The 51,066-nt window shown below is 34.7% G+C and overlaps 3 protein-coding genes across 3 annotated transcripts; all 3 read left to right on the forward strand.

Moving 5' to 3' along the window:
* The first annotated feature begins 10,321 nt into the window (after positions 1-10,321).
* On the forward strand, positions 10,322-11,684 carry LOC146955637 (uncharacterized). Its single transcript, XM_085712175.1, has one exon. The coding sequence runs from the start codon at positions 10,322-10,324 to the stop codon at positions 11,636-11,638; it is 1,317 nt and encodes a 438-aa protein (XP_085568301.1). The 3' UTR covers positions 11,639-11,684.
* A 6,296-nt stretch (positions 11,685-17,980) lies between these two features.
* On the forward strand, positions 17,981-19,343 carry LOC146955638 (uncharacterized). Its single transcript, XM_085712285.1, has one exon. It carries the CDS (start codon positions 17,981-17,983, stop codon positions 19,295-19,297), a length of 1,317 nt encoding a protein of 438 aa, XP_085568411.1. The 3' UTR covers positions 19,298-19,343.
* Positions 19,344-24,436: 5,093 nt separating this feature from the next.
* Positions 24,437-29,280, forward strand: LOG7 (Putative lysine decarboxylase family protein). The gene is made up of 7 exons (XM_085722325.1): positions 24,437-24,643; positions 25,511-25,608; positions 26,543-26,573; positions 26,699-26,798; positions 27,167-27,237; positions 28,544-28,687; positions 28,888-29,280. The coding sequence occupies exons 1-7, from the start codon at positions 24,536-24,538 to the stop codon at positions 28,975-28,977; spliced, it is 642 nt and encodes a 213-aa protein (XP_085578451.1). The 5' UTR covers positions 24,437-24,535; the 3' UTR covers positions 28,978-29,280.
* The last annotated feature ends 21,786 nt before the right edge of the window (positions 29,281-51,066 follow it).

Genomic DNA, 51,066 nt, shown 5'->3' on the forward strand with positions numbered 1-51,066 from the left:
TCATTAAGCATCCTAGTATGAGGATTGGTAATAAATTCAAAAGTAATTTCTTGATTATCAATTAAAGTAGTAATTCCTCTTTGATCAATATTTTTGATGGGCATAATATTATGCAAAAAGGGGGTTCCTAATATAACTCTATGAGTTAAATTTTTTACCAAAATAAAATTAGTTGGTAAACAAATATTTTGATTGCAAATATAAGTATTAGAAAGTTTATAATTAACTTGAAGTTTATCTCCTCCCGCTTGGGTTAGAGATTGAGTAGTTTTAGAAAAATATTTTGTAGGAATAATTCCTTCCTGAATGCAGTTCAAGTCTGCGCCACTATCAACCAAAGCAATTTCATTTTTTAGAACATACTCTTTGTTAATCACTAAAGTAATTTTTATAAACCACTTTTGTGAAGTAACTCTTTGAAGAGTAGTTAAAAAAGTATTTTCAGATTTTTCTCCGGAAGTAGGAGAATTAGAATTTTCAATTTTGGGAATGTCCTGAATAATCTCCTCAATTTTTAAAGTTTCTAATTTAGAAATTCGCTGAGATAATATATTATTATCTCTTTTTATCTGAGATATTTCTCCCTTTAGAAGATTAATTTCTCTTCTCAAATCATTAGTAGAGATAGGTGTTTCCTTAATATTAGTTTCGCGAAATCTAGATAAGACTTCACTAATATTATAAGGTGCCTCAATAATTTGAGGTCCTCTATCCTTATTAGAACCATCTTTGATAAGAAATTCTAACATTTTTCTCTTTAGATTATTATCTGAAATATTATCAATGGCTTTAAGAGCTTCATCATGTTCTTCAGTTAGAACATTTAAACCATTCATTTCTACTATATTTTTCCAATAGTCTATCTCCTCATTGCAGGGACAGTCTGACTCCGAACTATTATCAGAATCGTCATTAGTGGTGGAATCATTAATTTGATTTATAACTTCATTGTTATCTTCTGATTCATTATCAGAATATTTAAATAGGACTTTCTCTAATTGAGAACGAAGGTTATCATCTTCAATATCATTAAGTTGTTTCTTAGTCCAGCATTGAGTGGCATAATGACCACTTTTGCCACATTTATGGCAAGTAATATTTTTTGAAAACTTACCAGCTTTCCTTTTATTTTTAGTGCTGGGAAAACTTTCCCTAGTTTTTTCTTTAGAGAAATTTTCTCTATGTTTTCTCTTATTAGAAGACTTATGAGATTTCTTTCTCTTAATTTGAGAAGTATCATTAGAAGAACTAATTTTCTTCTTACTCTTTTTATCCCCAGTAGGTTTTCCTAAATCAAAGGCAAATTGTTCACAAAATTCCCCTAATTGGTGTTTTTCGGTCAATTTTTGCTTCTTAAGTTGATTTTTTAACTTTATGTCATTACACAAAGAAAGGCCTTCTTGAATACAAGTATTAGAAATTTGACCATAAGTAAGATTTGGGTAATTTATATTTATCCCATCATTTTTATTTCTTAAAGATTGCCTAACTTTTTCGGCAAAAAGATGAGGTAAACCATCAACAAATTTGGCTTTCCAATGATTACTATTAGGGTCTTCAATCATGAAAACTCTGGATAAAAAGGTATCTTTATACCATCTAAAATGTGTTAAAGAAGGACAACGTAAATTTTGTAAAAGAGTGCAAATACGCTCTCCAACAGGTATTCTGGTACCAACAAAATTGTTTATTATAGAAAGACTTAAAGTATAAACTGCGTCTTCTTCGTTAGTATTAGTCACAGATCCTGTGGCTTCATCTTTAACAATTTTTTTATGAGAAAGAATTTCTTCTCTTTGGGCAGCTGTGAGATACGCATCCCACCATCCTCTAAGTTGACCGACAAAACCCACGGTTATAAAACTAGCAATATTTCTATCGGTATTACCTTGTTGTTTACAAATAGTAGAATACATGAGCATTTTTTGAATGACAGTAACAATTTGTCTATCATTAAGACCGTCAATATTCCATTCATAAATGGATCTACCCGAGTACGAGGTTTGGATAATGTCATCATTTTCTTCAAAAAGTAAATCATGTGGCGAGGGTCTATCGTAATAGATTTTATCAACTCCTCTTTTAGTATAAACCGTATTAATTTCAGTCTTTTCATTAAGACTAGAGTCATTGAACATATTAGCAAGTTCATCAACATCTTTACTCTCAGATTCGCTATTAGAATCTTCATCTTTGGAAATAACATTAAGGTTTAATTTCTTAAGTTTTTCTTGCAGCGTATTCAAAAATTCATTCGAATTATCATCAATTTTGAAATTCTCAATTTTAGTGGGAGGCTGAACAATAGGAGATTCACTAATTTGGTCATAAAAACCTTTTGACTCCGATGTTGATGTTGAAGGAATATCCTTTTTTTTTAAATGATTAATAATAACTTCTTGATTGTGTATATTTTTCTCAACCAAAAATTTTAAAAAAGCGATATCTCTATCTAAAGATAACAGCTGGTCTCCTATTCGAGTAAGATAAGCATTAGAAAAATTTTGAGCTTTGATTATGGAGTTTAACTCATTAAGGCTATTAAGGGTATTCCCTACCTTGGATCCTATGCTAGTGTGCGAATACGCAACAGCTTCAACGTTAGTTCCCAACGTTAAACTTTCTTCCGGAGGAAACGGGGATTGAATGGGATCGTTACGTCCAATAATATTCCAAGATCTGGATTTTAGAGTACAAATTTCTTTTTCAGTTTGACTGAGAAAATATGTTATAAACCATTCAACAAATCTGATGAACTCTTGAGTTATGCCAAGATGTTTATAATAATCATTTTTAATTTTTTCTCTTTCCCAATCTGGGATTTCTCTGAAAAACCATTTACGAAAATCAGAGTATTTTTCCATCATAAATTCATCATTTATGAATTTCCTCCAAAGACTATTAGGCGTAAGGTCCATTAAAAGTCTGATGGGGTTGGGGAAGTTTTACCTTCTTTTTGACTATTATTAGCCTCATAAACTCCAAAAGGAATTTTGTTGTCGCTCATAATTATGTGTTCGACAGTTTCAGACTCATCTTTAGTTTTAGATGTTGAAGCTTCTGAGAAGGATTTCCTAGAAATATTACTGGGAACAGAATAAAAATTGTTGGAAGAATATCTGGAAGATATACTTCTTGGTATTTTGCAAATTCTCTGAGGATTAAAACGAATTTCAACGTCTCCATCAGTAGTTTGAACAATTTGTTCAACATTTCTATTCATGATAGGTTCCGGGTTAACGATACGAGGAAGATTCCAATTATCAGGGAAATCTAATTCGTCCCATCTTATAAGTCGGTTGGTGGCTACCTTAGAGGTCAATAAATTAGTATTAACCAAAGTAGTGGTTCCGGGATGACTTATTTGTCTAGCCTTAGGATTAAGGGTATTTAAAACCTTAAAATATATCCTGTAACAAACAGTCATAATTTGACTTCCAGTTTTAAAATCATAGCCATTAGTATGAATATTCATTTGTAAAGCCTCGAACAAATGTTTATCAGACAAGGATAGACTTAAATTAGGGGCTATATCAAAATAGACTGGTCCATGACATAAACTGGACTCAATAACAGCAGCTAAAGATTCTTTAAAATTATTGCATCTGCCATCTCTAACGTATGCCATTATACTGGTGTTTAAGCCAAGCAGAGTTAAAGGTCTAATAGCAATTTGTATTAACCCAACATGTATATATTTATACTCTTTAAAGGATTCTAAATCCTTTTTACATAACATAAATATATCTTGAGAATCTTTTGAGATTCTAACATTTTGTTCAATGGTCTTAACAGCCATTCTAGACTTAAAGTCAAACATCCCAAAATTATAAATTTCTTTTTTAGGTACCGAGGGTATTACCCATTTGTTTAAGTTTTCCAAATTGTTTGGGAATTCGACCAATTCTTGATTGGTGGTAAGATCATTTTGATCTGGTTCTTCCATGAAGAAAACAAAGGGCGAACAGTGTTATGACGTAGTTAAATAACAAAGTAAAGCAAAGTATCCTAACTTTCTCATGATCATAATACCAGATAGTTTGAACTTAAAAAACTTTTATAAAAGTCTCTAAACCTATCAACCCGTAGGGATAGAAGAGCAAAGCTCTCAACGAGACATCGAACGCAGTAATCTGACAAAAATTCTCATCGAAACAGACATCAAGCATCTCTCACTCCCTCCCGGGAAAAAAAAAACGAGATTTTTGTCTGAAACAAGAATCACCAGATCCGTCCCAAAACTCTTTTATGTTTAAAATAAAAGTTATTATGATCATGACAATGTTTTAATACTTATAAATACTAAGTTAAAAACTAAGTCATAACAACAGTTTAGCCTCTAATTGTCATTCAATTAGAGTTGGGTAGAAGAGGTACCTGGATCCAAAATGGAAAGGCGATGATACCTCTTCTACCCAAGAGTTTTTAACTTAGTTTTTAACTGTTGTCATGATCAAAATTAGAGGCTAAACTGTTGTTATGACTTAGTTTTTAACTTAGTATTTATAAGTATTAAAACATTGTCATGATCATAATAACTTTTATTTTAAACATAAAAGAGTTTTGGGACGGATCTGGTGATTCTTGTTTCAGACAAAAATCTCGTTTTTTTTTCCCGGGAGGGAGTGAGAGATGCTTGATGTCTGTTTCGATGAGAATTTTTGTCAGATTACTGCGTTCGATGTCTCGTTGAGAGCTTTGCTCTTCTATCCCTACGGGTTGATAGGTTTAGAGACTTTTATAAAAGTTTTTTAAGTTCAAACTATCTGGTATTATGATCATGAGAAAGTTAGGATACTTTGCTTTACTTTGTTATTTAACTACGTCATAACACTGTTCGCCCTTTGTTTTCTTCATGGAAGAACCAGATCAAAATGATCTTACCACCAATCAAGAATTGGTCGAATTCCCAAACAATTTGGAAAACTTAAACAAATGGGTAATACCCTCGGTACCTAAAAAAGAAATTTATAATTTTGGGATGTTTGACTTTAAGTCTAGAATGGCTGTTAAGACCATTGAACAAAATGTTAGAATCTCAAAAGATTCTCAAGATATATTTATGTTATGTAAAAAGGATTTAGAATCCTTTAAAGAGTATAAATATATACATGTTGGGTTAATACAAATTGCTATTAGACCTTTAACTCTGCTTGGCTTAAACACCAGTATAATGGCATACGTTAGAGATGGCAGATGCAATAATTTTAAAGAATCTTTAGCTGCTGTTATTGAGTCCAGTTTATGTCATGGACCAGTCTATTTTGATATAGCCCCTAATTTAAGTCTATCCTTGTCTGATAAACATTTGTTCGAGGCTTTACAAATGAATATTCATACTAATGGCTATGATTTTAAAACTGGAAGTCAAATTATGACTGTTTGTTACAGGATATATTTTAAGGTTTTAAATACCCTTAATCCTAAGGCTAGACAAATAAGTCATCCCGGAACCACTACTTTGGTTAATACTAATTTATTGACCTCTAAGGTAGCCACCAACCGACTTATAAGATGGGACGAATTAGATTTCCCTGATAATTGGAATCTTCCTCGTATCGTTAACCCGGAACCTATCATGAATAGAAATGTTGAACAAATTGTTCAAACTACTGATGGAGACGTTGAAATTCGTTTTAATCCTCAGAGAATTTGCAAAATACCAAGAAGTATATCTTCCAGATATTCTTCCAACAATTTTTATTCTGTTCCCAGTAATATTTCTAGGAAATCCTTCTCAGAAGCTTCAACATCTAAAACTAAAGATGAGTCTGAAACTGTCGAACACATAATTATGAGCGACAACAAAATTCCTTTTGGAGTTTATGAGGCTAATAATAGTCAAAAAGAAGGTAAAACTTCCCCAACCCCATCAGACTTTTAATGGACCTTACGCCTAATAGTCTTTGGAGGAAATTCATAAATGATGAATTTATGATGGAAAAATACTCTGATTTTCGTAAATGGTTTTTCAGAGAAATCCCAGATTGGGAAAGAGAAAAAATTAAAAATGATTATTATAAACATCTTGGCATAACTCAAGAGTTCATCAGATTTGTTGAATGGTTTATAACATATTTTCTCAGTCAAACTGAAAAAGAAATTTGTACTCTAAAATCCAGATCTTGGAATATTATTGGACGTAACGATCCCATTCAATCCCCGTTTCCTCCGGAAGAAAGTTTAACGTTGGGAACTAACGTTGAAGCTGTTGCGTATTCGCACACTAGCATAGGATCCAAGGTAGGGAATACCCTTAATAGCCTTAATGAGTTAAACTCCATAATCAAAGCTCAAAATTTTTCTAATGCTTATCTTACTCGAATAGGAGACCAGCTGTTATCTTTAGATAGAGATATCGCTTTTTTAAAATTTTTGGTTGAGAAAAATATACACAATCAAGAAGTTATTATTAATCATTTAAAAAAAAAGGATATTCCTTCAACATCAACATCGGAGTCAAAAGGTTTTTATGACCAAATTAGTGAATCTCCTATTGTTCAGCCTCCCACTAAAATTGAGAATTTCAAAATTGATGATAATTCGAATGAATTTTTGAATACGCTGCAAGAAAAACTTAAGAAATTAAACCTTAATGTTATTTCCAAAGATGAAGATTCTAATAGCGAATCTGAGAGTAAAGATGTTGATGAACTTGCTAATATGTTCAATGACTCTAGTCTTAATGAAAAGACTGAAATTAATACGGTTTATACTAAAAGAGGAGTTGATAAAATCTATTACGATAGACCCTCGCCACATGATTTACTTTTTGAAGAAAATGATGACATTATCCAAACCTCGTACTCGGGTAGATCCATTTATGAATGGAATATTGACGGTCTTAATGATAGACAAATTGTTACTGTCATTCAAAAAATGCTCATGTATTCTACTATTTGTAAACAACAAGGTAATACCGATAGAAATATTGCTAGTTTTATAACCGTGGGTTTTGTCGGTCAACTTAGAGGATGGTGGGATGCGTATCTCACAGCTGCCCAAAGAGAAGAAATTCTTTCTCATAAAAAAATTGTTAAAGATGAAGCCACAGGATCTGTGACTAATACTAACGAAGAAGACGCAGTTTATACTTTAAGTCTTTCTATAATAAACAATTTTGTTGGTACCAGAATACCTGTTGGAGAGCGTATTTGCACTCTTTTACAAAATTTACGTTGTCCTTCTTTAACACATTTTAGATGGTATAAAGATACCTTTTTATCCAGAGTTTTCATGATTGAAGACCCTAATAGTAATCATTGGAAAGCCAAATTTGTTGATGGTTTACCTCATCTTTTTGCCGAAAAAGTTAGGCAATCTTTAAGAAATAAAAATGATGGGATAAATATAAATTACCCAAATCTTACTTATGGTCAAATTTCTAATACTTGTATTCAAGAAGGCCTTTCTTTGTGTAATGACATAAAGTTAAAAAATCAACTTAAGAAGCAAAAATTGACCGAAAAACACCAATTAGGGGAATTTTGTGAACAATTTGCCTTTGATTTAGGAAAACCTACTGGGGATAAAAAGAGTAAGAAGAAAATTAGTTCTTCTAATGATACTTCTCAAATTAAGAGAAAGAAATCTCATAAGTCTTCTAATAAGAGAAAACATAGAGAAAATTTCTCTAAAGAAAAAACTAGGGAAAGTTTTCCCAGCACTAAAAATAAAAGGAAAGCTGGTAAGTTTTCAAAAAATATTACTTGCCATAAATGTGGCAAAAGTGGTCATTATGCCACTCAATGCTGGACTAAGAAACAACTTAATGATATTGAAGATGATAACCTTCGTTCTCAATTAGAGAAAGTCCTATTTAAATATTCTGATAATGAATCAGAAGATAACAATGAAGTTATAAATCAAATTAATGATTCCACCACTAATGACGATTCTGATAATAGTTCGGAGTCAGACTGTCCCTGCAATGAGGAGATAGACTATTGGAAAAATATAGTAGAAATGAATGGTTTAAATGTTCTAACTGAAGAACATGATGAAGCTCTTAAAGCCATTGATAATATTTCAGATAATAATCTAAAGAGAAAAATGTTAGAATTTCTTATCAAAGATGGTTCTAATAAGGATAGAGGACCTCAAATTATTGAGGCACCTTATAATATTAGTGAAGTCTTATCTAGATTTCGCGAAACTAATATTAAGGAAACACCTATCTCTACTAATGATTTGAGAAGAGAAATTAATCTTCTAAAGGGAGAAATATCTCAGATAAAAAGAGATAATAATATATTATCTCAGCGAATTTCTAAATTAGAAACTTTAAAAATTGAGGAGATTATTCAGGACATTCCCAAAATTGAAAATTCTAATTCTCCTACTTCCGGAGAAAAATCTGAAAATACTTTTTTAACTACTCTTCAAAGAGTTACTTCACAAAAGTGGTTTATAAAAATTACTTTAGTGATTAACAAAGAGTATGTTCTAAAAAATGAAATTGCTTTGGTTGATAGTGGCGCAGACTTGAACTGCATTCAGGAAGGAATTATTCCTACAAAATATTTTTCTAAAACTACTCAATCTCTAACCCAAGCGGGAGGAGATAAACTTCAAGTTAATTATAAACTTTCTAATACTTATATTTGCAATCAAAATATTTGTTTACCAACTAATTTTATTTTGGTAAAAAATTTAACTCATAGAGTTATATTAGGAACCCCCTTTTTGCATAATATTATGCCCATCAAAAATATTGATCAAAGAGGAATTACTACTTTAATTGATAATCAAGAAATTACTTTTGAATTTATTACCAATCCTCATACTAGGATGCTTAATGAAGTTAAGGATATACTTAACAAAAAAGAAAAACAAATATGTTTTCTTAAAGAAGAAATTAGTCTTCGCAATATTGATAATCAACTTAAGAAAGTTGAGATACAAAGACAGATTAAGTCTTTAGAGATTCAATTCAATAATGAAGTCTGTAACGATTTTCCTAATGCTTTTTGGAATAGAAAGAAACATATTGTTTCTTTACCCTATATTGATGACTTTAATGAAAGACAAATTCCTACTAAGGCTAGACCGGCTCAAATGAATAATGCCTATCAAGATGTATGTAGAAAAGAGATCCAATCTCTTCTTGACAAAGGATTAATTAGAAAATCTAAATCTCCTTGGAGTTGTACTGCGTTTTATGTTGATAATGCAGCTGAAAAGGAACGTGGTGTTCCTAGGCTTGTTATTAATTATAAACCTCTTAATAAGGTTTTAAAATGGATTAGGTATCCTATTCCTAACAAGAAAGATTTACTTGACAGATTAGCAACTGCTGCTATATTTTCAAAATTTGATATGAAATCTGGTTATTGGCAGATTCAAGTTAAAGAATCTGACAGATATAAAACTGCCTTCACAGTTCCTTTTGGTCAATTTGAATGGTTGGTTATGGCTTTTGGTTTAAAAAACGCGCCATCAGAATTTCAAAAAATTATGAATGATATTTTTGAGTCATACTCAGAATTTATTATTGTTTACATTGATGATGTTTTAGTCTTTTCTAAAACTATAGATCAGCATGTTAAACATTTAAAGATATTTAAAGAAGTGGTCAAAAGAAGTGGGCTTGTTGTCTCTGCGCCCAAGATGAAATTATTCCAGACTAAAATTAGATTTCTGGGTCATACAATTGATAAGGGAACTATTATCCCTATTGATAGAAGTATTGAATTTGCTTCTAAATTTCCAGATATTATTTTGGATAAAACCCAATTACAAAGATTTTTAGGAAGTCTTAATTATGTGTCTGACTACTATGAGTATTTGTCTAAAGATACAGCCATTTTGTACAATAGACTAAAATCCAAACCTAAGCCCTGGACGGACGAACATACTCATGCTGTTCGTAGGATTAAGAGTAAAGTCAAAAATTTGCCTTGCCTTTCTCTAGCCAATCCTAATTATTTCAAAATTGTTGAAACTGATGCTTCCAATTTGGGTTATGGAGGGATCCTTAAACAAGTTAACCCTACTTCCAATAAAGAAGTATTAGTTAGATTTACTTCAGGAAAATGGAATCCTACCCAATCCAAGTATTCCACGGTTAAGAAAGAAATGCTTTCTATCATAAAATGTATCTCTAAATTTCAGAGTGATTTACTTAATCAAAAGTTTTTGCTTAGGATTGATTGTAGTTCGGCAAAACCTATTATTGAAAAAGATGTTAAAAATCTTGTAGCAAAACAAATCTTTGCTAATTGGCAAGCTCAATTATCTGCATTTGAATTTGATATTCAATATATTAAGGGAGAAAATAATTCTCTTGCTGATTTTTTAACCCGTGAATTTTTACAGGGATATGACAACCCCTTATAGGGGAAGAGGAGGCCGTGGCCAATATGGTCGTGGAAACCAAGGGAGCAATAATATGTTGCCCCAAGAACCAATGACTAGCAATGTTCCTATAATTGGGAATTGGTCAGTGGTCCAATATAGAAAAAATTTTTCTAATATGAAAAAAGAGAAAGATGAAGCATCTTCATCCTCTTCTGCTAAAGGTAAGACAATATCTTACAAACAAGCTACTCAAGAAGAGTCGCCTCAAGAGTATTTTGAAAACCCTATTACAGAAACCATTATGTATATTGATGATGAAGATCTTTCACTAAATAATAGTGATGGTTGGTCTATTAAAGACAGATATTTAGACTCTAGATGCTATCCAGGAATGGCTGGAAAATCTAGACCTCACCTTGAAATGCTTCTGATCGGATCAGGATCAGTTACTATCACTCATAATCACCATAACGGTAATACCAAAGACTTTATAAGTTTTTCAAAATGTCACATTAATAAGATTTTACTCCCTAAAGATTGGGGAATCAACCCCAACAATGAAAAGGCTATTATAGATAGTCAAAACAATTCTATCAATTTCAATTATTGGGACTATGTCAATGCTTTCACCCAAATGTTTTATTACCAAAATCCCAAGAACAAACATTCTTGGTTTTTCTCTATTAATCCTGAAGTTGTGGAAAAATCTATTCCAAACTGGTTCTTTTCATGGTGGCAAAAATTTGGCCCATCCTTAGAGATTTTACCTGAAGAAATACAAAATTTGTATACATCCTGGTGCAATACCAGTCCTTTAATTGAAAAGGTTGCATCCAGCAAACTTATTACAGGACAATGTCCTTGTCTTTTTTTCTGTAAATTCCAAATCCCATGGATTTGGAGGTGGAATATCACTATCTCTAAAGACAGGTTCAATGTTCCCATTCTCCAAAGAAATTTCTTTTATAAATTTTGGACTAATATGAGTCCAGACGACCTTAAAAACATAATTGATAAAATTAAGGCTTCTGTTGTATCTGATAAGGCCAAAAGTGTTAAAACCACCAACACTCAAAACTTCTCTATGAATGAAGTAAAGACTTATTTTCAGAGGAAATATCCTCAAGAAACTAATGATCAAATTAAGGTCCGAGTTCTTGATTTCATGAAAGACCAGTTTTTCTGTTCTTTCCCCGAAGACAATATGTCAGTCTCTTCAAAAGGGTCCAAAGACATTGATGAAGATGAAGATGTGTTAGCTGGTGAATCTCAACCAGATCCAACGATGGAAGATATTTGGGACTCAATGATTGAGATCGTTGCAAGCAAAGCCAAATAATTTCCTCCGCAATTATCTCAAGGAATCTTTCAGAAGACAATATGTCTCTTTCAAGCTTTTGCTTTAGTCGTTATCAACTTTAGCTTTAGCTTTTTCTTTTGCTTTTCTTTTGACAATTTTGTTAAAGCTGTTTGTCGTGTTGTTTTTATTGTTTAAGTGACGATGGGGCCCAATGAGCACCCGGCTTTAAGCAATAATTTCGTTTGTCGTTTGTTTTTGGCTACCGAATGTTTAGGTCGCCTTTTACTGGTTCAAATAGTGAACTTCTTTTCCTATATATAGGAAGTTTGTTTTTCTTTGGAGGCACGCTTTGCTTCCGCCTTGTAATCTTTTCTCAGTTTATACATAAAATCTTTTTACTTTGTGTAATATCTTGCACCTTTAATCTATATACCTGAGCATCAAGAGCAACTTTTGGTATCATCGCCTTTCCATTTTGGATCCAGGTACCTCTTCTACCCAACTCTAATTGAATGACAATTAGAGGCTAAACTGTTGTTATGACTTAGTTTTTAACTTAGTATTTATAAGTATTAACACATTGTCATGATCATAATAACTTTTATTTTAAACATAAAAGAGTTTTGGGACGGATCTGGTGATTCTTGTTTCAGACAAAAATCTCGTTTTTTTTTCCCGGGAGGGAGTGAGAGATGCTTGATGTCTGTTTCGATGAGAATTTTTGTCAGATTACTGCGTTCGATGTCTCGTTGAGAGCTTTGCTCTTCTATCCCTGCGGGTTGATAGGTTTAGAGACTTTTATAAAAGTTTTTTAAGTTCAAACTATCTGGTATTATGATCATGAGAAAGTTAGGATACTTTGCTTTACTTTGTTATTTAACTACGTCATAACACTGTTCGCCCTTTGTTTTCTTCATGGAAGAACCAGATCAAAATGATCTTACCACCAATCAAGAATTGGTCGAATTCCCAAACAATTTGGAAAACTTAAACAAATGGGTAATACCCTCGGTACCTAAAAAAGAAATTTATAATTTTGGGATGTTTGACTTTAAGTCTAGAATGGCTGTTAAGACCATTGAACAAAATGTTAGAATCTCAAAAGATTCTCAAGATATATTTATGTTATGTAAAAAGGATTTAGAATCCTTTAAAGAGTATAAATATATACATGTTGGGTTAATACAAATTGCTATTAGACCTTTAACTCTGCTTGGCTTAAACACCAGTATAATGGCATACGTTAGAGATGGCAGATGCAATAATTTTAAAGAATCTTTAGCTGCTGTTATTGAGTCCAGTTTATGTCATGGACCAGTCTATTTTGATATAGCCCCTAATTTAAGTCTATCCTTGTCTGATAAACATTTGTTCGAGGCTTTACAAATGAATATTCATACTAATGGCTATGATTTTAAAACTGGAAGTCAAATTATGACTGTTTGTTACAGGATATATTTTAAGGTTTTAAATACCCTTAATCCTAAGGCTAGACAAATAAGTCATCCCGGAACCACTACTTTGGTTAATACTAATTTATTGACCTCTAAGGTAGCCACCAACCGACTTATAAGATGGGACGAATTAGATTTCCCTGATAATTGGAATCTTCCTCGTATCGTTAACCCGGAACCTATCATGAATAGAAATGTTGAACAAATTGTTCAAACTACTGATGGAGACGTTGAAATTCGTTTTAATCCTCAGAGAATTTGCAAAATACCAAGAAGTATATCTTCCAGATATTCTTCCAACAATTTTTATTCTGTTCCCAGTAATATTTCTAGGAAATCCTTCTCAGAAGCTTCAACATCTAAAACTAAAGATGAGTCTGAAACTGTCGAACACATAATTATGAGCGACAACAAAATTCCTTTTGGAGTTTATGAGGCTAATAATAGTCAAAAAGAAGGTAAAACTTCCCCAACCCCATCAGACTTTTAATGGACCTTACGCCTAATAGTCTTTGGAGGAAATTCATAAATGATGAATTTATGATGGAAAAATACTCTGATTTTCGTAAATGGTTTTTCAGAGAAATCCCAGATTGGGAAAGAGAAAAAATTAAAAATGATTATTATAAACATCTTGGCATAACTCAAGAGTTCATCAGATTTGTTGAATGGTTTATAACATATTTTCTCAGTCAAACTGAAAAAGAAATTTGTACTCTAAAATCCAGATCTTGGAATATTATTGGACGTAACGATCCCATTCAATCCCCGTTTCCTCCGGAAGAAAGTTTAACGTTGGGAACTAACGTTGAAGCTGTTGCGTATTCGCACACTAGCATAGGATCCAAGGTAGGGAATACCCTTAATAGCCTTAATGAGTTAAACTCCATAATCAAAGCTCAAAATTTTTCTAATGCTTATCTTACTCGAATAGGAGACCAGCTGTTATCTTTAGATAGAGATATCGCTTTTTTAAAATTTTTGGTTGAGAAAAATATACACAATCAAGAAGTTATTATTAATCATTTAAAAAAAAAGGATATTCCTTCAACATCAACATCGGAGTCAAAAGGTTTTTATGACCAAATTAGTGAATCTCCTATTGTTCAGCCTCCCACTAAAATTGAGAATTTCAAAATTGATGATAATTCGAATGAATTTTTGAATACGCTGCAAGAAAAACTTAAGAAATTAAACCTTAATGTTATTTCCAAAGATGAAGATTCTAATAGCGAATCTGAGAGTAAAGATGTTGATGAACTTGCTAATATGTTCAATGACTCTAGTCTTAATGAAAAGACTGAAATTAATACGGTTTATACTAAAAGAGGAGTTGATAAAATCTATTACGATAGACCCTCGCCACATGATTTACTTTTTGAAGAAAATGATGACATTATCCAAACCTCGTACTCGGGTAGATCCATTTATGAATGGAATATTGACGGTCTTAATGATAGACAAATTGTTACTGTCATTCAAAAAATGCTCATGTATTCTACTATTTGTAAACAACAAGGTAATACCGATAGAAATATTGCTAGTTTTATAACCGTGGGTTTTGTCGGTCAACTTAGAGGATGGTGGGATGCGTATCTCACAGCTGCCCAAAGAGAAGAAATTCTTTCTCATAAAAAAATTGTTAAAGATGAAGCCACAGGATCTGTGACTAATACTAACGAAGAAGACGCAGTTTATACTTTAAGTCTTTCTATAATAAACAATTTTGTTGGTACCAGAATACCTGTTGGAGAGCGTATTTGCACTCTTTTACAAAATTTACGTTGTCCTTCTTTAACACATTTTAGATGGTATAAAGATACCTTTTTATCCAGAGTTTTCATGATTGAAGACCCTAATAGTAATCATTGGAAAGCCAAATTTGTTGATGGTTTACCTCATCTTTTTGCCGAAAAAGTTAGGCAATCTTTAAGAAATAAAAATGATGGGATAAATATAAATTACCCAAATCTTACTTATGGTCAAATTTCTAATACTTGTATTCAAGAAGGCCTTTCTTTGTGTAATGACATAAAGTTAAAAAATCAACTTAAGAAGCAAAAATTGACCGAAAAACACCAATTAGGGGAATTTTGTGAACAATTTGCCTTTGATTTAGGAAAACCTACTGGGGATAAAAAGAGTAAGAAGAAAATTAGTTCTTCTAATGATACTTCTCAAATTAAGAGAAAGAAATCTCATAAGTCTTCTAATAAGAGAAAACATAGAGAAAATTTCTCTAAAGAAAAAACTAGGGAAAGTTTTCCCAGCACTAAAAATAAAAGGAAAGCTGGTAAGTTTTCAAAAAATATTACTTGCCATAAATGTGGCAAAAGTGGTCATTATGCCACTCAATGCTGGACTAAGAAACAACTTAATGATATTGAAGATGATAACCTTCGTTCTCAATTAGAGAAAGTCCTATTTAAATATTCTGATAATGAATCAGAAGATAACAATGAAGTTATAAATCAAATTAATGATTCCACCACTAATGACGATTCTGATAATAGTTCGGAGTCAGACTGTCCCTGCAATGAGGAGATAGACTATTGGAAAAATATAGTAGAAATGAATGGTTTAAATGTTCTAACTGAAGAACATGATGAAGCTCTTAAAGCCATTGATAATATTTCAGATAATAATCTAAAGAGAAAAATGTTAGAATTTCTTATCAAAGATGGTTCTAATAAGGATAGAGGACCTCAAATTATTGAGGCACCTTATAATATTAGTGAAGTCTTATCTAGATTTCGCGAAACTAATATTAAGGAAACACCTATCTCTACTAATGATTTGAGAAGAGAAATTAATCTTCTAAAGGGAGAAATATCTCAGATAAAAAGAGATAATAATATATTATCTCAGCGAATTTCTAAATTAGAAACTTTAAAAATTGAGGAGATTATTCAGGACATTCCCAAAATTGAAAATTCTAATTCTCCTACTTCCGGAGAAAAATCTGAAAATACTTTTTTAACTACTCTTCAAAGAGTTACTTCACAAAAGTGGTTTATAAAAATTACTTTAGTGATTAACAAAGAGTATGTTCTAAAAAATGAAATTGCTTTGGTTGATAGTGGCGCAGACTTGAACTGCATTCAGGAAGGAATTATTCCTACAAAATATTTTTCTAAAACTACTCAATCTCTAACCCAAGCGGGAGGAGATAAACTTCAAGTTAATTATAAACTTTCTAATACTTATATTTGCAATCAAAATATTTGTTTACCAACTAATTTTATTTTGGTAAAAAATTTAACTCATAGAGTTATATTAGGAACCCCCTTTTTGCATAATATTATGCCCATCAAAAATATTGATCAAAGAGGAATTACTACTTTAATTGATAATCAAGAAATTACTTTTGAATTTATTACCAATCCTCATACTAGGATGCTTAATGAAGTTAAGGATATACTTAACAAAAAAGAAAAACAAATATGTTTTCTTAAAGAAGAAATTAGTCTTCGCAATATTGATAATCAACTTAAGAAAGTTGAGATACAAAGACAGATTAAGTCTTTAGAGATTCAATTCAATAATGAAGTCTGTAACGATTTTCCTAATGCTTTTTGGAATAGAAAGAAACATATTGTTTCTTTACCCTATATTGATGACTTTAATGAAAGACAAATTCCTACTAAGGCTAGACCGGCTCAAATGAATAATGCCTATCAAGATGTATGTAGAAAAGAGATCCAATCTCTTCTTGACAAAGGATTAATTAGAAAATCTAAATCTCCTTGGAGTTGTACTGCGTTTTATGTTGATAATGCAGCTGAAAAGGAACGTGGTGTTCCTAGGCTTGTTATTAATTATAAACCTCTTAATAAGGTTTTAAAATGGATTAGGTATCCTATTCCTAACAAGAAAGATTTACTTGACAGATTAGCAACTGCTGCTATATTTTCAAAATTTGATATGAAATCTGGTTATTGGCAGATTCAAGTTAAAGAATCTGACAGATATAAAACTGCCTTCACAGTTCCTTTTGGTCAATTTGAATGGTTGGTTATGGCTTTTGGTTTAAAAAACGCGCCATCAGAATTTCAAAAAATTATGAATGATATTTTTGAGTCATACTCAGAATTTATTATTGTTTACATTGATGATGTTTTAGTCTTTTCTAAAACTATAGATCAGCATGTTAAACATTTAAAGATATTTAAAGAAGTGGTCAAAAGAAGTGGGCTTGTTGTCTCTGCGCCCAAGATGAAATTATTCCAGACTAAAATTAGATTTCTGGGTCATACAATTGATAAGGGAACTATTATCCCTATTGATAGAAGTATTGAATTTGCTTCTAAATTTCCAGATATTATTTTGGATAAAACCCAATTACAAAGATTTTTAGGAAGTCTTAATTATGTGTCTGACTACTATGAGTATTTGTCTAAAGATACAGCCATTTTGTACAATAGACTAAAATCCAAACCTAAGCCCTGGACGGACGAACATACTCATGCTGTTTGTAGGATTAAGAGTAAAGTCAAAAATTTGCCTTGCCTTTCTCTAGCCAATCCTAATTATTTCAAAATTGTTGAAACTGATGCTTCCAATTTGGGTTATGGAGGGATCCTTAAACAAGTTAACCCTACTTCCAATAAAGAAGTATTAGTTAGATTTACTTCAGGAAAATGGAATCCTACCCAATCCAAGTATTCCACGGTTAAGAAAGAAATGCTTTCTATCATAAAATGTATCTCTAAATTTCAGAGTGATTTACTTAATCAAAAGTTTTTGCTTAGGATTGATTGTAGTTCGGCAAAACCTATTATTGAAAAAGATGTTAAAAATCTTGTAGCAAAACAAATCTTTGCTAATTGGCAAGCTCAATTATCTGCATTTGAATTTGATATTCAATATATTAAGGGAGAAAATAATTCTCTTGCTGATTTTTTAACCCGTGAATTTTTACAGGGATATGACAACCCCTTATAGGGGAAGAGGAGGCCGTGGCCAATATGGTCGTGGAAACCAAGGGAGCAATAATATGTTGCCCCAAGAACCAATGACTAGCAATGTTCCTATAATTGGGAATTGGTCAGTGGTCCAATATAGAAAAAATTTTTCTAATATGAAAAAAGAGAAAGATGAAGCATCTTCATCCTCTTCTGCTAAAGGTAAGACAATATCTTACAAACAAGCTACTCAAGAAGAGTCGCCTCAAGAGTATTTTGAAAACCCTATTACAGAAACCATTATGTATATTGATGATGAAGATCTTTCACTAAATAATAGTGATGGTTGGTCTATTAAAGACAGATATTTAGACTCTAGATGCTATCCAGGAATGGCTGGAAAATCTAGACCTCACCTTGAAATGCTTCTGATCGGATCAGGATCAGTTACTATCACTCATAATCACCATAACGGTAATACCAAAGACTTTATAAGTTTTTCAAAATGTCACATTAATAAGATTTTACTCCCTAAAGATTGGGGAATCAACCCCAACAATGAAAAGGCTATTATAGATAGTCAAAACAATTCTATCAATTTCAATTATTGGGACTATGTCAATGCTTTCACCCAAATGTTTTATTACCAAAATCCCAAGAACAAACATTCTTGGTTTTTCTCTATTAATCCTGAAGTTGTGGAAAAATCTATTCCAAACTGGTTCTTTTCATGGTGGCAAAAATTTGGCCCATCCTTAGAGATTTTACCTGAAGAAATACAAAATTTGTATACATCCTGGTGCAATACCAGTCCTTTAATTAAAAAGGTTGCATCCAGCAAACTTATTACAGGACAATGTCCTTGTCTTTTTTTCTGTAAATTCCAAATCCCATGGATTTGGAGGTGGAATATCACTATCTCTAAAGACAGGTTCAATGTTCCCATTCTCCAAAGAAATTTCTTTTATAAATTTTGGACTAATATGAGTCCAGACGACCTTAAAAACATAATTGATAAAATTAAGGCTTCTGTTGTATCTGATAAGGCCAAAAGTGTTAAAACCACCAACACTCAAAACTTCTCTATGAATGAAGTAAAGACTTATTTTCAGAGGAAATATCCTCAAGAAACTAATGATCAAATTAAGGTCCGAGTTCTTGATTTCATGAAAGACCAGTTTTTCTGTTCTTTCCCCGAAGACAATATGTCAGTCTCTTCAAAAGGGTCCAAAGACATTGATGAAGATGAAGATGTGTTAGCTGGTGAATCTCAACCAGATCCAACGATGGAAGATATTTGGGACTCAATGATTGAGATCGTTGCAAGCAAAGCCAAATAATTTCCTCCGCAATTATCTCAAGGAATCTTTCAGAAGACAATATGTCTCTTTCAAGCTTTTGCTTTAGTCGTTATCAACTTTAGCTTTAGCTTTTTCTTTTGCTTTTCTTTTGACAATTTTGTTAAAGCTGTTTGTCGTGTTGTTTTTATTGTTTAAGTGACGATGGGGCCCAATGAGCACCCGGCTTTAAGCAATAATTTCGTTTGTCGTTTGTTTTTGGCTACCGAATGTTTAGGTCGCCTTTTACTGGTTCAAATAGTGAACTTCTTTTCCTATATATAGGAAGTTTGTTTTTCTTTGGAGGCACGCTTTGCTTCCGCCTTGTAATCTTTTCTCAGTTTATACATAAAATCTTTTTACTTTGTGTAATATCTTGCACCTTTAATCTATATACCTGAGCATCAAGATCAACTTATATATATATATATATATATATATATATATATATATATATATATATAAAGAGTAAACCATCAAATTGGTGCATATCTTTGTACCAAATTCTCAAATTGGTCCCTGACTCTATTAATAACTCAAAATGGTCGTTGTCTTTGTCAAACGCTTCTCAGTTTGGTCAATGACTCTATTAGTTGTTTTGTATTTTGAGTGTTAATTGCTTCATGTCATTTGGATATTATTTAGTGGTTATTGACATAATGCCTTTTAGATCTTATTTGGTACATTAATGATTTAAAATACAAAACAACTAATAGAGTCGAGGACCCATCTGAGAAAAGTTAGACAAAGACAATGACCATTTTGAATTATTGATAGAGTCATGAACCAATTTAAGAATTTTGTATAAAGGCAGAGACCAATTTAATGATTTACTCATGTATAAAACTTATAGAATTCTTTAAAAAAATATAACATATAGTAGAAGAATTCCTTTTACATATAGAAGAATATTGAAAACGAAATCACGTCAGCACAAAAACCAATTGGTGGATTCTCTTTGTTTGAATGACAGTGAGACAGAGAAAAATCTGTTGCATTATTGAGAAATAGCCGTAAAATCAATTTTTAAGTGATGAAAATTGGATAAATATCCTTTTTTTTTTTTTTTAAGTGTAACAATTCTTTTAATGCCATGACATTGAAGCTCTTGGAGGATTAAAGTATGGTGAGTTAACACAAGGAGAGTTAAAACGGGAAGTAAGGAAGAAAAATGTAGACATTTTTTATCGTGAGAAATCAAAGACAAATTTATAATTTTACTAATACTAATTTTTTTTTATAATTGAGTAGTTATAACGATTCTTTAATATATTAAAATTACAAAATAATTATTGATTGTTTACTCTATTAGTCAAAATATATGATATTTAAATGGGAAATTAGTCACTTTAGTCCCTGAATAGGAAATGAGTCGTCACTTTAGTCCCTGAATGCAGATAAATTGCAAATAGTCCCTGAATGTAGACTCTGTTAGTCAATTTAGTCCCTGAATGCAGACTCCGTTAGTCAATTTAGTCCCTGCATGTAGACTCCGTTAGTCACTTTAGTCCCTGAAATTGACCAACAGAGTCTACATTCAGGGACTGTTCTACAATTTCTCTGCATTCAGAGACTAAAGTGACTACCCCTTTCCTATTGAGTGACTAAAGTGACTTGTTGTGAAAGTGACTCAAAATTGGAGTTTGGAGGCCAAAATTGATGTTTGCTGAAAGTACAAATCGGTGGCCGATTTGGAAAATCGGTGGCCGATTTTGGCTGCCTTTTGGGAGGCTTTCTGTTCGGGAAAAATCGGTGGCCGATTTGGAAAATCGGTGGCCGATTTCGCGTGCTGTTATTTTTTCAGAAACGTATTTTTGGGCCAGATTTGTTACAATTTTATGGGAGTTTCTTTTACTATAAATATAGGCCTTGTATCAGACTATTTTGAGAGAGATAGAGGGGGCTGAAACAAGGGTTTAGAAATCAAACTAGGGTTTGTATAGAGTTTGTCTCTTGGCAACAAACTAGGGTTTGAAGGTTGATTCACCTTGGGAAACACTATTAGGATTGAGTCTCTTGGTTACGGGAAGAGGCTGGGATTTGGGTAGAATTAGGCGGGAGACTTATTCTTGTAACCCATTGAAATCTCTTTTGTAACGTTACTCATCATATAGTGGAACGGAGGGCTGCTCTCTCCCCCAGACTAGGTCAATTTGGACCGAACTGGGTAAACAGATTCTTTTGTGTTCTCTCTGCTTTTCTCTCGCTGTTTTTCTACTTTTGCTTGTTTAATTGCAATTCACTTTGATATTGGTTGCTTAATTATCCCCTTGCTCCACACATCAAGTTTGTTATTGGTGTGTTTTCTCATCGAATCCGCAACAATTGGCGCCCACCGTGGGGCAAAGGTCAAAGGATAATCAAGTATCATGGGTTCAAAGTGGGATATTGAGAAGTTTACCGGAGATAACGATTTTGGGTTATGGAAGGTAAAGATGGAAGCGGTGTTGATACAGCAAAAGTGTGAGAAAGCTTTGAAGGGTGAAGGTTCGTTACCGGTCACCATGACACGAGCGGAGAAGACCGAGATGGTGGACAAGGCCAGGAGTGCCATTGTCTTGTGCCTCGGAGATAAAGTTTTGAGAGAAGTAGCAAAGGAACCAACCGCGGCATCGATGTGGGCAAAGATGGAATCTTTGTATATGACAAAGTCTTTGGCTCATCGGCAATTCCTAAAGCAACAACTCTACTCATTCAAGATGGTGGAGTCAAAGGCCATCATGGAGCAACTTACGGAGTTCAACAAAATCCTTGATGACTTGGAGAATATTGAGGTGAATCTTGAGGATGAAGATAAAGCTATACTCTTGTTGTGTGCTCTACCTAGATCTTTTGAATCGTTTAAAGATACCATGCTCTATGGAAAAGAAGGCACTGTTACCTTGGAAGAAGTTCAAGCGGCTTTGAGAACCAAGGAGTTGACTAAGTCGAAGGACTTGAGAGTTGATGAAAACGGGGAAGGCTTAAGTGTTTCAAGAGGGAATGGTGGAGGTAGAGGTAACCGGGGAAAGAGTAGTAACAAGACAAAGTTTAAATGCTTTAAGTGTAACAAGATGGGTCACTTCAAGAAGGATTGTCCGGAGATTGGTAATTCCGTACAAATTGTCTCTGAGGGTTATGAGGATGCAGGTGCTTTGATGGTGTGCTGTTTGGAGGATGAAGGTGATGTTTCTCACCTTGGGGGTGATGCCTGGTAGAGCGGTGATCGTCTGGAGAGACGTTAAACACTCAACATCAGCCTGGAGAGGCGGTGGTAAGAATACTCATGATCTACCGGTTGAGGTGGAGGTTCAAGGAAGACATAGTGGGATGTACTCATTTGCTAGTTGAGAGGTTGGAAGCTCAGCTTTAGGTGGAGTTGAACACACCGGGAGTGGTACGACTATGGAGGACCTTGGGTGATATGCTCTAGTGGTGAGCAATGGTTTTCTTCATGAAGACGGAAGGCATTCCGGAGGTTGAAGAATGTATAGCACGGCTTGTGGAATTACCCTAAAAGTCCAAGGGTGATTGGATGCAAGGTGATCTTCAAGGAAGCGGGAGATGTCTCGTATTGAAGAGGTATGGTGTAGTCTTGTAGAACTACCTGAAATTCCTAGTGTAGTTTGGATACAAGGATCTTCGAGAAGGCGGAAGACATTCCGATGGCTGAAGAGGTTAAGGTGTGTACTTGTGGAACTACCTAAAATTCCTTGAGTAGTTTGGACACAAGGATCTTCAAAGGGGCGGAAGGCATTCCGATGATTGAAGAGATTAAGGTGTAAACTTGTGGAGCTACTCGGCGTAGTGGGAAGCAAGGGAAAGAGCAGCAAGGTGTTGATGTTAAATGGGCATCATCACTAATTTGGAGTCAAGGTGGAGATTGTTGTGAAAGTGACTCAAAATTGGAGTTTGGAGGCCAAAATTGATGTTTGCTGAAAGTACAAATCGGTGGCCGATTTGGAAAATCGGTGGCCGATTTTGGCTGCCTTTTGGGAGGCTTTCTGTTCGGGAAAAATCGGTGGCCGATTTGGAAAATCGGTGGCCGATTTCGCGTGCTGTTATTTTTTCAGAAACGTATTTTTGGGCCAGATTTGTTACAATTTTATGGGAGTTTCTTTTACTATAAATACAGGCCTTGTATCAGACTATTTTGAGAGAGATAGAGGGGGCTGAAACAAGGGTTTAGAAATCAAACTAGGGTTTGTATAGAGTTTGTCTCTTGGCAACAAACTAGGGTTTGAAGGTTGATTCACCTTGGGAAACACTATTAGGATTGAGTCTCTTGGTTACGGGAAGAGGCTGGGATTTGGGTAGAATTAGGCGGGAGACTTATTCTTGTAACCCATTGAAATCTCTTTTGTAACGTTACTCATCATATAGTGGAACGGAGGGCTGCTCTCTCCCCCAGACTAGGTCAATTTGGACCGAACTGGGTAAACAGATTCTTTTGTGTTCTCTCTGCTTTTCTCTCGCTGTTTTTCTACTTTTGCTTGTTTAATTGCAATTCACTTTGATATTGGTTGCTTAATTATCCCCTTGCTCCACACATCAAGTTTGTTATTGGTGTGTTTTCTCATCGAATCCGCAACATGACTAATTCCCCTATTTAAATGGTTCTTTTAACGCCATAACATTGAAGCTTTTGGAAGATTGAAGTATGGTGAGTTAACACACGGAGAGTTAAAACGGGAAGTAAGGAAGAAAGAGGTAAACATTTTTTTATCGTGAGAAATCAGAGACAAATTTTTTTTAACGCCATAACATTGAAGCTTTTGGAGGATTGAAGTATGGTGAGTTACCACACGGAGAGTTAAAACGGGAAGTAAGGAAGAAAGAGGTAGACATTTTTTTATCGTGAGAAATCAGAGACAAATTTATAATTTTACTATACTAAAAAATTATTACGACTATCTTTTTGGCAAAAAAATATTATTATGACAGCTTATCACTCATTTTGAATGAAGATAACTATTTATCCGTTGATCCATCCAACAGAGACTTATTTACGCTCAAAAGTGAAATACACATGTGGATCTCTTTAATTGAGAAAAGACAAAGAATTAAAAAAAAGTATTTTTCTCGTTTAAAAAAAGGTATAATTGGCAAAAGAGGGTTATGTGTCTAAACTTACAAGACACAAAGGTTATAAATAGAGACATAAACACCTTTGCAAATAAAACAAACAGTCTTAAGTATTCTTCTTTCTCTTAGTTCTCTCTCATTTTCAACCACTTTAATCCCTTTTCTTGAGTTAAGATCATGGAAGAAACCAAATCAAAGTTTAAGAGGATTTGTGTCTACTGTGGTAGCAGTTCAGGGAACAAACCTACTTACCAAGAAGCTGCTGTTGAACTAGCAAAAGAAATGGTATATGATTTTCTTCTATTTTTCTTATAATAAAGATTTTTTTTTGTGAGTTATACAACACAAACTCTTTCATCAATCATGTTTTCCTTACAAAAAAAATGTCTTTATTAGATTTTTTTTTTATATTTTATGGTCAGATTCTACATTCTATCTTTCTTTGTTCATGTTCATCTTCTCATTCCTCATGTTCATATTTTTTTTGTGGTCTTTTACATTTTTTTCTTCCCTTGTTACACCTCTTTCTTCTCCTTTGTTTATTTTTATTTTTTCAACTAATAAAATTTTATAAAGTTCCAAATCTAGGTTAAGATTGTTGAGGAATGAGAAGATTGTTTTATTTGCTAGCTGGAATCTCTCTGTCAGTTGATCAGCCTTCTTGCATGATCTTAGTTTTTATTTCTGTATAATCTATCTAAAACATATATTTTTAATCATACAATTTTTTTTTTAAATTTTTCAATATGATGCAAAATAATAAAAATAAATAAATCAAGAAATGCTTTCTGCACTTTTCTAGGAAAATGAACGTGCAAAGCTTTGTATCATTACACTATACGGAGCGTGCTATTAGCCTTTACCATTTCCCACAATCTTTCATGATTTTTATCCTATAGCCAAGGGCTACCTATTTTTTTTTTTTTTTTTTTGTTACATCCCAAAATTTTTTAATTTTATTTTCTTATTGACTACTCCACTAAATCAATCAATCTCTATCAATCAATATTTATATAATCAATAGAATAGTATTTTTTATTTTTATTTTTTTAATCAATTTTATTGTTTCTTTCTTTCTAGCTTGGTTTGGTTTTGTTGTCATGATTACTATAGTTACACGTGTCATTTGAGTTTGTATTTTCAATGTTGAAGGTTGAGAGAAGGATTGATTTGGTTTATGGAGGTGGTAGTGTGGGTCTGATGGGTCTTGTTTCTCAAGCAGTTCATGATGGTGGACGCCATGTTCTTGGGTTAGTTTCTTCTCTCATTTTGTATCAAATTTTGAACACAATATGCTGCACTTTAATGTTTTTATGTTTATCTTTATCTCTTTTAGTTTACAACTTATCTATTTTGAAAATAGAAACGATCATACCAGCATTAATGCACTGGATCCCATCAGAACTCAGAACTCCGTAGTTGAAAATACACAAAATCTACGACACCATTTAACATCAAAATATGATGTCTAAAAATCATTCTCTATTTTTTTTGTTTTATTTTTGTCTATATCTATGTGTTTGTTGGATGAAAGGACAAGTTAATCATTTTATTGATTGCTAAGAAGTGGGTTAAATCTTTCTATATGTTGTCTATTGTCCCATGCCTGCTCCCTAAGAAATTAATGATTTCAATGTAAGACATTATGGGGGATCATAAAATATTGGTAGAGTGTGGGACAATTTTTAATTTAATTAACCCCTCTATAGAAGCTTCTAAATGTAGGAAGGGAGCATATTAGAGTTTAATACAATATAAATTTACTATATACTAATGTGGTTAATTTGGCTTTTTGCTACATTGTTGAGTTTTTATATAAAGGGGGGTGAATTAAAAGTAATTTTGTGTATAACTTTTACTTATGGTTAGAAGCTTTTTGAAGACATTGGTTAAAAGGTGAATGCCTTTTGGCTTATTTTTTACAGAAAGTTCATGCGCGGGAATTGGAGCCAATGTTTTTGCCTTTTCCTTTTCACTTGCATGCACTTTGAAAACATTGACATGTTAATACTTATAACTCTTCTCTTTCATGTATCTTACTTGTCTTGCATTTTTTAAATTAAATTTTGTTTTATAGTCATTCATTAGATTCATTTTGTTAAATCACAATCATTATCCATTAAAATATTTTTGTCTTGTAATGTTTGACTAATGATGTATGTTATATGGACTTTGTTTATGCAGTGTTATCCCTAGGAGTCTCATGCCAAGAGAGGTAAACCATTGAGTTAATGCTGTCCTTTGCTCGTTGCAATAAGATCAATTTTGTAAAGATTTAGTTGTTAAAGTTAAATGTCTCATGTAATTTGTTAATAAAATATATGGTGGTCGAAAATGCAGATAACTGGTGACCCTATTGGGGAAGTGAGAGCTGTATCTGATATGCATCAAAGGAAAGCTGAAATGGCTAGGCAGGCTGATGCATTCATTGCCCTTCCTGGTATGAAATCTTGGCTACACTAGTAAAACATGAAAGGTGCATTTTATATATAGACCGAGCCCACGTGTCGAATTGACCATTTTTAGGAATACTTCATCGGTTTTTGTTTACTGGATTTTACCAGATCCACATGTGGACCATATATGGACCGGTCTGCTACAACAGTTGTTGTAGCAGACCGAAGACTTTCATTGAACCAAGACCATATTAGAGGCTTCATACATTATTAATTTATTAATAAAACATAAGAATGAAAGAAAGAAAGAGCATACTCATGTGAAGTAGGATATTATCATGTGAAGTGGGATTCTTAATTTGGTTAACACATGAAGTTGGTACTAAAATGTCTTGTTATTTTGAAACATTAGGTGGATATGGAACCCTTGAAGAATTGCTGGAAATTATTACTTGGGCTCAACTTGGGATCCACAGCAAACCGGTAAGAACCATACTACTCTTTTTTATTTATTTAAAAACTATTTTCTCCGTCCTAAAATACAAGTAAAATTTAATCTACAAAAATTAATGTATCTGGTTCAAAATTTGTTGTACCAAATATATCAACTTATGTTACTGATTTTGCTAGTATATTACTCTTTTCCAATTTGTTATCATAAGACATATTATATGCCGTTTTACTTCTTTGGTTATAGTTGGGGGAGATAGTAATGACATTAGTTACAAACTAATTAAGTTGACCAAAGTTATAATAGAGACATAACAATATTATAAATAAGTAATAACTAGAGACATGCCTGAAAGGTGGGAATGGAATAAAGTATATCTTACAAGAAATTATATACCTTTTATAATTAAACAAACTAGCTAATTCACTTGCCTCTTGTGAACTCTCTGGAATTTAGCTTTCTCCTAATATCCTACTTTATAAAATATGAATCAGTCAAATTCGATTTAATTAATGTTTGCTTTTTTTTTTCTTTTTAAATTATTCGGACAGCAGTTGCCTTAACCAACTTTGCCTCCTATCTATGATGCATGTCATACGTATTTATTCGTTGTCTCCATGTTTAAAAACCATTGTTTTTACGTATCTTAAGATGACATGTTGCTTACAAATATGTTTTAGTTTTTTTTTTGGGTTAATTAGCTTAATTAGTTAACTACTAGTTGATGTTTTAATTTTAAGCATGATACATAACATTAGGAAGCTTCGTATAAATATAATTGAACCGAAACATGTGGGGTATTGAATTTCAATTCACATGAAAAGATAGTACTTTAGGATTTTGTGTAGTTAATCGTTGTCACGTTACATTATTTGATATTGATATATGACGTTAGATTGATGGTTCTCCATTTGAATGGGAGAAAGATATGTCACTATATAAAACTAGTAATAATTAAATTAAAGTAATTAACTAAAGAACAACAAAAAACCAATAAAGTTGTTGGTCGATGGAATACTACTAGAAATAAAAATATGAATATGTTGTGATTAGAGCAATTCACATTTTTGTCGGTAGTCATCGGTGATCTGATCAAGATCACACAATTTAATTCTAATATGAATATGTTGTGATTAGTAATTCACATTTTCGTCGGTAGTCATCAGTCATCTGATCAAGATCAAACGATTTAATTCTAATACATATTTTGATATTAAAATATGAATCGTCAAATCTCGATTTTACGACTATATATTATATAGTTATTATATAGTGTAAATATATAGCTATTATAATTGTGATATTAATGTTTGATTGTTTAATATTTTTATGGTGCAGGTGGGTCTATTGAATGTGGATGGATTTTACAATTCATTGTTGTGTTTCATTGACAAGGCCGTTGATGAAGGCTTTATTTCCCCAAAGGCACGTCGCATTATCGTGTCAGCATCCACAGCCAAGGAATTGGTTAGGGGATTAGAGGTTCGTGTTCAATTCCATTGCTCAACCATCTTCACTTTATATTCAATAATATATAAAAAATAAACAACTTTCTTTCTTGCTTTAAAAGATAATGATGATGATGAATTTATTTAATTAATACATATTGCTAAAACAAGTGGGTCATAATGATGATTTTTGTAGAGTTAATAATGATGAACATTTAATGTTATGTGAAGCAGGAACATGTACCTGAGCAAGATGAATATGTATCCAAGTTGGTGTGGGAAGAAAGACTAAATTACGTGCCCGAATCAGAAGTTGCCATGTGATGATCTTATATAAGACTAGTGGGCAATTGATGGAAAAATTAGTTTTTCTTTTTTGGGTCCTTGTCTTTGTTTTTTGGGGTCTATTTTGAATGTATTTTGGGTACATAAAATAGTCATATATATGGGCATAGGAATCGTAGAAAAAGTTGATACACTATCTTTTTGTTTTTCCAACTAATGTTGATGATGCCCCTAGTATATACACTAAATTAGGATAGTTTCATTATGAAGAAAAATTCAACTAAATGAAAGTGTTGTTATCATTGCTTTTGCAACTAAATGTGAATCTTTCTCCCATCCTAACTTACTTATTTCTATTTCTATTATTGCTTTTGAAATTTGATGTGAACAATTCCCCCTTTCCTAGCTTAATATTTCTATTATTTTAACAAGTATGAACATGTTTCCTACCTTCAACAAATAATACAATAAATCAATTGATTGACTTTAAAATAAGTTATATTTTAAGATGAATTGTTTCGGTGAATTTGAATTGAAATTGGATGAAACAATTCTTATCTTCGAACAAATCTTATCTCTGAACTCAACCCTTGCCCTTGTGCCGTCGTACCTTCCTCCATATCCAAAACCATTGATCCGATGTAAACTCAATGTGTGGTGGTGCGACGAGGTTCACCCTCTCCACCATTGACGCCTCTTTTGCTGTCTGGTGGTCCTCTGTTTCAGATCAGAAGTCCTCAGATCCAATTCGGGTGATTGCAAGCTCTATGGTTTGAGTGGTTTTTTTCCTCCGTCAAATTGTCGCCCTCTGTCCAACTGTCGGTTGATTGATTTGTTATGGTTTGAGGTTGTTGTGGTGGGTAACGGCGTTGTCGCCTCTAGTTTGGGGGTGGTTTCTAAAATTCTCTGTCAGCGACCTCCACTTATGTTGGATATTTGTATGTTGACTTCACTTTTGCCTAAAACAAATATTCAAGTGTGATGTTGGACACGATGTTCCAACATCCTGGCAAGGTTCAGTGTGACTTGTTCATGTGCCTTGATTTACGCACGCGTTTTATATTTAAGGAATCCACGCATTTATTCTTGTTGGTCAAGCTGCGTGTCTTTAGTACAGAATCAGATCGTTTGTGATTTCCTAAGAATGTGCTATCTACTTTGGAAAGTTTTGGAGGTGATCAGGATGTTCCTATAAATGTGCCTATATATTAGGAGTTTCCTTTTCTGGTTCTATGGATTGTGAAATGGATCACCGTTTGTTCTGAAGTCCAACAAGTTGTTCTGACCCGTATTGCTTCAGTATATATAGAAGACTACAAGACTTAATTGAGCATTGAAGCCATCATTGCAAGATTAGATCATTTAGGGTTTTGAGTCTATTGTTTGTGAGCCTTTCGTGTATCATCTTGATGCATGTTTAGGACTGTGTTTTGAGTTGTATTTTGTTCACTACTCTGAAGCTTTTAAGCAAAGAGTTAGGTAGGTTGTGTACTACACCAAAGCTGTGAAACACGGTTGTAGGTAGCTTGTTAGAAGGTAACTTCACTGTTTGTTTGTTTAGTAAACTGAGAATCATAGGGGTTGTGATTGGGTTGTAGGGAGTGAGATAGGATCTCAGATCTAGGAGTTCCTAGGTTGAAGTCAATACGGGTAGGTCCTAGGTCTTTAGTGGAAACAAGGTGTTTGCTAGAGAATAAGGACTACACTAGTGGATTTCCTTCATGGCTTGGTAGCCCCCAGAGTAGATGACGTTGCACCGAACTGAGTTAACAATCTCTTTGTGCCTTTCACTTGCTTGTCTGTTATTTTGTTTTATTATGTTTGTGTTAGTTAGCTTAATGTTCTAAACATTGTTCACAACATCTGTTTTTCTATGACTGGTGTTGGAACATCTCATAGAACATCTTAAGTCTAACGTGCCAGAATTTCAACTTATCTGATGATGTCGAAGTTCTTTGGTGTGTCGCCATCCTTATTGGGTTCTCGTGGTTTTGGGGTGCTGTTCTTAGTTCTCGATTGTGGGCGGTGGAGTTTTGTGGTGTTTTTCTTCCTTTGTTGTTTGTTTTTTGAGAGCGAACTGCTGTCGGGTTTTCGAGCCACCATGAAGCTCTTGCTTTGCTGCCGTCAGATTGTTCCAATCTACTGATGCTTGTTGTTGTTGTGGTGGAGGCGGTTTGTTTTTGTGCTATAGTGTTTGCTTTCGTATTTTCATGTTTGTTAATGCATTTCTTTTGTTATGTTTGATTAGAGATTGTGGTTGCTTCAGACTTAAGACTCATTTTGCAGTGGTTCTTTTTTCAATATCAAAGGGTCTGATTAAAAAACCTGAAAGGATCTATTCTGTTAACCCATAAGAGTTTGGTTACTGACGTATTGGACTCATCCGTCAATCTGGGTTTTTACGCGTCTGTGGTATTTGGTGGTCTGACTTCTTCGACTCTCAGATGTTCCAGATCTGCCTACAAGTTTCAAGGCATCATGTCTACCTACACTTTGGTACTTCATGTTTGAAAGAACTTTTATTCTTGTTGCTTTGTTCAGTGAGATGTTGGCCCTTGGATTTTGATACCATGTTTCCCTAATTGTTCTTTGCAGATGTTCACTCTTCATATTTTTTGTAACCTGGTTTCGCCCCCGTACGCGGGTTCGCTGGGTTGCCTGTCGTGATTAGTGAATTTCTGTAAGGAAAGATTATAGCTGGTCCACTTGGTCTAGTTTATCATGATGTATTCTCATTTGGGTTGTATCTAGGTAAGGTCTAATGTTCCCTCAATCCTGGGACGGATGCATGTTGGCACATGTGTGGGCTTGTGCCTACACAATTTTTAGAAACACTTTTTTTTAGTAGTATAACGTATCAATAGTTGACATTTTGATCATATGACCCACACTTATTACAAATTATTTCTCTCTTGCCCACACATATCTTCATATATCTCAAATATAAAGAATCAAATGCAAAATTGGGCGAGAGATGACCAGTTAAATGATTGTTTAGTTATTTATATAGAGAAAGATATTTGTATTGATATTGCAAATGAGAAATCATTCAAAATTTACGTAATATAAAAAATCGTATAGGATAATTTTATATATGATGCCCCCACTATTAAAAAATTCTGGATCCGTCACTGTCTCAACCTTTGTTTCTTTTTCATTTACAATTTTCCTTTTACCTTAAAAGAAATGGAGGAAAGAATTTTTTTTGTTAGTATTTTACTTATTTTTCATATTTTACTTATCGTTTGTTTTAAAGAATTTGATGGCGAAATTCAAACATTAAATAATGACAACGGGCAACTAGAAAAAAATTATGAGGGGCTAAATGTACAGAAAAATTACTTTTTTAAAATTGATATATTCATGAAATATAAGAAAAAACTTACAATAATTATAATTATATAAATGTAACTTCAAACATAACTAGAAAATAAAGAATGATAATAACTATTTGAAAAAGTAGAGTTACACTGGATTGTCATATTTTCCCTATGAATCAGGGGGGATATACCAAAAAAATAAAAAGTAGAAATTAATGTCGTTTCAATAAGTCAAATTTATCTATAATTGATTTTGTATTGAACAAATAATTAGTATCTTTGTCGATCCGAACAATTAACTCATTTCCAAAAAATATGCTCTTAACAAAACTTTCTTTGATGCTGAAGAGACCCAAAGTGTCAAAATAAGACGATAAATTAATCAATCATGTAGGTTTTTTTTTTTTTTGAAGAAACCATGTAGGTTTTTTGACTTTCATATTTTACTAATTTTTGACAAATAAATTTATTTTGATTAGCTCAATATTTATCATTAGGGTAGCTAAATATAAAACATACATACTCATTAAAACTAAATAAAATAAAATGGGGTAGCATGTTCCTTAAAAAGGTGGTTTGATAAGACCAATAAACTAGCTTATAACTTATAAACTCACATGATTAAAAACTATTTGTTAACTAATGAGAAAGAAATAACAAAATGTAAAGTGCTAGATGTGATATACTAATAATATGATAGGAAAAAAAAATGAAGCGTTAAATAGATGTGAAACAATTAAGGGTGTACAAATATAAATGTTGTTATATTATAGTCAGGGGCGGATCCAGACTTTAGATACATGTGGAGCTAAACTTTCAAATAAATAATAATACAATTTTTTTTTAATCGACAAATATTATTACCTCATTGTTTAACACTAAAATGATAGCTATAAAATTGCAGTTGCGGTTATATAATGAGTATCTGTATTGAAATAAAATATGTGGTCGCAATTGCTGTCACAATTGCAAGTAGACGGATCATAATTTAGAATAAGTGTCCATAATAATTAACAATAAGTTATAAGTGTTATACAAAGAACTAATAGGGAAAAGACTAATAAATGGCTTTGGAATAAAATCTGAAGTAGCACAGAAGTCATATTATCATGGCTCATGCTCTTTATCAACTAAGTGGGAAAAACATGTGGAACTATAGTCCCACATAGCTCCAATGTAGATCCGCCCCTGATTATAGTACGGTGCTAGACTTTTATGCTAATTTTTTCCTAATACTTCTATTAATCTCTCTCGGGGTTCAAAATTCACACTTATTTGTGAAACACATGAGTTTGAACTTAGATATACCAGGGAAGTTTGAACTTAGATAGATATACCAGGGAAATTTGTGTAGCGCTAGCACATGAGTTAGGGCAGGGAAAAGATTGAACGAATTTGGAAATCTTAAAGGGCAGTTTTATTTGACGGGATACAATAGCCGGTCACGTGCGTTAAAATGCCTGCCGGCATGATTGGCTCCTTCTTGCAATCAAAAAGATATGTCAACTCGAGCCTGCACCATCAAACCCTTATGGGCAGATGTTGGTTTTTAGTGGATTTTACATTCTGGAATGAAAGAACACTCACTCTTAGTTACATGGGATATCCACGTAGATTTGAGTTTTCTTACTTATACAGTGTTTAACCTCAACTTTTTTAAGAAAAATATGAGACTTCTAGCTCACACTTGTTACACAAATATTTACAAATGAATTTACATTATCTCTTTTACTTACTTTAACGAACTTGGGATTATAGAGACCCTCTTCTCTTAGGAACTATTTGATAAATGTGAGTGAGATTTTCTCCTCTTGAGTTATATGATTAAAACTTGTTTATTGAATCTTCTTACCAAGGACTTCCTTACTGTTGTGTTGTGATGTTTCTTCTTGGTTTATCAATCATGTTGATTGTGGCGTCATTTTTCTACCATTTTCAACATGGAACTTGATGGAGTAAAATTGAGAGTTTATTCTCTTTGGAATTTTAGTTGAGAGTTTATTCTCTTTGGAATTTCAGACCTGTATTTCTAATTTGTTGACTTGTTGTGATGCTAATCTTTGACTTATTAATTGGAACCTCTGTAGCCGGTTGTAGCGTTCTCATGAGTTATCTATTGGATATCCATTCCGATTGTGACATCTTTTATCCCTTCCACAATCTCGACTCCTAACTTCCATTTTAACAGCATCATGATCATTTTCACTAATTGTGCTCAAACTTCGACACCTCCAATTTTGAGACCTATCTTTTTATTATTAGATAAAACTTTTGGAGTTTTAGTGAATTTTACTGTATCCATTACTATTAGCATAGTATAACTTGTTTATAAAGAATATATTTTGTAGAATAATTTTATTTATTCACATGATAATTATATTTGTTTTGAGCCACACAATAATCATAATTGTTACTCCCTCCGTCTCTTAATAAGTAAGTCTTTTTTAAAAAAATATTGTCCTAAAATAATTGACCAATCTCACTTTTCAATGCAATATTAATTACATTTTTTCAATTATAACTCCAATTAATACTACTTTCATCACTCTCGGAAAGAGACAACGTTGTGGTTTCATCCATGAATTTTCTAAGGAGCCTAAGGAGCTTATGATAAGCTCCCAGCCGTCGTTTCCCTCCTTCACATATTGTCTTTCTCTCAAATCTTTCCACCGCCTTCACCACATACACAACCACTGCCTTAACTTTAACCAAGCTTTCCACCGTTCTCCATTCTCCTCCCTTTTTTTCAAATAGCTCCGGCGAGATGTAGATTCGGTTGCGGTGGTGCGATGAGTACCTATGTCCTCCGCACCACCTTTTAATCGTCAGATCTGCCGACACCGCTGCTTGTTTTCATCTTTTCCGGCGGTTTGGCATATGGGTTGCTATAACGCATTGGTGTGTGGTTCGACCACCATTCACGTCTGTTCTGATCGACGGACACGCTGTTCGTCTGGCTTGTTTTATGTTGGCGTCGAAAACCCAAACAACGGTAGTTCTCACAACCGTCGGCGCCGCCGTGGTTTTCCCAAAAGTTCTGCTTATGATCATTTTTGAAAGAAAGTTGTTGGTTTCATGGTTGCAATCTTTGAAGGTGTGTAATCGATTCGAGGTGGGTGTTCCAATGTTTTGACTCTCTGATCATTATCCAGATTTGTTGAGATCTGCAGGTGTCAAGGATAAGGTTTGCATCCTCCGAACAGCTACCGCTTTAATATCCGTATCGATTTTATGATTGATCGGACTGTTTTAAAATCCTCGTCATTTTATTTATCCGATGTTGGACTCATGGGCTCGAAAGAGTCGTGTATAGCTTGTTACTGCTTTTGCAGGGAGTTGATGGATCTTGAATTGTTTTTGTGTTGGCAGACGATTCACACTCCAGCTTAAGAACCGCCATTCACTTTGTTTGATTGGACTGTGAGACTCAAAAGGGTCGTTTAGCTTGCTGCCATTGTTGCAGGGAGTTGATGGTACATGAACCGCCTCCGTGTTGAGCGAGGGTTCAATCACCTCATCAAAGACCTTTAATTAGTTTTAGGATTAATTAGAGGTTGATACACTTGTGTGTTGTTTTTATTTCTGTATCACCCGTTTGGGGTTGACTTACACTCTTGTGAGGTTTTACTAGGTTAGGTTTATGTCCCCCCCCTCCCCCCCCCCCCCCAGTTTTTATGTATTTTTTTTCCTTTTTTTAATAAAATTTATGTGCATTTGACTAATTTGAGTAGGGTACCAAGTTAGTTGGGAACCTCTCTATCTCATGTCATTTTGTTATGGCCTTATAAAAAAAAAAACTTTTATCACTCTCAATTTTTTTTTGTGGTGGCCAGGGTTCGAACCCCGGACCTTGTATATTTTATACATTGTCCATACCAACTGAGCTAAGCTCACAAGGACTATCACTCTCAATTTAATATATTCTACTTTGCATTTATGATAATGGTAAATGCACTAATACTTGACAACAGTACTTAAAACCAATTTTCTTTTTCACTAATACATTTTTCTTAATAAGTGTGAAATGAGCAAAAGCCTGGCTTAAATTGGGGCGGAGGGAGTAATAACTAAACAGTTATGACTTGATTCTCTCTCCTAGTTTTAATATTAAATATTGTAATTTAAATGGCTTTGACTCCACTTGACCTCTTCATTCACTATAGGGAATCCAGGCTCGATGATAAGTTGTTTATGGTTCAAGAGAGGTCGTGGGATGCTGACAAGGATAATTATAAAGTAGTTGATGCGATTACAAAAGATTTCAATTGACGTCAGAAGAAGAAATTCCTTAGAAATACCAATCAGTATGTATGGGATGATCCTTAATTTTTTAAAATTTGAGTCGATAACTTGTTGAGAAGGAATGTTAACAAGGAAGAAGCATTATGTATAATGTGGCACTGCCACAATTGACTAGATGGAGGTCTTTACAATGGAGAGAAGACTGCTTAAAAAGTCCTTCCATCTGTATTTTATTAGCCGAAAAATGTTGATAAGATAGAGATGCTACCTTATGGACGACATTACAATGGAGAGATGCTACCTTGTACACATTGTGATAAAGTTAACATCTTATCTTATTCAACACTGTAATAATTGCCAAAGGTAAGTTGCCATCTTTAACATCCATGAAATGCATTTATAGAACATTCTAGAAGTAAAAGTATCTGACATTTGGGGGAACAATTTTGTTGGTCCTGGAGGGATAAAACAAAATAATTTTCTTTTCAATGGATCCTTATGAATGAACGTGATCAGAGATCAAAGTATTACCTCTTGTACTGTAGTTCCTTTGATGTCGAATTCAATGAACGATTACAAGCACTGCTAGATTGGCAGCACCTCTAGTCAGTCCACACTAACAGATTCCTTCAATCATAATGCAAGTTGCTTACGAGTGAAGGCTTAGATAGAGAGGGACAATTTTAAGGTTTAGAAAACTAGGGTTTAAGAATAGTGGAATTCAGTTAAGAATGATGTTGCTTCAGCACAAGGGTTCAATTTATAGAAACACTTGTGTGCTCTGCAAGTCAAGCATCCATTTATCAGCATCTCAAAGCCAATTAACCACTTGTGGGCTTTGCAACTTATGCAGCACCACAAGCTAAATGCACCCACCATATAATAACTCATACTTATAATTTAGTTAACTATCATTTAATTGTTCTTGTGTGTGTGTGTGAACATGTAGGTCCTTGTAACATTGGAAATAACATCAAATCTTATATTTAATATTATAAACAATAAGCGGTATCTAGAAACAAATCATTGTTAGCCAAGTGACAAGAATGTCATGCGATCTGACAAAATCTTTTTGTGATAACGGTCTTGTGTATAGTTGATGCACGACTATTCGCTTTAGGAAAGTGTACCAAATCGTTTACCAAGTAATAAAGTGATAAGTAAAGTATCGTATCCACAAGAATTGTCGTTTCGTCCAAACAATTCGCGTTACTTATTGTGTAAGTTGACGATAAAATAAAAGATAAGGGTTAGAGAGTTTCAATTTTTATCTGTTTGCAACAGAGCAAGTTTACCTGTTTTTGGTTGCAGAAAAGTAAGCAGCGGTTAGGATTCTTCGAATCCCCTCTGTTTATATTGTTGGATATTAAATAACAGTCATGTCACGTTTATTTATCTTAGGGAGACTTTACAAGTGATGAGACCGATGGGACGTGACTAACCTAGAAGGTTGGAAGTTGCACCTGCTGATCACGGTGATCCTTACGTGTGGGGTCTATAAATCTCGGTTAACTAGGTATATCCCTCCTAAGTCTGGTTCCACCTGCTGATCACACGGTGATCCTTACATGTGGGGTCTTAGCGTCTCTAAGGTAATTGAAAGCATGGACTTAAATTGGCTTTCCAAGATTTCCCAAGGCAATGAAGGGCAAGGTTCATGTAGGTCTTCCCATCTATGAATCTTAGGACACTCATAGCACACTCTCTCTTGCACTTAGTAGTTATACAAACGAGCATCCCTATCTCGTCTACCTTACCAATGGTTTAAGAGAATGGTTCTATTTATGTTTATTCCCCAGAATCGCTTGTTTCCTTAATTACTAACTAGTTACCTCCTAGGTTCAGTAGATTTTACTCAGTATTAGTAATGTCGCCTTCTAAGCACTTACTACTAGGGTCAACTTGCTTTCGGTATCTTTCGCTAGTTACTAACTAATTACTTCCTAGACAAATAGTTAGTATAATGTTATAAATATCAACATATAAGCAGCAAGATAGTAATAACAATATTAGGTCATGTCACAACCTACGTACCTAATCTAGGGTTACGCTCCTCTGAAATAAATAGAACTTAATAGCGAACAAAAAATAAATAAAATATAAACGACATTAAATTAAATAAATATCGAACAAAAATAAACAGATATTCATCTTAGAACTCTAACCTAAAAAAAAATTAGTTACACATGGTAACTAAAAACAAATTACTAAAGATAAAAACATATCCTAGAAAATCAAGGAGAAGATAGAAACTCTCTTGAAGCTCCAAAGTTTTCTTCCGCTTGAACTGCCACAGTTCTGATCGAGAAATTCTGAATGAGGAAGGCTGGTATTTATAGTGAGAGTTTCTAATTGGGTTTGAGCTAAAAACGCGGGTTTTAACCACAAAAATGCATAAAATTATGCCTGCGCCCCTCACATTTCAAATGCTCGGGACGCATGGCATATGCCCAAGGCGCACCAAGTGCAACTTGGGATATGCCCAAGGCGCATCAAAGATGCCCAAGGCACATGGCTGCTTTTTGTCATGCCCAAAGCGCATCTCATGTGCCCAAGGTGCATGGTTATGTCTCTCGGGCCCAGTTACTCCGATTTTTGTCGTATTTAGGTCTTCGTCTTCAAATAACTTGTCACAGAACTTGGGAACATAATTTCTCCCATTGTAAAGTTTCTTGAGGTCTCTTGAATCTTCATTCTTGGTCTTCCCAAAGTCTTCACAAATCTTCAGATGTTCTTGATTTGCCGATTGATGTAAGATTTTTCCTACATGTCATATTGAAGGTGAGAAAAACACAAGAAGGGGGGTTGAATTGTGTTTTAGAAAAATTCTTCGTTTCTCCTAAAAACTGAACACACTGATCAGAAGCTAAGCGAGACAGCTTCTGAAGTGATAATCAGAATCTAAATGCAGTGGAATAAAACAGAGAAAGAGAGAAGAAGAACGACACAAAGCAATTATACTGGTTCCTTCCACAATCCGGAAGTAGTCCAGTCCCCCTTGCACTTCCAAGGAGATTTCACTATGAGTAATATCTGATTACAAATGCTCAAGCACACAAACAAGAGACTTCCAATGCTCAAGCACACAAGCAAGAGACTTCCTTTGCTCAAGAACACAATCAAGAGACTTCCTGCTCAAGCACAACTGCAAGAGACTTCCTAACTAAACAAAATTACACAGAAAATTGTTTAAGGTTGAACACTTGATATACAATCAGAGGTGCTCACAATACAAATCAGATACAGACTCAATGAACTTAAGAATTTCTAAGATATGACTTTGAGACACAGAAATTCTAAGTGAATGCAGAACAATTTCAGCAGAGGTTTGGTACTTGTGAAAATCTTGTGAGTCTTTCGTTCAGCGTTCTTGCATTACCAATTCTCTAGGTCTTCACTCCTTTATATAGAGGTGTGAGAGAGACGTTGTGAAATTGCCAGCACACCAAAGAGTCGTTGTTGAAGCTTGATCTTTCACCAATAATCTTTTGCCTGATTTGGCTGTTGTCCTATGAAGAACAAATTTGAAATCCATTCCTTATCCAAAGGAACATCTATGCAGGCGAAACCGTATTCTGGAGCTGTTTTCTTGTCCTGTAGCGCGGACACAAAACAGAGTAGTGGAGAACGTGGTTGTACAATTCGTACAAAGTACAATGTCAACGCTTTCGTCCAAATTGCAAACACACGCCTTCAAACACCTTTGAAATGACCGTTGCAAACTCCACTAATCCTTTGTTTGTGTTTTCGAATCCAATAGACAGCTTTTGCATTGATAATTCTTCAATTCTTGATTCTTTGCAAATCCAGTTGATATTCAGCTTCTGGTGAAATGGCTTCTGATGAGGCAGCTTCTGATGATGCAGCTTCTGATGATATGACTTCTGCAGCTTCTGATGACGCAGCTTCTGATGATGTGGCTTCTGGACCTCTTGTCTTCAGAAGCACTATTCTTCAGGAGCAGCTTACTTCATGAGCGCTATTTCTTCAGGAGCAGCTTGACTTCAGGAGCGCTTTTTCTCTTCAGTAGCAAGTTGCCTTCAGGAGCGTCCAAGCTTCAAATTTTTGTTGTTTCCATAGCTCTTTATTTGCTCATTCAGAACCAATGATGATGTAACTTTATAATTATGGTCCTGTACACTTGAACAAATATTAGCTAGTCCAATTTACAATTTTTAATACCTTGTTATCATCAAAACCCTTTAAGGTTCATTGTTAAACACATTTTGTTCCAACAATCTCCCCCTTTTTGATGATGACAAACAAAAGTATTTAAAATTGATCAATTGTTGTTAATCTAATTAACAAGTTGACTTTGGGGTTCTGAGGTTTGTAAGCTCAGAATCTGAGGTTTGTAAGCTCAAACTCCTTCGTTCGTTCATAGCTTATACCAATAAGGTAAAAAAAATGATAGAAGGTTTTCAAAAATTTCAAATGCCATTAATGGGGCTCAGAGCCTTTAAATACTTGTCACATATACTCCCCCTTTTGTCATTATCAAAAAAAATTAAAATAAATTTAAGCATAAAAGACAAAAAGATATGAGAAAAACTCAAACAGGAGAGAGTATAAAAGAAAGTGAACTAAATAAGTCAGAGCAAAATATATGAACATGTATATCAATTGTCAGAAGCAGCTAAACAGTCAGAATCAGTAAGCATTCAGAAGCAAGAGAAATAAGACAAGATGGTTTCAGAAGCAAGGACTAAGAAATTTTAAAACAGACAACAAACAAAGAAAAACACAAGGGTGTGCAACTAAGGGTTGGTTTGTTGTTGTTTCTTCATCTCTTCCATTTCTTCAATCTTCTTCTTCAACAGTTCTTCAAGTTATTGTTGCCTCTGAAGAAGAGCTTGTTCCCTTTCTCTAGCTTCTTGCTGCTGCTGTGCCATCTGTTTCTTCAGAAGCTTACACAGCCTTGCTTCTCTGGTCAAGTAATCCGTTTCAAAGAAGAAAGGCTGGTTTGCCAGGAGCAGTGTAGAACTTCTTACTCTAAGACTCTGATTCACTTGCTCCATTAGCCTTCTGACTGAAGCTTGCTTGACTCTGATGCATTTGGCCTTGATTTCTTCAATAACCCCAGCTGCCCGGTTTTGAAGAGATGCCCAGGAGTCTTCATATGCACCTGTGAGATCAATTGTCCTTCTTTGATCCACCAGATTATGCATCTGACTCAAGATTGTGAGAAGCTCAGAATTAATATATCCAGATTCCAGGATGTTTGTGGGTGGATGATCAAGGGTTTCAAGATCAGAATCACTGATTTCTAAATCTTGAATGGGGTTAGGAATTGGAAAGGTAAGGTGTGTTTGTGTGTTTGAAGACGAAGGCTGGTCAGAATCAATGTGTGTGGTGGAGGTTGAGTCTTGAACATTGACTTGAGAGATGTCAACATCCATGGGAGTTGGTTCTGGAGAGTGTTCAGGTAAAGGTTGAAATTCAGTTTCAGTTGGTGGTTGTTGTAGTGAAGTTGTTGTTTGATTGTTGAGTTGGTGGTCAATGATGGCTATTGGTGATTGTGGGGGTGTTGTGGGTTTTTGTGGTTCAGGTGTTTGTTGATGGGGGTTTTCTGAAACAACATTTTCAGAAGCAGCTGCTTCTGGAGTTGCTTCAGAGGCCTTTTCTGAAGTTTTGTCTATGGGTAATTCACCTGAGTAGTGGAGAGCAAGATTGTCTAAGACAGAAGTGTCTTCTATTTGTTCAGGTGCTGATGGTGAAGAGGGTGAAGTGGGGATAGAGGTGACTGGAATTTGGATTACCTGATCTGCAGGGTCAGCTTCAGAAGTGATCTTCTGTGGATCAGCAGATTGAGAAACTGCTTCTGAAGTTCCCTCTTCTGGAGCATTTTCAAAGACGAGCATCATATCGTCTTCCTCATTGTCTTCAGTAGGTTTACCAGCAATGGCTCTTACTTCAGCCAGTTTATCTTTGTAGAACCTATCACAGTCCTCCAATCCCAAAGCCTTGAGCTTTTCATCTCTTTGATGAATGTATTGAGCTTTTTGATCCTTTCTTTCTGATATAAGATCAGCAGCACGTTCATCTGCCATCCTTTTCCTTATTCGAGTCATCTCAACCATAGGACTCACAAGTTGAAGGGGAGCCTTCTTCTTCTTCAGCTTGGGATCAACCTCCTCTTTCTCTATTTCTTCAAGAGCTTCATCCAGCTGCTCTTGAGTGATTACCAAGTCTGCCTTACCTTTTCTCCTCTTCTGTGGAATAGAAGCAGCACCAACCTTCTGCATCTTTCCTTTTTCCTTGATAAAAACAGGTTTAGCAGCTTCTGACTCAGTACTAGTTCTGGCCTTCTTTCCTTTAGTAGGAGCAGCTTCTGATTCAGAACTAGTTCTGGCCCTTTTCCCTTCAGGTGCCTCAGAAACAGCAGCTTCTGACACAGCAACTGCCTTGGCCTTCTTGCCTTTCCCTTTAGCAAGAGCAGCTTCCTCCTGAGACCTTGCATCTTCCTCCAAGACGTACTCAGCTACTGATTGAACTAGGAAATCAGAGTCACTTTCCTTAAAGATGGGAGGAAAGTCCCTGATTATCTCAGTTTCAGCAGTTGTCATCTCTAACCACTTTTCATCTTTAGGGGCTTCTTTGATGAACTTCATAGAGCATAAGCTCCTGCTACTGATAGTCCTTTCAGCAGTAGAAACTTCGAAACATTTATCAGAAGCACTCCTTGTCCTTTTTAAGAACTCCAGCACCCTTCCTTGATGAAAGATTTCAGAAAGCAATCTTCCATAGGGTACTTGTTTTCTTCCTCTTGTAGTGCTTTCGTTTATGGCCCAGCAGAGATGATCCATTACATATCTGGGGAAGTTTATCTTTTCAAGATTGGTCATGAAATAAATTGCTAGCTTCTGTTGGTTGTTGGGTTGGTCAGACCCTCCTGCTCTTTGAAAGAAGCAATCATTACTGAATTTCACCAACATTCTGTTGTGAATCTCCATCTCTGAAGGCTTGGCATCTTTCTTCCCACCCAGAAGAGAGTTGTAGTAACCTTTTAGCAGGACATCTTCCTTCCTGACTATTTCTTGGAATCTTCCCTCTGCATGCATCCTACAAGCTTTAGCTATAACGTCCTCAGTGATGGTTATAGGAATGCCCATCACTTCAGACCTTATTTCTAAGCTATCAAATGATGTAGGATTCATATCCATGACCATTTTCCCTTTCTTTGACCCCGCTTGTTTGCTTACGACTTTTGCAGGCTTTTCATTGTACACTTCAGCTTTTAACCAAAAGTCCTTGACCAAGTTCACATATGTTGGCCCATTTAGCATCTTGAAATACTCAGACATCATCTGAGTTTCTATCAAACCTTCCATGTTTACTTCATACTTCTTGAGTGAAGCAAAATCCACCGGTGACTCTACTTGAACTATTAAGGATTCCCATGGAATATCCATAGTCTTCTTTTTGTAGATGGACCCAGATTCTGATACGCTTTGCTTGTTTGATGTAGATTCTGAAACTTTTGAGCTTGATGATGCCATTTGATGATTTACGAAGATTTGAAGAAGATGAAGATTTTAGGGTTCTAAGGTTGAGAGAATGCACTTACTTCGCAAGAGGTTTGAGAGCAAATGTGTTTGTTGTGAGTGAGTAGTGTGTGAATTGACAAAGTGTTAAAAGTAAAACGATTGCAATTCAAAAGAGACAAACAAACATAACATTAATGACAAAATTGGGGGCGCGTGAAAAGTACTTTCAAAGCTTTTAAATCATCATTGCCCTTTTAGTTATACACCAACACATACAGGCCACGTAAGAAGTTCACAGAGTAACTACCAAGTTAGTGGGCCAAAAGTTACTTTTTAAAAGGTAACTTCCAACGTTTCCACTAATTCAACTATTCAGAAGCAATAAATCCAGCTTCTGGACTTCAGATGCTGACGTCATCATCAGAAGCGAGTTTTCCTCAGAACCTCAATAAAGAGCTTCTGATGGACTACTGCTTCTGAACTAACTTCAGAACCTAAAATCCTATTCAGGAGCAAGCAAGCATTTAATCAGATACAAAGTGCATGTTCAAATTTTTCTTTATAAAATCAAATCTTTCAACAGTTAAAGGCTTAGTAAATATATCAGCCCATTGATTTTCAGTATCAATGAATTGTATATCTAAAATTCCTTTTTGAACATAATCTCTGATAAAATGGTGTTTGATTTCAATGTGCTTCGCTCTTGAATGCAAAATTGGATTTTTAGACAAACAAATAGCAGCAGTATTATCACAATAAATGGGAATACTGTTAGCAGTTATCTGATAATCTTCCAACTGATGTTTCATCCAAAGTAGTTGTGTACAACAACTTGCAGCTGAAATGTATTCTGCTTCTGCTGTAGACATAGCAATAGTTGTTTGTCTTTTGCTAGCCCAGGATATAAGATTATCACCCAGAAATTGACAATTGCCACTGGTTGACTTTCTTTCAATCCTATCACCAGCATAATCAGCATCACAGAATCCAATTAGCTTATAATCTAAGGATTTCCTATAAAGGAGTCCAAGATTGGTTGTTCCTTTCAAATACCTGAAGATTCTCTTGACAGCAGTCATATGAGATTCTCTAGGATCTGATTGGAATCTTGCACACAAGCATACACTGAATAAAATATCTGGCCTAGATGCAGTGAGGTATAACAAAGAACCAATCATACCTCTATACAGCTTCTGATCTACTTTAGTTCCTTCATCTTCTTTGCTCAGGTTGCACGTAGGATGCATTGGAGTGTTCATCACTTTACAATCTTCAAGTTTGAACTTCTTCAGAAGCTCCTTTGTGTACTTTGATTGATGAACATAGACTCCATCTTTGCATTGATTGATTTGAATGCCAAGGAAGAACTTCAGCTCTCCCATCATGCTCATTTCAAATTCATCCTGCATTAACTCAGAAAATTCCTTGCAAAGAGATGCATTAGTAGAACCAAATATTATATCATCAACATATATTTGCACAACAAGAGTATCTTTCCCAAGGGTCCTTCTGAAGAGTGTAGTGTCAACCTGTCCTCTCTTAAAATCATTTTTGATTAAGAAATTACTTAGTCTATCATACCAAGCTCTGGGAGCTTGTTTCAAGCCATATAGTGATTTCTTCAATTTAAAAACATGGTCAGGATATTTAATATCCTCAAATCCAGGAGGTTGCTTAACATACACTTCTTCTTCTATGACACCATTGAGAAATGCACTCTTGACATCCATCTGATATAATATTATGCCATGATTAACTGCATAGGAAAGAAGTAACCTGATTGCTTCCAATCTTGCAACTGGAGCAAACGTTTCAGTGTAATCAATGCCTTCTTGTTGACTATACCCTTGTGCAACAAGTCTGGCTTTGTTTCTTGTTACTTCACCTTGCTCATTCAGCTTGTTTCTGAATACCCATTTTGTTCCAATAATGTTCTTGTGCTGAGGTTTGGGTACCAGATCCCACACATCATTTCTTTGAAATTGATTCAACTCTTCTTGCATAGCTAGGATCCATCCATCATCTGAAAGTGCTTCATCAACTGTTGTAGGTTCAATCATTGAGATTAGTCCAATCATTGACTCTTCTTGTCTGAAATGTGATCTTGTTCTTCTTGGACTATCTTTGTTTCCAATGATTAGCTCTTCAGGATGTGAAGACTTGTGTTTGAATGTGTTTCTGGGAGGATCTTCTTGATGTGAGTCATCTTGTGCTTCATCAGAAGCAGCTTCATCTTGTGCTTCTGATGTGGGTTCAGCTTCTGGACTATCTTCAGACTCAGCTATCTGATCAGGTTCTGGAGTAGCTTCACGAACCTGTATCTCTGCAAAACTTTCACCTTGCTTTGAAGTTTTATCTTCAAGCTCTTTGTCATCAAATTTAACGTGCATAGATTCTTCAACACAGAGTGTTTCTGAATTATACACCCTGTATGCCTTTGACCTTTCAGAGTAACCTAAAAAGATTCCTCTTTGGGCCTTGGCATCAAATTTCTTTAGGTAGAGCTTGTTGTTCAGAATGTAACATGTACATCCAAATTGATGAAAGTAAGAGATATTGGGTTTTCTTCCTTTAAAGAGTTCATATGCTGTTTTCTCCAAAATAGGTCTAATATAGATCCTGTTTTGAACATAGCATGCTGTATTCACTGCTTCTGCCCAAAAATGTTTTGGTAAATTGTTTTCATGAATCATGGTTCTGGCCATTTCTTGTAAAGTTCTATTCTTTCTCTCTACAACCCCATTTTGTTGTGGTGTTCTAGGAGAAGAGAATTCATGGAAAATTCCATGTTTTTCACAAAAAGCTTCAAATGGCTCATTTTCAAATTCTCCACCATGATCACTTCTGACTTTCAAAATTTTTGATTCTTTTTCAGATTGAATTTGAGTGCAGAAGCTACTGAATACATCACACGCAACATCTTTACTCTTTATGAATTTCACCCAAGTCCCTCTGCTGTAATCATCAACAATGACTAATCCATATCTACTTCCATATAAGGATGCAGTACTTACTGGTCCAAATAAATCAATATGGAGTAATTCTAAAGGTCTTGAGGTTGAAACAATATCTTTTGTTTTAAAAGATGATTTCACAATTTTCCCTCTCTGACATGCACCACAGAGTGCATCTGAATAATAGTCAATGTCTGGTAGCCCTTTCACAAGTTGTAACTTACTAAGCTTAGAGATTAACCTCCAGTTAGCATGTCCCAACCTTCTGTGCCACATCCATTTCTTATCATTCACTGATAGTAGGCACATCACCTTCTGATCAGCCAGTTCAGAAAAATTGATTTTATAGACATTGTCAACTCTCTTTCCTTTGAACACAATGGATTTGTCTTCCTTGTTGATTACTGTACAGTTGGGTTTTTCAAAAAGCACATCATAACCATTATCACAAAATTGACTAATGCTCAAAAGGTTATGTTCAAGACCATCTACCAACCATACATTATTAATTGAGGTAGAGGAGTTACCAATAGTTCCTGTACCTATGATCTTGCCTGACTGGTTGCCTCCAAATTTCACATTTCCTCCCTCTTTCATTGTTAGGCTGAGGAACATGGACTTGTCTCCTGTCATGTGTCTTGAGCAACCACTGTCTAGATACCATGATCTTTGCTTTGGCACTGCTCTTAGACATACCTGCATCATTGACATTTTTAGATTTAGGTACCCATTGTTCTATGGGTCCTGGAAGGTTAGTACTTAAGGCTTTACTCTTCACTTCTTGTACCTTGTGCTGTGAGTTGGGTTGCTTCTGATTAACCATCACCTTAGGTTTTGGTACTTCAGAAGCAGTAACTGTCTTCTTCTGAAACTTAGACTTCAGAACCCCAGATTTTGGTTTCACCAGACTCTGAGGAATAGGTTCTGATCTTTTCAGGATCCTAACCTTTGAAGTTTTGGAATCAGATTTGATCATAGCCTTTGACTTAGAGTTCTTTGGCTTTGAAGTAATCTTAGCCTTAGAACTAGAAGCTTCAGGTTCTGATTGAACAACAGTTTCCAACTCAGCACCTTCTGGTACAAAGAATGTTTTCAGACCTTCCTTGATGCATTCACAACAAGACTTTAGATTGGTTTTCTCCAGTTTCACTTCTGGAAAACCAATTCCTCTGCCATTGTTCTTGTAAATGCTATAAATCATAGAAGCCACTCTGCTTCTGTCAATGCCAGATATAATAAAATCTTCAAGAGCAATTTCATGGTTACTTAAAGGTTTTTCATTACACTTTTCTTGTAGCTTCTGACATAAGAACCTGAGCTGATCTTCATATGTTTTACACATGAAGTCAAAGCCCCTAAGTCCTTGTTCAGAAGCTTTCAGATCCAATAAAGTTGATTTTTGCTGTTGTACCAAATCAGCATATTTTTCTTTTAAATCCTTCAACTCATTGGTTCTTACTTCAAAATGTGTAAGAAGTTCTTTAAGTGACTCAACAAGTTCATCTCTGGGAATTTTGGAATATACCTCGTTTTCATCTTCTGAGTCTGAATCTGACCCAGCTTCTGAAGTTGCTGTTGCTACCAACCCAACAACTACCTTTGCATCTTCATCAGCTTCCTCTTTATCAGATCCAGATTCACTACCCAAATCATCCCAGGTTGCCATTAAACTCTGCTTAATCTGCTTCTTGAATTTGCTTGGTTTGAATGTAGACCTCTTTGACTTGTCCTTTGACTTTTCTCTTTGAAGATCAGGGCATTCAGCAATGAAGTGACCTGGCTTCTTACAGTTGAAGCATCCCTTCTGATCTTTTTTCCTTGAGCTTCTGGAGTTACCCCTTCTGGAGAGAAACTTTCTGTTCTTCTTGGCCAGATATTGAAGTCTGTTTGAGAGCATGGCCATTTCTGCAGCATCTGGTTCAGAGTCTGAACTTGACTGTTCTTCCTCTTCAGATTCAACCACTTTGAGAGCTTTTGATGACTTGCCTTTGGATGGAAGAGCTATTGATTTACTCTTCTTAGTAGACTCATGTTCATTAAGACTTAACTCATGAACTTTGAGAGAACTAACAAGATCTTCGACACTTAAAGTGTTTAAATCTTTAGCTTCCTCAATGGCAGTCACTTTTGGTCTCCATCTGGCAGGTAAGCTTCTGAGTATCTTGCTTACATGATCAGAAGCAACATAGCTCTTCTTTAGAATCTGTAGACCAGAAACTAAGGTTTGAAACCTTGAGTACATCTCCTCAATAGTTTCATCATCCTTCATTTTGAATAACTCATACTGATGTACAAGCAGGAGAGCCTTTGCTTCTTTGACCTTCTTGCTCCCTTCATAATTTGAACAGAGAGAAGCAAACATAGCTTTAGCAGTGGATTTGTCACTCATCTTCATGTATTCTGCTTTGGGTATGGCAGTGACAAGAGCTCCTCTGATAATATGATGCTTCTTGTAAAGTTTCCTCAGTTCTGGAGTATGTTTCTTTCTATCCACAGCAGCTCCTTCTTCATCAAGGACTAAATCACCAACACCATCTTCCAGAATATCCCATAATTCTTCATCTAGGCTCATGATGTAACTGTAAAAGTTGGTCTTCCACCAAGAGAACTCTTCAGCATCTCCATTGAACTTTGGAACTTTTCCAATACTGGTTTTCTTACTATCACTATAATCATGTGAGACATGTTTATAGCTAGTATCACCAGGACCAGTAGGAGTAGGAGTAGACATGTTTTTCTCAGATCTTTGACTGTTGCACGGTTAAGTGTTACACAACAGACCAAGGCTCTAGATACCAATTGAAGGTGAGAAAAACACAAGAAGGGGGGTTGAATTGTGTTTTAGAAAAATTCTTCGTTTCTCCTAAAAACTGAACACACTGATCAGAAGCTAAGCGAGACAGCTTCTGAAGTGATAATCAGAATCTAAATGCAGCGGAATAAAACAGAGAGAGAGAGAGAAGAAGAACGACACAAAGCAATTATACTGGTTCCTTCCACAATCCGGAAGTAGTCCAGTCCCCCTTGCACTTCCAAGGAGATTTCACTATGAGTAATATCTGATTACAAATGCTCAAGCACACAAGCAAGAGACTTCCAATGCTCAAGCACACAAGCAAGAGACTTCCTTTGCTCAAGAACACAATCAAGAGACTTCCTGCTCAAGCACAACTGCAAGAGACTTCCTAACTAAACAAAATTACACAGAAAATTGTTTAAGGTTGAACACTTGATATACAATCAGAGGTGCTCACAATACAAATCAGATACAGACTCAATGGACTTAAGAATTTCTAAGATATGACTTTGAGACACAGAAATTCTAAGTGAATGCAGAACAATTTCAGCAGAGGTTTGGTACTTGTGAAAATCTTGTGAGTCTTTCGTTCAGCGTTCTTGCATTACCAATTCTCTAGGTCTTCACTCCTTTATATAGAGGTGTGAGAGAGACGTTGTGAAATTGCCAGCACACCAAAGAGTCGTTGTTGAAGCTTGATCTTTCACCAATAATCTTTTGCCTGATTTGGCTGTTGTCCTATGAAGAACAAATTTGAAATCCATTCCTTATCCAAAGGAACATCTATGCAGGCGAAACCGTATTCTGGAGCTGTTTTCTTGTCCTGTAGCGCGGACACAAAACAGAGTAGTGGAGAACGTGGTTGTACAATTCGTACAAAGTACAATGTCAACGCTTTCGTCCAAATTGCAAACACACGCCTTCAAACACCTTTGAAATGACCGTTGCAAACTCCACTAATCCTTTGTTTGTGTTTTCGAATCCAATAGACAGCTTTTGCATTGATAATTCTTCAATTCTTGATTCTTTGCAAATCCAGTTGATATTCAGCTTCTGGTGAAATGGCTTCTGATGAGGCAGCTTCTGATGATGCAGCTTCTGATGATATGACTTCTGCAGCTTCTGATGACGCAGCTTCTGATGATGTGGCTTCTGGACCTCTTGTCTTCAGAAGCACTATTCTTCAGGAGCAGCTTACTTCAGGAGCGCTATTTCTTCAGGAGCAGCTTGACTTCAGGAGCGCTTTTTCTCTTCAGTAGCAAGTTGCCTTCAGGAGCGTCCAAGCTTCAAATTTTTGTTGTTTCCATAGCTCTTTATTTGCTCATTCA

Source organism: Medicago sativa, chromosome 1, assembly GCF_051527215.1.
Source record: "Medicago sativa cultivar Bolivia chromosome 1, Bolivia_mono, whole genome shotgun sequence".
Lineage (NCBI taxonomy): Eukaryota > Viridiplantae > Streptophyta > Magnoliopsida > Fabales > Fabaceae > Medicago > Medicago sativa.

What these genes read in the sequence shown, in the direction of transcription:
- LOC146955638 (XM_085712285.1), top strand. Translation starts at nt 17,981, where the DNA reads ATGACAACCCCTTATAGGGGAAGAGGAGGCCGTGGCCAATATGGTCGT.
- LOG7 (XM_085722325.1), top strand. Translation starts at nt 24,536, where the DNA reads ATGGAAGAAACCAAATCAAAGTTTAAGAGGATTTGTGTCTACTGTGGT. An exon ending in GGAGTCTCATGCCAAGAGAG is followed by an intron (nt 26,574 to 26,698) that starts GTAAACCATTGA and finishes TCGAAAATGCAG; the next exon opens with ATAACTGGTGACCCTATTGG. An exon ending in TTGGGATCCACAGCAAACCG is followed by an intron (nt 27,238 to 28,543) that starts GTAAGAACCATA and finishes TTTATGGTGCAG; the next exon opens with GTGGGTCTATTGAATGTGGA.
- LOC146955637 (XM_085712175.1), top strand. Translation starts at nt 10,322, where the DNA reads ATGACAACCCCTTATAGGGGAAGAGGAGGCCGTGGCCAATATGGTCGT.